The 72089-nt window shown below is 34.9% G+C and overlaps 1 protein-coding gene across 1 annotated transcript; it reads right to left on the reverse strand.

Moving 5' to 3' along the window:
- Nucleotides 1–28980: 28980 nt before the first annotated feature.
- Nucleotides 28981–43216, reverse strand: cenpw (centromere protein W). The gene is made up of 3 exons (XM_088625678.1): nt 43004–43216; nt 33070–33183; nt 28981–29426 (listed from the first exon to the last, which is right to left on the reverse strand). Exons 1-3 carry the CDS (start codon nt 43088–43090, stop codon nt 29400–29402), a joined length of 228 nt encoding a protein of 75 aa, XP_088481804.1. The 5' UTR covers nt 43091–43216; the 3' UTR covers nt 28981–29399.
- Between the last annotated feature and the right edge of the window lie 28873 nt (nt 43217–72089).

The raw sequence follows: 72089 nt of genomic DNA on the forward strand, positions 1-72089 counted from the left end.
CAAGTCCTAATCCTACTGGGAGAGGGAGGAGGGAACTCAGTTGAACTGGCATCTCAGTATGGGATCTCCTGTCACAGCCTGAGGAGCAGTGAACCTGTCTCCCAATAATGTTCCATATGTTTATATGTAAATATCTTATGATGTGTCTGCATTGTAAATGTCTGTAGATTGCTAGTTGTATTTGTTTTTCTTTGGCAACACTGATTTTACTCATTGGTCCTGCCAATAAAGCATCTTGAATTGAAATTGAATTGAAAAATTGACACAAGGAGACTACACCGTCTGCCATGAGAAACTGATTGTGCCCTTTTCACATCCCCAATTTTCTGTCCCTTAATTATTAAAACTTGAATACTATAACAAAATGCAGCAAAAAAGTTACAGGAGCTCAATACATGAAAGAAAAATAGAGTTGAGGTGATATTTAAAGTTTTAGATTACAGTGCACACTAGCCCAGTAATTGCATCATGACAATGCCCCACATGAATAACTCAAGAGAGGAAATCTTGGTGGTTTCCAAATGTTCACAACTAGAAGTCACAAGGGCTTCCAGAGTTCATGAATTACATTCATCACTTTTGAACTCCAACCGTGGTATCCACTTTTGAGAAATACGGTGTCTATTACTGACATCAGTCAAGTTTCTGATGAATCACAATACAGGGTCTCACAAGGCAATGTTAATGCAACATTAGATAATGTATATTAATACGTAGGTAATACATGTAAATTCTTTAAGTAATCTTGTGTTACATGATGGTAATGCCACCACACAGCATTTTGATGACCATAGTTCAACACACGTTCTGGCTGTTCTTATAGCGTATGTAACCTAATCTTTCAAGGTGACTGCATATCATTTTGCAAGGTATACTCCAGACTTTCATTGTCATTCTGTAACTTCATGCACTGGCCCTCTGGATCACTGGATCCAAACCCAATTAAGTATCTGTGATCAAGCCGGATAAACCTACTATATGTCAGCATCAATGCCCAATGGGGTCACAAATCTGGAAGCTGCTTTACAGACTGAATGGAAAAATATCCCTGTGGTCCACGTGTTTGAGTTTACGGAGAACAATCCAGATGTTGATCACTTGTGTAGGGGGATCTGACTTCAATGTGCTGTGTGACCTGTGCCACATGTGATTTTCAAACTTTCTTGTAAGGAACTTCTTTGCAAATGAGGAAATGTCACCTCAGACAAAGTTTCCAGAATAATTTAATCTCCTTTAGTGTTAATCTTAGTGAGTTTAGTGAGTTTGGTTTTAGAACATTGTTTAATGTATTTTGATTAAATCTAAACATTTTTTTTGTGCAAACGTAAAAATACACCTTATGAAATATACTGTATTTTATTATGTAGCAGCATGAGAAGCAAGTAGCTGTTGTACCCTGTGTTGATGCTTCTGCATTTTAGAGCACTTTTCCATTTTTTTGTTTGTACAGTAAATCACATGCTAATTGATTTAAATTCACAGGAAGATTTTTTTGGGGGGTCAAGTGTTATGGCTGTGGACCTAACCATGAGGATGTTTGCAAATATAAGAGAACGTGACTGTTTCTTTTGATTAATTTGATTCTAAGTATAAGCAGTATCCAAACTACAATTATGCAGTACATAAATGCATGACATTGAAAGAGTTCAATTAAAATGGTCATGGTAAATTTGATATATTACTATTATTATTTATTTTGTATTTCTAATGCATTTTAAAATTACAAGAGAGGTCTATGGAGTGTTACTGTCATACATATTTTCTTTTGCATGTATTCCTTCCAATTCTCATGATACTCAGTCCATCCATTCATTTTCGCGTCATCCAATTCAGGGTTGTGGAGGAGTCAGAGCCTATCTCAGCAAGAATGGGCGCAAGGCACTCCAATCCATCACAGGGAACACACAAACACCAGCGCCAATTTTTCCCAGAAGTCAATTAACCTACAATACAGTATGTCATTGGACTGTGGGAAGAAACCAGAGGAAAACCACACAGGGAGAACATACAAACTCCACACAGATAAAACCCAAAATCTGGAATTGTACTCAGGTCCCCAGCTCTGCAAAGCAGCAATGCTAACCACTACACCTCTATGCCGACTCTGATATACAATAATTCTATACAATTTCTGAATTCTGTTTATTAATGAGAATTCTGTCAGTCTTTGCTATTTATTCAACTAGACTACTAAACTGACTAGACATTAAATGCCTCCTTCTGTATTTTGCTTGCAGTGACAAAACAAATCAATTAACAGTAGAATTATGATGTACTGAATTCTTCAATTCTGAATGTAATGAAGGTGTCCTGCCTAACAGATTAAATATTCAAACAGAGAATTGCAGTGTAACACATGATTGCAATTTGTCTAACATCCTGATTGGTACACATTTTTAATTCATCCTTCTTTTCGTTTGTCATTTCGGCATTTTCGGCTATTCACTTTGTATAAACACTGCACAGTTTCGAAATAAAATGCATGTTTTAAATGAGCAGTAACTTCTCAAAGAAAATATTTGAAATCTATCAACATTAGACAGGTTGAGTGGAAAAACATAATATGTTTCAAATATGAAGCCCTAATTAAAATCAAAAGTAAACATACATAGTAACAAAGGAAAAGGGAAACTAAATGCAACACTTTCAGAAATGCTTTTATATAGGCACTGGTTTATAACACCAAGGTGCATAAATATTTTATTCTAATCATCTTTTAACACTTGCTAGCTATTGGGAGGAAGCAGTGCATTCAATGTTTATCACTTTTTGCCCCTTCTAAAAAAGCAAACATGGAAAAGATGTTGGCTGCAAACAAAGCCTCTCTTTCAAAAGCAAGCATGCAGCTTAAAACCACTTCATAGGGCTGATTAAACATTAATACAAACACTGGCTCACTGCAGCTGCCTTAGGGACTATATTCCATCCATATGGATTGCAGAAATCAGCAGGAGATGAAAGGGCCAGGTCCTTTTAATAAGCAGCAAGTTTGTCCAGTTTATTTGTGTATCTGCTACCGAGGTTTTTAGTGCAAAGTGATGGATTCATTCAGTTTCCTTGGCTCTTTCATGTACCATTTCTCCGCGAATGAGGAACAGGGCTGCACAGAGCTGCTGCTTTAATATACACAGCAACCAAGATACTCACACTACTTTTGAGCAACTTTAAATATTTTTTTAAAATAATTTTAATTTTTTTAAACAAAGGGAAAAGCAAGCAGACATGATCCTTTTAGTAGAGCTGGGTGCCTTTACGTTTGTCAGGAAACTGTGCAAAAGATGAGTTGCAATTCTAAAGGGGATTTTACATATCTGACACTTGCAGGTTAAGCAGATGGCAATTCTTTTCAAGCCCACAAATTCTATTATTCCAATAATAATAATTCCAAAAACAATAAAGAAACTGCAGACATAGAACAGTGTTTCAGATGAAGTAATTGAAAAATTACATGTTGCTGCAAAGGTTGTGAAATAAATGTTGATACTTTATTTCCACGTTGCAAACAAAATGCCATGTAGGAAAGAATGGTACTGGTTGGGAAATTATCAAATGGAGGTTACAAATTCTTCAAAATGCAGGAGAAGAAAACCAATTCTTTGCCTTCTTATGCCTATTTTGCAATATAGAGAACCTACTGCTTCATCATATCAACAGCTAATATTGTGAATACTAGAATGAACATTCTTATTGTTTCTTATCATTTTATCATAAACTTTCAGGAGGTGTTTTAAACCACAAACTAAATATAAATCAAAATCTTAATATTGATACTGTGTTTTCTTAAAGCTAGTTCTTTTTCTTGGAACTCAAACAAGACCATAACTTTAGAATCCCTCTGCATTATCTCATAATCTCCCATGAGACAGATGATACATGCTTTATTATCACTCCTTCGCTTGGAGTTTCAACAGCACTGTTCCTCTCTGGAATTTTCAAAAGCAGCAATACGAGCAATATCAGTTTTAGGAATTAAAGCTTATCGGTGATTTATAATCTTAATGAATTTTGAGGAAGAAGACTATCCCACACATTTTCCTTAAAACTATTTTTATACAACTATCATGTCTATGTAATGTTTAGAATAAATTAATAACCATTGTATAGTAACAATTACACACTGCATGGTGAGTGTATACTATCACATGTTTCTGTTTAGGTAAAAGCACTTACTGTAGCTGTACCTTGTGGTTCAAATTCTAGGCATAGTGTTAAATTCTGATTTTACACTACCTGAATATGGCTCTCATGTTACATGTTAACATGGCATGTATACAACTCATGATAGATTAATAATACAAAATATTTTTCATCCACAGAGAACATCTAACCTATTGAACTACACATATTGGCTGTTGAAAGGGGAATTTACAAATTATTGGTTTATTTTTAATAAGGTATGACCACCTCATAGCATTAATCATAAAATTAAGAAAACCACGATAAGTTTAAAAAAACATTTTCTAGGGAAATAATATAAATTTGTTTGTATTATGCAGTTAACATTTCTGGCCAACATTTAAAACCGAAAGAAACAGGGCTCCAGAACAGTTTTGAGAAACATCCATATTTTTATTTGTTTTCATAAGAGGTGAAGTGTGCTTTTCGTCAGGTACCTTATTCCAAAATATGGTGGTTTCAGAGCTACTGCAACTTGACCTCTTGAGATTATGAGCTTAACATGCTCTTTGTTGGGGAAAAAAGGGTTATAGAGGATATCTCTAAACGAGAGTAATAAATGTAGCATAAAGAGATTCAGAAGAAAGGAATTTCTGAAAGATTTGGCATTTCCTTTGCAAAAGCGCCATGAAGCATTAAACTCTTTACTATCCATGCAAGTCTCTGTTGACAAGGTAGTAGAGATGGCATATCCAGATAAAGGCAATTTATCATTAGGTTTGTTTTACTGGCCTCACTCACTGGGATGACAAAACTAGACTGACAAAGAATTAGTCATCCAGTGACCATGATGATAACCTTATCCCAGAATTGTCTATTGCCATTTTGTAACAGTAAAACTGCAAGCATGTAAAAATAAACCATGAAAACCATGATAGAGAAAGTGATCTCAATAAATAATGTCAAAATGACAGATAGGAAGAAAAAAGGAATAAAAACATACAGTCAATGACCAGTGATGATTTCTGTGTCACCAGGTGATGAAACACTTTCAAAGACCTACGGTAATCTAAACAATGTAATTTATTGCATAAGGAAAACTACATTTTGGTAATACCCTCTCAACAATTTTTCATGACACAATAAATAAACAGTCACTCTTGCTAAAATGAGAATATACCCATGCTCTTGTGCAGCAGTAGTACAACAATAGAACACAGGGAAATAGTATAGAACTTTTAATATGAAAACACTACAAATAACCTTTCTTTTTTCTTTATTGTAGACATACAGTATAGACAGAGATATCTAAGAGATAAATCCTTTTCTTCTTTTGGCAGTAATAAGTTTGTTAATCTGTCCTTTTGGTGATCCTCAGACCAACACTGAATACAGTTTTTAAAACATGTAAAACATGTCAAACATGCTGAAACGTTGTGTTGCCTTTCTGCTCTTTTCAGCATGGAATAAACCTTTACTTGTTCCTTTTAAAACATGTGCCTCATAGCCCATTAACAAATTCAACATAATTCTAAAGAGCACGGCAATACATGAAATTCTTTGAAAACTGGTCAGGCATTTGTTATCAAGACACCAAATGGAGCTGGTATATAAAATGTAAGGGACCTGCTGTTGCATCAAATAGATTGCTCCAGTAAACCACCCTGCTTTATAAATGAGTTCGCTCCAGGTAGTCATTATAAATGACAACATATTCAAATATTGAATTTAAAAAACAATCATATCTCCAGCATCTCTAGTATTTGAAAGTGGTAGCTTTTTGTCAACATCACAATCCACCACCACTGTCAATCATGAGTACTCTACGCGCACTTCAGTTAGAGGACATTGATAGCTATCAATTCTAACTTTGCAATTTCTTCTCTTTGGTTTGAAAATTCTCTAGAGCTACATCCTTCCATCCTAGAAACCATCAGTAACCTCCAAAACAAAAAACAAAAAGCCCAGTCTTATCCAGATGATACTGCATAAATCAACAGAGAAACAGTTTAATTTTTTAAATAGACTATATAAAATCTGAGATTATCAATGAGAAGTTCAATGGAGAGTGATTTTAACATTTTACCAAAGTCATAGACAATAAGTTCAGTGGACCATTTTTGTTTAGCAAATTGAACATGTTACTCTATATCAGATAAATTGTGCCCACAAAACTAGAGCCAAAACCAATAGCTCAAAATATATGAAATAACTATTTGTGGCCTACCAGGTCAAAACTTTTTTTTTCTTTTTCCAATGAAATTAGAACAACTCAAAGCCTCTGGGCAGCTAATAGACCCGGAATTAAAAACATATTGTCAAAAAAGATCTTTTGAGTACACAATATGTTTGATTTAGGTGCATAATAAGGTCCATGACAGTTCTCAGATGCTTGGCCAATGTCTTAGACAGTATTTTGTAAGCCAAACAAAGGAAACGTAAAGAATGTGAGATCTTCAGGTTGCATAAATCTGCTTTTTTTGGCTACATATTCAGTTCTACATTTTAACAGCTCAGAGTCAGTTCCTGTTCTAGTAGTTTGTCCTTGAAGACTTCAAACAGGTTTTTGTCCACCTGTGACCAGAGCACCTTACATTAGACGTCTGGAATTCTGGAGCAAGTAGGACCTTTCTGGAGTGAGACTGGAAAGGCCTAAGGACATTTATTTTTCTGGTGGTATCTGTTGTATGCCCGCAGCAGGTCTGTGGACAATGCTGTACCTCTCCGTGCATGTGATGTTTGCATGATCAGTGTGTGCTGGCTTCTTGATAGGTGAACTGGTTTGGCGGGAAGTCCCAAGATGCTGTGAGTGGTTTGGCACTTGTGGAGAATTCCCAGCCAGATGGAGTTGAGAATTGGATTAAAGGGCTGGTGGGCTGGGGTTTCGGGACATGCTGTTGGAGACACTGACCAAAGGCTGTCTTCTAAAGCTTTCTTGACAGAATAAACTCCCTTTTTATGTCTTGTGTGTTATATTGTATCAAGCTGTATTTCTTGTTCTGGTTCTGATTTTTTAATCCGATTTGCTGTGAAAATGTATGCTGCAAGTCCCAAGACCACATTAGTATCATATGTACAGCCTTCTCCCACAGTTGTTGTTTAAGGCATAAAACAGCCACAAAAATCACAGGGAATATGCTTTAAAAATATGAGATATGAGAAAAATATAACATTGCATTAATAAATACATTTTATTTTGGAATAATGTGTGATTTTTAAGAAATGTTACCAAATACTAAAAGAGTTTAATAAGTATTTGGTTATTAATACTTTACATATGGTATATATATATAAACTGTATGTTTGTTTTTGGACACAGACATATAAAACAACATATAACATATAAAACATATATGTCAATAACAATATACAGTACAATGCTATGACAATGACCTCCTCTTCTGACCTGGTGACACAGCCACGGTGTTATAACAATACATTTATTTCATGTCAAATAGTCAGAAGGTTTATGAATAAATAAAACATATTTTATGTCAGTCATATACAGTCATTTCCTGGTGTTACTGTCTGAGGAGGGATCTCTACATTTTCTATTTAATTACATTTTTGGACATTACAAGTCGCACATACAGCACGAAGCTAGACACGAAAAGACTAGAAGAGATTTTATTTGCAAAACAGTCTTCTAATTATCTATTCTTGCTTGTTTTTCTGATCTGATGAATAGTTCCAAAGTATCTTCAGACTCTTCTGACTGTACAACTTTTGAGACCCCAAACAGAAATGAGGTGCTACAACTTAGAATGCTGGAGGCTCTTTGGTCTAGAAGGAAAGTGTTTTCTCAAAGATTAATTAAAATGGTAATGTGAAATATATAAATCATCAAAAGGGACAGAGGGAAGGAGGCGTGGGTAGATGACTACAATGTTTTCAGTAATTGATCAATTATTGTTCCTGAAAGAATTAAATATCAATGACTATTTTGTACCTTTAGTTTAATTTACTAGTTAGCCCAAAAACTAATCAAAAGGAAGCACAAAAATATTTAAATGTTATTTTCATTCAGGGTAATCCGATATTTTTGTGAGGTTTTAGTGTTTGACAGAATAGCACAAAGCTTGTATTACAACAGTCTTAACTCTTGACAATGTAGTGGTAGAAAGAAAGGCAAGATCAACAGGACAAAGACAGACCAAAACCCTACTGTATATCTACAATAGAACAGGAAAACTTACCATTCCACATATACCAAAACATTATTGGCCAAAAGTGTGTCTTTGTAGATTCTGAATTCAGCTGCATATGCTTTGCGGAACACTTCAATAATTATTCTAACCTCTGTGCATATCAAATATTTCTGAACTTGAGTGCCTTGGCAAGTTCAGTTATTTTCCAGATGCTACAATTGAGGATTCTTTCTGGCAAATGTGTGTTGTATGTGTGGTACTTTTTTCCACATGTGCATAAGGGTTCACATTTGTAAAAATGCCCTGAATTGTTAGCATAAATCATTGTTAGACTTATTAAATATTAAGTGTGGATCAAATTATTCTAAATTCCACAACTAATAATAATGGGTATTGTATTCTAAGGTTTTTAAAAGACATTTGTATACTTGTTAGAACACTGATGGATATCTTTTGCTTTTGCACATTGTTCTAATTATTTTTATTATAAGTAAATAATTTGCAATAATCCTCTGAGAATCTCTCATTTTATTCATTATTTCCTTTTTTACCTAACCAACATATGTATTAAGGACATTCTGAATACAAACTTGTATGGGATTCTGTTTGATTTCTTTTAAATATTTAATTTGGGCCAAATATGCTCTAATAGAATTAGTTTCATTTTAAAGGAAACATATTCTGTAAATATTGCACTTGGTTTGACAGAATTAAGTTTATCATGATAAAGGTTCCCAGTTTTTCTTATTTTAAAAATAATTGGGGCTATTTATGTCTGAATTCACACCTAACATTCCACCTTTTCAAACTAGTTTAACAAGTCTACTTTATCTATGATGGGTGACTGGATTTCAGCAAACCTTTGAATCAGCTCTGTCCAACATTGAAATAATATCGGTTTAACACCACCTCAAATATTTTGAAATAAAGTTGTCTGATATATTAGTCATAGACAGTTTGTCTTAAATGTTTTATATTTGTGGCTAACTGGACATATTATACTATGATGTTATTTTCTTTTAACTTAATTTTGGAGCAAACTGGATCTGTCCCTGTTTCACTAGGTACATTTGCATCCAACAAGGAAAACCTCAAATTGCTCCTGGTCACTGTCTGCTTTTTTAACAGGGAGAAGGATACTTTCAGTAATATTGACTTTTAAGAGGATGCTACTAAGACCTCTTAGACCACTGCAGATAATCTTAAAAGCTGACACAAACAGGATAATAGCATACTGTATGTTGCAAACAACGCTTTTGTCAATTTCAGCAAGCACAAGTCAGTTTTCAGACACCTGACATCCATGAATTGATCAAGTCTTGCATAAAATGAAGACAAATTTTGTCAAATCGCAATATTGATCACAACCTTTGTCACCAACCTGCTCAAATCATTTTTTGTGTAATATTTCAGAAGAATATTATATATATATATTATTATTTCATTTGGATGCTATATCCTGCCAAACTCATCAGAGACCCCTCTTTTGGGACACCTTTTTCCTCAAATACATGGAACAACTGTATTATAAGAATTGTTCTCTGAAATGGATTGATTAAATGTCCTTTAATTACTTTAATTCTCTCTTTGTGCTTCCATTTGGCTTCAGATTTTTTACAGCAATTTTCACATTAAGTATGCTGTAACGGAATCGTTCTTTCAGGACCCTATGCAGACAACACGATCCGGGAAAGAGTGAGGAAAGCACGGGGAAAAAGCATGCGGGAGTCGGGAATGAAAACACGGGGCGTGTCCATGGTGTGCTGGTATTCGGGCCAAGGCAAACAATCCAGAAATATGTCCAAGGGGGTATCCGAGAGAAGGCGAAAATCCAAAACCGGGAGGTCCATCCAAGACAAACAAAATAAAAACTGGAACCGGGTCGGAACCGGCAGGAACAGGAACTAAAAAGCTTGACTGGACCAGGTGCTTCCAGGTACGGAAACCAATGCAGAGCCCGGAACAAAGTAGGCGTCTGGCTTTTAAGGGGAACTGAAAAGGGGGCTGGAATAGGGAGCAGGTGCAGGAGATGAGTAAAGAACAAGGAAGGGCTGGAGAGTCCTTAAGAGGAGGGGTTTACGAAAGTGACATATGCATTATGGTAAGTCATTTCACAGCAAACTACTGAGTAAGATATGCCCCTGGATACCTATGCATTGACTGCAGTGCACACATCCTGCAAGATATTGACACTATCTTGGATTTAACAGTGTTTTTCCATTCCAACAAACTAATCCACAATTGCCATGAAGACCATGAAAACCCACACAGTACTAGGATTACAATCACAGGAACGAAATTACTGAGGTATTTCCATCATTATTTTTTCCCTTTAAATTAGTTCAGTAAAACATCTTTGTGAAAATTAAATTAGCAGGGGAGACTGTGATCAACTAAACTCACTGCAGCTGCCAAGACGAATAGTAGAACATCACACAGCAGCCTATGCAAAGGATGATCATGTCCATGAGTCAGCACTGCTAGTATGGTGTTAAATATCCTGGTAATTACCAGGATGAACTTCGTAATACTTTCATTTTTCATTTCCACACAATTATTCAGAATGAAAACTCAGAATTATTTAAGCTGTATTTTTGTTCACATGTTCCCTGATTTTGCTTGATATCTGTGTTTCAAAAACATAATTAAATCCATTAGACCTGAGTGTTGTTTGTCTTTGAATAGTTCTACAGGGAAGCTAGAAGATTGAGTGATTTTAGATAAAGATATTTGGGGTTAAGATAATTGTTTATGCCATTCTGTATTCAAAAGCAGTTGTAGTCAGTGATTTAACATTTTTTCAAAGGCCATTAAACTAATCTTTCACTTACTTACATTTAAGGAACATATATAGGTTATTTCTGCATAGAAAGAAGAATCACAGCATTTGCCAGAGGCCACAGGACATCCCTGCCATGTAGTCAGCTGGAGGGCTTTGGACAGCTATGGCAACAGATATTTAATTTTCTTTACATGGATTGGGAATACCATCTGAGAGGTCAGCAGTAGAAACTGGAATGGTACTGTAGATGTGGCTGATGATTCGCTTACTTGGTCAGAACACTTACTATAGGGAATTCCTGTACTGATCTATTTATTTCAAGATACCAAGACAGAGTAAAGGAAAGCAGAGATGAGAGAACCATTAAGGAATTTTAATTGTAATATGTTATGCCTTAAAGTGCATTTCCAAACTATACTGTATATGTGGAGTCCATATCAAACATTCACAATTTTACCAAAGGAGATTAAGAAATAAGGAAGAGGCAGAATCTAATTTCAAATTAAAATTTTAGAAGACAGAAAGAAATTCACAATATTTTGGCTGTGTAGCTTTTGAGTAATCTTTCTTATTTCTAATAGTTGTTTAAAATACTGGTATACTCTGTGCTTGCCAGGATAGGCTCTGGCTCCCCTGCGCCCCTGAATTGGAAGAAGTTAGAAAATGGATGGATGGTGAAGTTAGTATACTAAGCAGGTTTGCAGATGATAGCAAAATACTGGAGGAGTATATCAAAACTTAGAAACTGCAAAACAAATTCAGTGAATCTGACTAAATTCAAGAATGGATAAACACCCAGTAGATGACATTTACAGTAATGTAGACAAGTTCAAAGATTTGTATACAGATAGTTAAAACATAAACTAGATCTATATAATGGGAAATATCAACTTATAGGAAGGTACGTATAAAAGAATTGTTTTTCATTTTGAGATTTGCTTTCAACTTCTGGATGATGTCTTGAAGCAGCAATAAAATATGTAATATAATAACACTATAAAGAGTTAAAAGCGTAGAATTTAAATAAAGGGACATTGTGTTAAAATTGTACAATGCTCTACTAAGACATCATTTAAAATATTGTGTACGATTGTGGTACACCATTTTAGAAAAATTATATTGTTAATCTGGAATCTGTCCAGAGAAAAGCCACCAGATACAGCACATTCCCATGCTGAAAGGAATGTCCTATATTGACAGACTAAAATTAAATCTTTTTAGAACAGATTTTAAAGGGACCAGATTCAAACATTCAAAATCCTAAAAGGCATTGAGAAAGTCAATACTATGGACTTCTTCAGAATGAACAATAAAAAGCATGAACCGATTAAAGGTTAGAGGAAACTTCAGTAAAGTGCAATTAAAACTGAGAACAAAAGGAATTTTTTTATACAAAGTGTCGTGGAAGTCAGGAAAATGAAGCCCTGTTACAAAAGCATATACGTACCAAAGCCTGTTGCAAAAATCCATGACATTCTGGATGATATTCTCAAATGACCAAAAACCAAAAACACTATCAGGACAAAGGCCTCCACTCATCTTTATACTTGATTTTATATTCTTTCATGCATTATCATACAAGAAACATTTACTTCAAATTCTGCTATCAAATAAAACATGATGTTAAATGTTTGCAGCTGGGTGGCAAGGCTGCCTTACAGTGTTGGGACCCTGGGTTCATTTCCTGGGGTGCTATCTGTGTGGAATTTGTACATTCTTTCTAAGTTTGCATGGGTTTCCTCTGCGTGCACTTATTTCTTTCCACAGTAAAAAGACATACTGGTACGTTAATTGGCTTGTAGAAATAAATTGGCCCTGGTGTGAGTGTGTGTGTTTGTCTCTGTGTGTACCCTGCGACGCGCTGGTATCCCATTTATAGATGTACATAACCTATGATATATGGTGCCCCATGTATAGAATCATAGAATTCTTTATGACATTTTAATTGCAGCATAAAATTAGAAGAAATATTTTTGTCTATGCTGTACTGTATTCCAAATATAAACTGCTTTTATATTTTAAATACATTAAGAAAAACAGGGAGCACACGTTTTTCCTATTCTTAAGTAATTAAACAACTCTTTATTCAAAGACAGTAAATCAATCTAAGTGCAGTACAATATAATCTGGGCTAGAATAGCTGTAATCTATTTTGCTACCATTGGAGATTAACATTCTAAATCAACCCAGTCTTCTGTGTAAGGAACATAATTGTTAGAAATAGGGTCATTGGAAAAATGAAATGCCCAGTTTGATGTAGTGTTGGTGAAGTTCGTTTGATCTGATTTATGTGATATTTTTAAGGGACTAAATGTGGACAATATCTTCAAATTATTTTACCATGTGGAGCCTTATTTTGATTCATCTCTCGTGCAAATACACTACCAATGGTAATTATTACTGAATACTCAGTTGCTGAAGAAAAGTATGCTGATGAAATAGTAGGTATCACTTTTTTTTTTCTTGACCAGTGAGTTCATGATTTTCATAGAAAGCACTGGGCTTGTTGATAAAATGCAATTGGTGATGTGATGTCATTTTGCATCTTTATTAAAAACTGGGTAGCTGCAACCTTATTGTCAAAGCCAAATCCACTCCAGGTTATTTAAAGCAGGCCAGTCTAAATACCACCTAGATTAACTGTTCTCATTTCCTTTCTGTTGCACTCTCTGACTGTTCCCATTGTCTGGCTCTTTCCACCCCATTTCCGTCTTTAGTACTTAATCAATGAGGCCCTTGGGATGTTTAAACTGCAAGCATGTTCGTTTATAAAACACCTTGAAATCTTTTTCAAGAGAACAGCAAATTCCCAGTGTGGTACTCACTAGGTTATTAAGAGAAAAGTTTATACATTAACATTATTCATTATTTATCATATAAATACATCCAAGGTGACTTACATAAGATAAGCACATTTTATATACTGGATTAAAGTGATAATAATATCAATAATAATAGTAGTAATAAAAATATAACAAGGTACTGTATAAAGATTTCAGAGTACCTTCACGTTATACAGTAGAAGCGAGAAATCTAGAACTGATACTCCGACATAATCAACAAAGAAAGATGGTACAATACACTATACAGAATAAGTAATACACAATTCATACATAATTGTAAAAATCTGATTTCAGAGACAAGTGAGCACAGATGAGTCTGCACTATGTGATGGTAAGTTGGGGTATAGTAATAAAGAGAGGTAAGAACTCCTCTTGATTTGGATGTCTACAGGGAGAAGTAGCCACAATCAAAATATGTAGCAGCTACCAGGCTGTACTGTATTAACTAGTGGTGCAGTATTGTCATACTATATCTCAAATTTGTCCTTCTTGTTTCTTTGTCCTTTTGAATTGACAGTTAAAGTTATTGCTAAGGACAAAGACATCCTAAAGACTAAAGAATGCATTAAACAAGAACATATGGAGGGTTGTGTCCCATTTCAGCTACAGGGTACAGCCTTTAATACTCCTAGGTATCAAAATTGATCAGCTATGAGCTAAATAAACAAATAATTGGAACCTGTCTATTACCTGCAGAGAAACATTTACATAAAGTGCAAGCACGTTTGAAAGAATTCAAATTTATGGGTTTGCTGGTTGCCGTAACATCCCAGATGTATTCCTAACATTTTAATTGGATTGGACTCAAGTGAATCCATGACCTGTCCAGCAGCTCTATTATTTTCCTTTTTAGAAATTCTGTTGCAGTATAGCATGGATCATCCTTTCAAAACGTAAAGATGTCAGACAAGCCCATTCCTACTAAGCTTAATTTAGTCTAATATACCTTGATACACGTGGTTTATTTCAGCTTGCTAAAACCACACAGAAATTTATACCTATGAAAAGGTACGTTGCCATAGCTGATATTTACAGTATGTGATCTGCTGTAAAAATGTGAAAATTATTTAGTTGTTTTCATTTCCTACCTTTACTGATAATTAATCATGATAATTTTATTAATTAATCATGGATATTGGATATTTCTTGTGTTCTTTTATTTCGTTTTCAGTCAAAGCATGGAGAGTGCACATCATGTATAGTTCCAAAATGTTTCTCTCACCTGATCAAGTGCAAACAGTTTTATTTTATTATAATATACCAGTTCGTCATAAGTCACACACGAGCAAAATTATAGAGGTTAAAAAATACACAAATGCTTTTTCATGTGCAGTCCCTCTGTGGCATTTACTACGATAACATTAACCACTTCAAAAATAATTAGTGTTTGATAAACTTGAATGTGCTGGAAGGAACAGCCCCATCAGCCTCAGAAATTGAATCCAGCTGCAAGACATTTCAGGTCAGTGGAGTCTGTAAACGACTCCTTTTTTTCCGTGCATTACAACAATCTACTGCAGATCATAAGGACCATGCCAAATGCCATATGTTTGGCATCATAGTGAAAGCATCTGGTATTTTTTAAGATACAACTAAAAACTTTGAAAACACAATAAAACAACTGTCATTCACATATTGCCTACACCCGAGATTTAGGCAAAGGACGGGTTCATGACAAATAAACAGTTGTGTGAAGTCTGGGCCCATTCCCTCATTTTCTTTATTTTTTTCTTTTATTTTAGCTTCTCTGTGAGAATTGTGCTTTTTGCGTACTGCATAACTGCTTTGCTACTGTGCGTGACTTTTAGTGGATTTGCTGCTTGAAATTTTAAAGGAACACTTGCCTGAAGACTAGTGTCTCCAAGCCGTTGAAATGCATTTGTCATCAGTTTTCCTCTCTTCATTTGGCTTCATTGCCCTCAGAATATGGCCTCCTCTAGATTTTTTTTACTTAGTAACATAATTCATTTCTGATGCTTAAAAGATTTCCACAAATGTTTAAGTAGTCCTCCCCAGATATTAATATATTTCAAATCTGTGAGTGGGAAGTTCCAATTTCCCAGTTTATATCCTAATGGTGTTTTTAGCTCTCCGTTTTGACAAAGGAGAATGCAACATTTGATAAGGGAAATATGCAACGCATACATTTACTTTTGGCACCATCTTTGTTTTAATATCTTTAAAAACTAATGAATAGTCAAAAGATACAATTTTAAAAGATACTTTTAACAAAAAAGCACTAAGTTGTGAAGTGTAAATTCAGCAATGTGACCTTGTAGTCAGGATGATTATTTCAGTATTTGGGCTTTTGCTCTTAGCAACAAAAAATAGTAAAATGTCTGGCAGACTGTCTCATTATGGTCACAAATATGTTGACAATGGCACACAAGTGGAAATTCGGTATTGTAAATTAATTGTGAATTCCTGGACTGTCCAGTTAGCAATCCCCCACAAGTATCTTTTTTTAAGATAAGATTTAAGATCACTTTATTGGCCATATACAATTTCTTGTATTAAGAATTTGTCTTTTCACATACCCCAACATGCTCTCCATGAGACACACAGACAGGGAAGAAACTTGGGGTCAGAGCACAGGGTCAGCCTTTTTTATACAGCACCCCTGGAGCAGTTGGGGTTAAGAGTCTTGCTCAGGGGCCCAACAGAGTAGGATTCCTCTGCCGGCCACGGGATACAAACCGGCAACTTTCCAGCCCCACACCACCCCCTCTTCTACATTGCATTTCTCATTATGATGATGATGATGATGTTATCCGGTCAGTCGGATCCGCCTCTCGGCGATTCTATAGGCCATCTCTCGCCACACTTTCTGGTCTTGGACTTTCTCTTTCAGCTGTTCTTTGCTTAAGCCAGTGTCCATTTTGATGGCATCGAGCCACCGCGTTCTTTGGAGGCCTCGTCTTCTTGTTCCACTGACCATTCCAAGCATCATTGGTTTCTCCAATGAATCTGATCGCATCACGTGACCAAAATAAGTGAGACGGAGTCTGGTGATCTTTCCCTCAAGCGAAATTTCTGGCTTGATGTGCTCCAGAACCTCTTTATTGGTGACCCTTGGTGTCCATGGTATCCGTAACAGTCTTCTCCAGCACCTTAGCTCGAAAGCATCCAACCTCTTTCGGTCAGCTTTTTTCAGGGTCCAGCTTTCACACCCATACATTGATATGGGGAACACAATATCATGGACCATGGACCGATTTTGCATTTGGTTTTGAGGCTAATGTCTTTGCTCTTCCAGATTTGGTGTATGCTCAGCATCGCACTACGGCCTAACACAATTTGTCGCCTGATTTTAGGGCCGCAGTCTCCAGTTCGGTCGATCATGGATCCCAGGAAGCAGAAAACCTTGACGCATTCGATCTCTTCACTATTGATGGTTATTTTGACTGCTCCATTTCCAGCTGTTGTCAAGATCTTCATCTTTTTGATGTTGAGGTGGAGACTCATCTTTTCACTTTCCTTTTTGATTCTTAATATGAGGTCTTTCAGGCCATCTTCTGTTTCCACCAGTAATGTTGTATCATCAGCATAGCGAATATTATTAATATTTCTGCCTCCAATCTTCACACCAATTTCCGATTCTTTTGCAAGTTTCTCATTTCTCATAAAACCCCTCTAATTAATTGAATTTATTCAAATTATTTGTGATAAAGACTTTATTGCGTTACTTTATGTAGAAAGGAATATGATCAGCACTGGAAATGGGAAGAAGTCTGACACACTGTCTCATTATGGTCATATATATATTTATATTATAGAAAAAAGAATCACCATTTCTTTGAGCATGGTGATGTTGAAGAAGTAGAAGGTGTCTCATACTACCCAGAGCATGCTTAAATTAGTTTGTTCCTCCAAACTGAGCAGTCGGGCAAGGAACTAACTGGCTAAGGTAAGGATGCCACCGTTAGGCCTATGTAATTTAGAAAAAGCTTTAGGCTGAGACACGGTACAATGTCAACATATTTCGTCACTCCAAAAAAATGTCAAGTGTAGCAGTGCCAAGAAGGAAGCTGTTACTGAGAAAATTGGATCTTTTTGGTCTAAATGCAAAACTTTACATCTGTAAATCCAACACAGCATATAACCAAGTCAGCACCATCCCTTCAGTCAAGCACAACAGTAGCAGCATTATGCTATGGTGCTGCAGGAACTGAGATGTTTGTCAAGTTTGAGGGAGAATGGATTAAGCAAAGTGTAGGCAAATATTAGGTAAAAACCTGCTTCAGTATGTTAAAGACCAAAAATGTTAATCTTTAGCAAAGATTCAACAATCTGGAAGGGAGGGAATACATTTTCAAGGCAGTGAATATCATAATGGATGAATTAATTCTGTGCTTCTTTATAAACCAAGTACCATTCTCATTCTATTTAATATTTAGTTCTTTGTTATCAAATTATCCTTTTACAATTCATAATTTAGGACTTTATGGGTCAGGCAATCTATCAGTCTCTCTGGTGGTTTAAATGCATATCTTAAAGTAAAACAAAACACCCTACTAATTTTCATTCTAAGAATTCCACTCACCTTATCTACTCCATGGCCAAATATAATATGCAAATTAACTGTTTCAGACTATCAGATTTACCATCAAGCCACATACTTTAGGTTTAAGTCCCTTTATCATTTAATTGACAAATTTATATCAGGCCATACAGGTAGGTTCATTTTATATAATTATGTATAATATTAGTGTAACCTTATACAAAATAAAAAAAATATTCAAATTATTTAAGAACATAAGAGGTAAATAATGTAATTCAGGGACAAACTGAGATTTTAATTATAAATACATTTTCTGCTATTTGTCAGACTCTCTTAATCTTGCATATCCCATCCATAGGAGTATGTGCAAATAGGTTTCTTACATTTGAAGTGAAGAGAGCTTAAATTGATATTGTAAATGTAGCAAGCTCCTACAGAATTTACAAAAAATGTACCAAGCCTAACAACTTTCCTTGATTGATTTTATCACACTACACTTGCCTTGCATTCTACTGCCAACGCTGAAGCCATGTTCATGGGGCTCATGTCTCCATGAGTGCAGTTTACTGGGAAGTTGCTCATGAGTACTTTTTATGTTGACAAATCAGTACAAGAAAAACTGGTAACTAGAGAATATACTGTAACAGCCCATGACAATTCAAAGAGGGATCTGTTTCTGTATAGCAGGCTCATGCCTGATTCAGCCTCCTGTTGACCAACACCGGGCAGCACAATTGTGTGTACAGAGACATCTCAAAACATGATAATACTGTATCTATCTACTCTGCTCTCCTCCCCACTGATAGCTGATGTGTGGTGAGTGTTCTGGCGCACTATGGCTGCCGTCGCATCATCCAGGTGGGGAGCAGTACATTGGTGGTGGTGGAGGAGAGTCCCCATTAGCTGTAAAGCGCTTTGAGTGGAGTGTCCAGAAAAGCACATTATAAGTGTAAGTTATTATTATTATTATTATTATTATTATTATTATTATTATTATCATCATCATCTTGTATAAATCTTCACATTGTTGCTTGACTTCTAAAGTTACTGTTCACTTTGTGCCTTCCAGGAAAACTTCCACTTTGTGACATAAATGCATCATGATCCTTATGGTCCTAGGATGGTGTATTTAAAAGAAATAGTTGTACTTGACTAGAAGTTTGGGAAAATTGGGAAACTTTCCATAGAACCATTCACAGTGATGTTTCAAAATCCTTTCTAAAACATCTTTTCTAATAAGGAATCCAGATCCATTTTTTAAACAATGATTGTGCTTTTGTATTTCCCTACACATTTACCTGGTACCAATTAATGCTTTCATGGAAATGTTTCATTGAAGTGCACATGGTTCTTCTAATATTTTCCATGGATTACTTTGTGCACCAGACTGGTACACTTTACTGAGATAATTTAATAAAACATAATCAGTTTCTTGTCCAACCCCCAAGCAAACTAATACATATTTACAGATATAAAGTATGAACTTCATAGCTCCAAACACACACTAGGTTCACACAAAGAAACCCACCTTAGCCTATGAAATAATAAAACATAATGACATGAAACATTAACTAATGTCATTAAAATACAAAACTATAAAACCCCAATCCCTCTGATACTTCCAACAAAATACAGATTTCATTTACCTTATAGCTTATATGACAGGTCACTTATTTTGAATTTTGGAAAACAACATACTGAGCAAAGTGACTTGATAAGGAACATGTAATAGGTTTATTCCATGCTGAAATTCCAGCATGGAATAAACCTACAGTATTACTTGTTCCTTTGCAGCCTACGCATGCTGACGCAGCTACCCACCTGAACTAAAGTGACTTGATGCCAATTAATAATAGATTCTATGATTCCAAAAAAGTCCATGATGAATATCAAGGCACAGTATAATAATAATAATTGCTGACACGTATATAGCGCTTTTCTGGACACTCCACTCAAAGCACTTTACAGGTAATGCAGCCCCACCTGGATGATGCGACGGCAGCCATAGTGCACTAGAATGTTCACCACACATCAGCTATCAATGGGGAGGAGAGCAGAGTTATGAAGCCAATTCATAATTCCAATAGGAGGCCATGATTGGTAAGGGCAATGGGAAATTTGGCCAGGACGCTGCGGTTACACCCCTACTCTTTTCGAGAGACGCCCTGGGATTTTTAATGACCACAGAGAGTCAGGAACTCGGTTTTACGTCTCATCCAAAGGACAGCGCCCATTTACAGTATAGTGTCCCCATCACTATACTGGGGCATTAAGACCCAAATGGACCACAGGGTGAGCGCCCCCTGTTGGCCCCACTAACACCTCTTCCAGCAGCAACTTTAGTTTTTTCCCAGGAGGTCTCCCATCCAGGTACTGACCAGGCTCACACCTGCTCAGCTTCAGTGGGTTGCCAGTTGTGAGTTGCAGAGTGATATGGCTGAAAGCGTTGACAGCAATATGCATCAAAGGTGACTATGAGGAGATGAGTCCCAACCGGAGTCAGACATTGTCACTCATAATATGACGCTACCAGGATAAACTCTGGTAAGAGAAGTATGTTAACATTAATGATACATGGTCATACACAACACCATGTCTGCTTATCTCATATCATCATTCACACCCTGTGAGGAAGGAATATGCTGTCAAAGGTTATATAGACTGTTAAAAGCAGTTAATGAAAAAAGTATACCTGAATTTATTAAGCCGTTCTGTTTTCACATTGGCAAGAAGTCAGGATGGATATGACATGTCTGAGAGGGATGTAATGACTGGAAAACACATTTAAATACAGTATTTTCTAGTTTTAAAAGATCTGCTCATTTTTATCTAAAACAGTAAACATAGAGTGGAGTATCTTATTTATTGATTGAGATGAGACAAAATAAATATTCAATATTTATGATTAACTTATTAAATCATTTTTTTACAGCTGCATCAGTAATTCATTTCACATGAATGCGCTTATATTTATGAGTTTTTATATGCACATAATGTGCTTTGAGGCCTTTTACCACCATAAATTTAATTTAATGTGGTGTGTGGGTCTTACTGTTCTTTTGTAAAAATCTTATTCTAGATTATTTTTTAACAGAATACAAATAAACTCTCTTATGCTTTTAAATCATTTTTAAAGGAAACTAGCCAAAAGTCCTCCTTTAAAGCTTGGATAACGTGTGTATTGATATCTCTTAGATTTATCACCAAGAACTGCTATCAATTACAATTTATGCTTAAAAGCAATAATCATTTGTTAATATAAACATTGTTAAACTTTAACAATGAAGATTGGTATGATAGGCTCTTAAGCATTAATACATTTAATTAAGAAATTAACTAATGAAAGTGTCATTAAAAAACTGGTCACCTATGAGTAACAGTTTTACATGTTCATAACCTGCACTTGATAATGCAAGTGGGTTGCGCACAGTATACAATGTGACCAGAAATAGTTTACAGAGCTCACAAATATCATATCTGAAATATATTACAGTTGGTATCTGGTAACTCTGTTTCTGTTTATGAAAAAGAGAAGACTCTTACGATGTTTACAAAAATGTGGACATTGATGGCCAAAAAAGGAAAGCATAAACCCATGACTTGTCTAAAAACTAAGGAAAAAATATATATGCAGAGTCTGAGCTCACCCACAAATTAAATTGTGTCAGTGGTCTGATGAGCCCACTTGCAATTGGACAGCATACAAAAGAACAGGGATCCAATGTACTAAACAGAATTAAATGTTAGAATGTAATACTGAGTTTTAGATCTGATATAAGATCTGATATTGGCTAAGAGATCATTCCACAGCCTTGAAGTGACAGAAAAAGCATCCATGGTCTCCCCGTGTTTGGAGCCTGATATGTAGGTGTATTGGGAGTTAACAGTTGCCTGATGTACTATAGTCATGAGCCAAACAATTCAAGTCCTTTAAGGTTTGCACAGGGAGCTAGTGCAAGGAAGTTAAAATGCTGTAGTTGATATCGTTCTATTCATTTTAGTTTCAGTTTTGAGCAGCTGAGTTATGAGCATGTTGCAATTTTTTGTTTGGATATACCAATGTCTAAAAACTTCTATTATGTATACAATAATATTGGCAGTTTCTTGCAAAAGTCAACATTGACAGAGATATGAAGAGATATGAGCAGTCTTATACCAATATCATTGGTGATGTGAAGATTCTTAGCATTCATATTGTACAGTATAATATAATTCTGTTATATTCATATTTATATCCCACTGGATCTCAAAGTGCTTCACATATACAGTAGAAAGAGACCACTATACTCTCCACTGACGTGCAAAACCTATCTGGGTAATGCATGACAGCCATTATGTGGCTCTACACAACAATTCAGGTGGCCAAATGAATATTTGCTTTACAAACAGAACTAAAGGAAATCGAAAGGATCTATATATTTATATATCACAATACTGACTATGTCTGGCCTTACTTAGCTTTCAAGATCTTAGACGTTCAGTCTACAATACTGTTAACACTATTGTAAGGTTCACATGCACGACAAGGATTGAAAAAGACACAAAGAATCTAGGGCCATCAACAGTCAAAGTAAGGTTAACACTTTTGTGGAATTGATAAGAATAGCCAGTCTGCATTAAATTGGTATTATCAGATTCTATCCATTCATCCTGGTGATGTTCGCGGTTGCAGCAAGGCGAGTAGATCAGCCCAGACTTTCCTGTCCACAGCAACAGATTCCAGCTCCCCCTGGGGGATCCCCAGGCGCTCCCAAGCCAGCCGAGAGATTTAATCCCTCCAGCATGTCCTGGGTCTGCCACTGGGTCTCCGCCCAGTGGGATGTAGCCGGAACAGCTCCAGCGGACGCCGACCGGGGGGCATCTTAATGAGATGCCCAAACCACCTCAACTGGAGAGAGCAATCCACTCTTTTCCAGGAGAGAACCATGACCTCAGTCTTCTCATCCCAGCTGCTTCACAATCGGCAGCAAATTGCTCAAGTGCACACCGAAGGTCACAGTCAGATGATGCCAAAAGGACTTCATCTGCAAATAGCAGAGATGCTACCCTTAGTCCCCCCCCCCCCCCAACCGGACACCCACACATCACAAAAGGGCAATGTGGGTCCGTCTTGTGGGCTCACCACCTGCAAAACGAAGGGTGAAGGTTGGGTGCAATAGTGGGAAGTCCAGCCTAGTGGAAAGTGGTTATCAGATTCCATATATTAAATATTGTGTTGCATCCAATTTTAACATTACCTAAGTAGTGTAAAAAGACAGACAATCCCTGATTAACATGAGGTTTCTTGCAAACATAAAGATGGATTTCAACAAAGTAGAAATGATAACAGAAGTCAAACCTATGAAGAATCAGGTATAAATGGTAAAATAGAGATACTGTACCAAAAATGGGACCAAAAAATCCTGTTCTGTGGGACACTTGGTGTGATCACCTTTTAAGTGGAGGAACAATACCCAATTAGAGTAAATTGTATTCTACTAATAGGATCAAATTTAAACCACAACAAAGATATTCCAGTCATACCAGTAACTCAATCTATTCTTTAAGTTGGTAGATCAACCAGTCTGTCTGCTGTTGGACAGGAATCAGAGAACACATAAACTAGTGCCTGCCTGCAGTGCAGGATATGAACTTGAACCTGGAGTAAGCCTTTTCTCTTGCTACCTGGATACCATTTTCCTGTGGTTGTTCATGAAGTCTGGACAGGATGTCATTTCTGCAACGGAGCCTTTCTCACTGTTCTCTCCCTTCAAGAATATAACGATCATGACTAGCACTGGTGCCAGCTCCCCATGTACCCTGAAATAATGCTATGCATAACTCAAAGACTATAATGTCAACAACAACAGTAAAATAATAAATGTTATATAGCACTTTCATTATATATTATCTGGTGATGATGACGGTCATGAGAATGCAGACACTTCTGTACTCTGTACACACAATCAACCCACTAAATGACTTATCCTGAGAGCCACATCCATCTCTAAAATTAATGAGATTAGCACAGTTGTATTTTTCTATTTAGGTGTAAACTCCCTGTTGGTTTATTGTCTATAAATAACATCATTTTTAAACTGATCTCTTCTTTTCTGAGACCACCCAGACTACTACAGTCTTCTACAATTCCTTCTTCTTGCTCAATGGAAAATATTTATGCTTGTGTTAATTCCATACCTGAGAATATCTAAAAATTGAAACTGTCCATTATTGCTTTTACGGTATTATTGCGGTCACGTTATGTATTTAGCAGAAGCTAAGCAAGGTTAGCACTAAAATTGGAGACCATAAGGAAAAACAGGTTGCTGTTTTTATTCAGCGGTGTTGCTGGCTCTGTAACTGGCACACTCTCTGGACCAAAATCTTATCCAGCCAATTTCTATCTGCTTCATCCAACTCACAGTTATGAGGGAGCCAGAGCGTAAATCAACAAGAAACATGCACAACACGAGATACAATCTGGACTGGTGACCAGTCCATCACAGGGCACACACTCACTCCAGGGCAAAATCTTCCAGAAGACAATTAACCTACCAGTATGTCCTTAGACTGTGGAAGGAAACCCACATGAACATAGGGAGAACATACAAATTCTACGCAAGATAATGCCCCAGATGAATCCAATTGGACCCAGGGCTGTGAAGCAGCAATGCTAACCAATGCACCACCAATACAGCCCAATACCTAGACCTATATATCCAGGCTGTGTGCTACACTTAAGTGGCGGATGAAGTGTTCCCTTATATGTAAAGCACTTTGGGATGAAAATCACTATATATATACACAGAGCATCAAAGAAAATGTATCATATTGTACCAATGTACCAAATGTACCAAAGTGCTTTATGATACTCCACCTTCATCCAGGTGGATGCTGCACATTGGTGGTGGTGGAGGGGAGTCCCCATTACCTGTAAAGCGCTTTGAGTGGAGTGTCCAGAAAAGCGCTATATAAGTGTAAGCAATTATTATTATTATTATTATATTAATTCATGTTTTTTTTAGATAAAGTATACAGATTTTGAAAATTATGTTTTTGGTGTCGCTTTTTACACGAGTAACTGTTGCATAAGCACTAAATCTCCTCATTAGTGAGTTTATTAGGCTGCTGTATACTAAGAGTAGGAAATTCAATAAGAAACAAGAAAATGCACCTTTTTAATCCAACATTTAATGTTGGATCATTTTGATCAATAAATGAATGAAAAAGTATATCCTTTTGTGTTTTATTTGTTTTATTGGATTCTCTTTATCTATTTTTATGACTTAGATGAAGATGTTATCACATTTTAGGTCACATTTCTGCAGAAAGTCAGAAAATTATAAAGGGTTCACAAACTTTCTAGCACCACTGTACCTGCAAATGACAAATATTAATCCGTTAACGACCACAGAACTAGCACCTCAGTTTCACATCTCATCCGAAGGATGGCGGCTTTTTGACAGGATAGTGTCCCCATCACTATACTAGGACATTAGGATCCACACAGACTGCAGGGAGAGTGCTCCACGCTGGTCCTACTAACACCTCTTCCAGCAACACCCTTAGCTTTCCTAGGAGGTCTCTCATCCAGGTACAAACCAGGCTCACACCTGCTTAGCTTCAGGGGGTTGCCAGTTATGAGTTGCAGGGTGAAATAGCTGCTGGTAAATGCTTTACGTTAATGTATTTTAATGTTTATTATACAGGACATGCAATTAAATATTAGTTTTCACTAAACCTCAATGTTATCTCACTTAATACACTCTCACTTATCTTTCATTTGACAAAAAAAAAAACAGCACTCATTTTCAGCAGGTAAAAAAAAGCTATTTGAAGATAAAATGTCTAGGGTGAAGGAGATACAACAAATTAATATATCACAGAAATGCTTAAAAATCCTTAAGTAATAAAACTAAAATTAACCTTCAGAAAACTTTACAATGTTGACCTTTTTTAGATTGGATACTATATTTTAGTCAGTCAGCTTCTACACTATCTCCACCTGCTGGTTTAAAGTTGAGATAAATAGATATGACTGTATTAAGCCTCAGAATCTTACAAACTAACACCTAGAATTTGCTCAGAAAGTTACATTTCCAAAGCAAAAAAAGAGCACATGACAACATAAATCCAAACACTTTGCTGGAACCTTACATATCAATTTACAAGGAAAACATACCCTTTTGCCTTTTTAAAGTATATAAACCCTCTAGAGGCTCCCTAATGAAAGAAACATTTTAATTCTACAGAAACAATTCCACCAACACAATTGATGGGGACAGGTGTCATTAATTTGCCATCAGATAATTTGAATTTCTTAGATCAAGATAAACTTGATAGAAGAAAACGGACCAATGAAAATACTGTAACAATTTAACACTGATGTAGTTACTTAAATGCAATCTCTTTTGAATGCAAATGAACATTACAATTAATTGAATGACACAAGGATAGTTTTTAAATGGCTGACATATAACTTACTTTACCATTATTTTCCTATGGATAGTTCTACAAAGTTTCTTAGATTAATGTGGCTAACTGAAAGCCTACAGCAGAAAGTACAGCTTTGTAAAACATTATAAAATGCCATTCCTTAAAGTTCAAAACCCTTGTATAAGCAAACCAGTAAAGCTACCAGAAATAAAATGCTGCAAGCCCAATTAGTTTTGACAGCAGGATTACACCAGATAACTCAATGCGATATAATCAGAGCAAAAGAGGAAAGTTATGTAAACAGGGCCTCATTAGTTTTTTGGGGGGAATACATTACAAAATAAGGCCTAAGACAACGAAGAAAGGAAATAAAACAGATGCAAGGTACTATATGGAGCAGGTTAATATAAAAACTTTACCTTTGTATGTCAGGGTTCAGGTCTGGTTTAGACCAACTCTGCACTATTAATCTGCACTAAGAAAACAGTCCAAGGCAGTTTTTGGCAACTGCGTCACCCTATCATCTACAGTAAAGCTAGGAAAAGATAGTCAGCTGTGGAATGCAGGGTTCTAATTCCAATTTAGGCCCATTCCACCAAAAGTGGTCCCGACACTGAGAAAATTAAAAATACCATAAAGGACAAGGATTTGGCATTATATAATGGTTAAGTTTTATCAAACAAAAACATTTTTTATTTGGGTTCTATACATATATAAGCTGTATGGAATCTTTTCTCCTGACTTTTCAATACTAGATACTCGAACACATCCTAACAATCCAGGTCACTGTGATTTAATACAAGCTATTTTTAATTTATCTAGGTAGCATTCTAAAAGTTAAAAACTCTAAAAGTTAGTTTAATAATAATAATAATTATAATAATAATTGCTTACATTTATATAGCGCTTTTCTGGACACTCCACTCAAAGCGCTTTACAGGTAATGGGGACTCCCCTCCACCACCACCAATGTGCAGCATCCACCTGGATGATGCGACGGCAGCCATAGTGCGCCAGAACGCTCACCACACACCACACAGTTTAATGTAGCAGACATGATCTATGCTTCTGAATTCTTATAGAGAACGTTTACAAATGTCCCATGATAAATCTTACCTTTAGACCATACCCCAGCCCCATGGTGACGGTACTACTACTATTCTACTGCCAGCTTCTTGGACCAAAACTATTTTTACTGGACAAATAAATGTATTATATTGCTTTAGATTGGCAAGGGGGGGGACAGAGCTTGTCAGTGAGGTTAGCAACATTAGTTACATTCTCATTATTTACCTTAATCAGTAGGTTTGAGACAGTGGATATTGTTTTGTTGCATTTACTGTACACAGCTGCCTTTGCTAAAGATACAGATTTTCAAAGGAGAGTTCCTAATAATTAACTTCGCTTAATTAACTTCACTGTTAAATTACCAAGACAGCAATATTAAAAAATAAAAGTAATTTAACAGTGACTGGGCTGTTCCAAGTGAGGACATAAAACCATCCTCCATAGGAATGGATCAAAGTATAAAACAGACAGAGACAGGAGAAGCAAGAACAAAAAGAAACAAAGGCATCATCATCAGACATTTGTGTTGTGAGAGCATACTTCTTTTCAATCAGATTTCAAAACAGATTTTTTTCCTCCTATTCTCAGGGATGCTTTGTATAGAATAGGGAAACTGGTCCCCATTCATTTGTGAGCATGTTTAAAGTTCAAGTTTTAAATCAATTCTACAGTACTTGTTGAATTTAAGCAACAGCACAACCCACTTGTGTCAATTGGTCAAGGCCAACAGCGCGAAGTTGCATGCCGCCCCATCTCCATGTCACTAATTAATATTTGTATCTGTTACATTATAAATGGTTTAGAAAAATGCATTAAATTAAGATATAAGCATATGTTTATTTTTGGTAATGGTGCCGTTTGCTAAACAAGGTTGTCTGCAGACCAACACAGGACACTTTTCCCCCCCAGCTACCCTAATTTTTTTCTTTAAATAATTCTGACCATAACTTTAACCCTTAACTAAATTTTAATTCTAACCTTTCCCCAATCTTAGCCATAGCATTAATACTAATCCTACCCAAACCTTAATGGGGAAGATATAAAATTGAGGATTCCAAAATGTATATATGCATCTTTAGCTTTATGTAAAAGATATTTACAAAAATGTTGCAAACCTTATTTCACTTTTATTTCAACAGAAAATAAAACCAAAACATTATCACAACATTTTAGGACAATATATGATGTTTTCAAGCAACTGTGAAAATGAGTTCAAATGAACTGTTCTTCAAAGGAGCATCCACACATTATAAAAACTTTTTAAATATTAGTAAAGGAAATAAACTGTAGTTGACAAACAGAAATACAAAATAACACCTTATCAGTGTTAAATGTTAACACTGCAATTTATACGCTCAAAACATAAAACATAGGACAGACTGTGTATTTTCTCTCGTATTTCTCTATCATTACTGAAGGTTGAGATAATGAGGCCTCTTTAAAAATAAAAACAAATGCATTATCAGTCAGAAGATGACAGCAGAAATCATTTCCGAAAGCCTTTGAAGTGTTGCCCATTTTAGTCTTCAACCTCGGGCCTTTTTAAGAAGATTCTGAAAACAGAGAAAAAAAGTCAACTTTATTAATATATCTATTTTCCACTACTACAGGTCCCTTCCTTCTTGCCTGCCACTCTTTCTGTATCTGTCACTCTCCTTCAAAATTGTGCAGTTTAAGGACAGTTCTAAAAGCCTATTGTACAGTTAAATTACTTGTGTAATATTTAACATCTGTTCTATCAGTCATGTATACCTACAAAGCATTTCCATCATAACTCAAAAGTGATGTGAATGATTGCATATCTAATAACAATAACTAATAACCAACTCAATGTGAAGCCTAATTAACTATTTAGTGTTAATTTCAGCAATTAAACCAGTGGACCAATGCAAGCAAGAAACTGGTAAAATCGTTGTAAAAGGATGAAGAAATACACCAACAGAATAAACTGAAAGGCAGAATACAATATTTTTCCCCAGAGTAAATTACATGACATATATTGTCATAAAACAAGCACTCCAAAATATCCAATATAAAAAACAAACAGAACTTTATTACCCCTTTTTACTTTCAAGATGAAAATCACCATGTCTTGTAAACTGAAAATCACATAAAAATATCTTTCACATAGCTGTACATGGTCACGAAACTGCAAGTAGGTATATGTCTGTTTTGAATTAACTTTTAATCAAATAAACTTGTTTTATTATTAAATAAACATTGTGTACAGATTTTAGCTGACCGGATCTCTGCCTACTTTTATTCTAACTTGTTTACACTTTGAGCATCATGCCCTTTAGTCTTTGCTTCCTAGCCAAAGAAACCAGCTTCAACTCAATAGTTCCTGTTATTCAGCAGTTACCAGTTCAACTACGTGCTCTAGGAAGACCAAAGTCATTAAGAACTGTTACAGTGTGTTTTAAATATTTGGGTCACAGATTGACTATATTTCAATAGCACTGAAAAAAAATTACATAAATCTGGACAAGATTAAATTTTGTTAACAGCTTGGACCACCTCCCAGATTAATAGCAACTAGTGGCAAAGTTGTGAAACACATTCCCTTGTATTGTTTGTTTACACACAAGCTTTTAAACCTTATAAAAACACAGCATGTAGTTAAAGACTGGGTTAAATTTTCAACCCATTAACTTCACTCTTCTGGACTCTACACACCAATTCCATGCCCACAAAACCCATTTCACAATACAAAATTCCCAAAACACATGTGGTGTAAAGAGATAAGAGACTAAGATACTAAACATGTTTTCAAAGTAATAAAACAGTTGAACTGTAATGTTATAGGTCTTAAAGCTACCAAGGGTCATTCTATGGTAACTGAAATATAAAAGTGAAAATCAAACTTGAGAACAAGTGAAAAAAATGAGGCAAAGAAAGCATTATTCAACACATATTTGCACACAATGGGTTTATGGAAGCAAAATGAAACAGCAGCCATTATCCATGTCAAACCTTATTGCTCCATACTTTGTCACATTAACTTATCCCTTGCATTCTTGAGAACTGCGTTTTTAGCAGTCTGTCTCAGGTTATTTTCCACTCTGTGCCAAAGTATGGAAAAATGTTTTCGAATATCCTTACTACTTTTACAACAATCTGTATTTTTAATTTTAACTTTGTAAATCTACACCCTCAGAAAGACCATAAATATACCAGTATTGCTGGACTTCAAACTGTATATAGAAAACTGTGGGCTGTTCCATTTTATGATTTCCTTGTTTAATACACAAAACCTTCAAGATGTTTCTTTAGTAACATGTATCAAAGATCAGAGCATTCCTGTTGTCCAGAATAATTTCGCCAACGTGTCAACCTTTAAGTCCATGCCATAACTAACAGGCTCAAAACTAATAAAATACCAATAACAACATTAAATCATTCTTTCCTGTGTGACCTACAAAAAATAGTGGAATGGCCCACTAAGTATTGTATTTATGTGGTGGACTTGCATTTCTGGAAATTCTGTTATTGTATGACCACTGAAAATCATTGCACCGACCACAGCAAGATTATTTTATTTCATTAAAGCACATAGTATATAATTAACAGTACTAAACTTAATTCCAGAGCACCTGGTGTGAATGATGAAACAGTAGCCAAGTGGTATAATAATGGGAAGCAGACACACATTGGTGGGCTCCAGCTATCAAATGAGTGTTTCTTTACAACTGGTCCAAAAGTTCAAGCATTCCGTCTTGAGAAAAAAAATCCAGATTTGCATTATATTTGAACAATGGAGTAATCTCTGTCCAACAGAGGTTTCAGATAAGACCCCCCCACAAAAGCCATGTACATTAATTTAAATAAATACATAATGGCTCATGGACAATTTGAGAGTTGCTTTGATGCAAGTTATATGGCATGCAAAAACCCCTTTGAGGTGGGCAGCAGTATGAATGGCAGCTCTGTTTAACAAGCAAGTCCACACTGCATCTTATCTTTAAGCACAGAAGACATTGCTTGGTAAAAACAGCAGTATCACAAAGAGTGAAGCACACTGCCTAAAGGTTCCTATCTAACATTACAACTTGTCCTTATTTTCAGAGTTGCTTAGACAGTTTCAAATATATGAAATGGAAAACACAAGCTGCATTATGCAGACGTCCCTCTCCTGGAACCCACTCCTTACTCAATTTACTTTATTGGTAAAGCATCCACTACTTCACCGCACCACGTCACACAAGTTCAAAACTATTTTTACATTTACTCCAGTTGGGCACTACTTCAGTTCTGCATGATTAAAATTAATTGAATACAATGTTTCAATACAACTCTCTATTAAACACCTTAGCAAGTGCCAATGCCTGACTCTAAAGGCAAAGTTATCTATATAATGCCTATACAAAAGCTTTAAAATAGAGAAGATGTCTATATAGTCATTTAACAGTTCTAATATAATCAGTCAACATCTGAATATCTGATCACTAACTAATTTTGACAAGAAGATTAGTCACTGTGCAACACTTGGCTGCGGAACGGTGGCACCGTAGCTAAGGATCTGCAACTGTGGCTGGAAGGTTGCCGGTTCAAATCCCACGGCCGGCAGAGGAATCCTACTCCGTTTGGCCCCTGAGCAAGGCCCTTAACCCCAGCTGCTCTAGGGGCGCCGTATAAATGGCCGACCCTGCACTCTGACCCCAAAATTCTCTCTCCCCGTTTGTGTGCCTGTGCATCTCATGGAGAGCAAGCTGGAGTATGCAAAAAATAAATTCCTAATACAAGAAATTGTATATGGCTAATTAAGATCTTATCTTATGCTTAGCAAAATCAAGGTGTTTTTCAAAACAGAAAGGGTTTGGCATCCATGTGATGTAAAAGCAATTTAAAACGCATCCGGGTCAACAAATAATTAAAATTCGATTATAATTTCAGCCTGTAATAATATTGGGCTTTTACAGAAACAGTCCAAAAGCATTTTGTTATAGGCAGGACATTCTCTGCTGATAAAGTTTGTTTCAAATTGTCTAAAATGGTAATGAAATGCAGTGCGTTAGAGCAAGGAACAATTTAGTTAACTAAATCAATCGAGAACTGACTTATACCATTTGCACTGATGTGCTAGCCTGCAGAAATAATACGCAATGTGAAATGAAAATCTATCAACATTTAGTAAAAAAAAAGTCTCTACTGTCTAAAAAGTCTTGCTTTGCAAAGGAAACGCAAGTAAATAATTACCTTTGATACTGCCTTTACATGCAGAGGCTTAATTGTTGCAGTTTTGTCTTCAAAAGCTTTGGCTCTGGATTCCTCAGCCAGACGATGAAGAAACAACAGGAGGTTTAAGTGCACCTTATAATAGGAAAAAAAAAAAATTAAAATAAATCATACAGGATCTTTCTTAAAACAGTTGGTTGAGTGGAAACTAATAAGCATCCCAATTCAGATTTTAGACTGGTTTAGTGGCCCCCCATGGAGAGATAATCCAAACTATATAGACACTGGAGTCAAAGATGAAGCAATAAAATTATTTTACTGAATAAAATCTGTGTTTCAAAAGAAATCTAGAGGTACGTCATTAAGTTGAACTAAGGTTGTTCGCTGTGGGACAATAATAAAAAAAAACCTGTGATTGCATTACCCTCCTAAGTGTCTCTACTCTGCAGTAAACTCTAAATAGGAAATTGCCTTATTTCAAGAAAGACAAAAATATTGAATAACTTAAAGAAACTATTTCAATCAATGTTTGGTAATATCTTATTATATAGCTCCATGAATTATTATTCAGGATTAGAAACAAACCTAGCCAAAAGTTCCACATAATAATGGAGCTAATAATAATTCATAATAATGAAGCTGGAACCTATCCCAGCAAGCATCAAGCACTAGGCAGGATACACCCTGGATCGGATGCCAGTCAATCGCAGGGCATACAAAGACACACCAGTGACAAAATGTAAAATGCCATGTTTTATAAGACAAAGTTTGACACCCCTGACATCAATAAACATCTTGAATGTACATGTATTAATAGACTACATTTGTAAGTCTTAATAACTAATTACACAACCTCCAGGTAATCTTTTAGTCCACAAAATATGTATTTTGTGCACCAAATCTAGTTTAGGGGATTTGATCATAGGACCTAAAGTTTAAACACATCCCCACTTATTATATTATTAGTTAATAATTAACTATCCTTTTAAATGTTTAAGAAGTATTTATTGATGCAGTATGACTCAAGTCCTTTTATATATAAGCTTACATGGCAAACAGTAGGATACAATCTGTATTCAAAGTGAAGAATGTAAGGCATTTTAAAGATAGCAATGTAGAAAAGTACATTGTGTAAATATGTGCACCAAACAAACAAGAATTCTAAGAATTATTTTGGAATCCATCTTTTCACAAAATAGCTTAGAAACTTCTAAACTCTTACATCTAAAGTACTCAGAACATGTCAAATGTGATTCTATATTAATTCTCCATAATCTGTCTAATCTAACCTGTAACAGGAGGAGAGTGTCCTCTTGGAAGGATCAGCAACAAATGAGACAATTTATTCCAAATATTCGAATGTAAAAAATGGAACTGGCATAAATGATCAGGCATCAGGTTAAACCAAAAAAAACTTTTGTACCATATAAAGTTCTCTTGCAATAGGATAATGTTACAACTCTTTAAAAATCAGTGTTAAAGCTAAATGGAGAACTTTAATAAAGTAAGACACTATGAGATTTTAAGGTAGTTTAGTAACTTTAAATTACATCCATACATCCTATGCCCAAACCATCAGTGTTAGAAATACAGAACACAGATCCATCTTTCCTTTAATAGTACTGCTTCTGCAAGTGGCTTTAAAACATTGAAAAGTGCAATAAAATGGAACCTTCAACTGGCCGTTTTCAGATTAATCAAATGCCACTCTTTGATCTGTTTCCAAATCCAAAATAGAAGTCCAGTACACCCCAAGGCAATCAATTACTTCTGTAAAAGGCTGATTTATAAACAATGACCCATCAACAACAGGAACACAGTTGCATTTGTTTCCAAATTTGCCATTCTTACTGTATTGCTGCAGTATGCCACTATAGCTAATCCTGTATATTTTTCTTAACATTTAAAAATTATCTTCCAGTCTAAATATATGAAGCAAACTCAGCCCAATTATTGTCTGCAAGCAATTATATAATTAAGAATGGTAAACAACTTGAAACTGAATAAACCCCCATTAATCTGGCTGAAGCAATGATGAATTATTCAAGCACAAATAATCTCTACTTGAAAACTGAATGAAAGATAACAAGGCAAATTATATTTCTTGTACAAATTGAAAGTGCATACACAGAGATTTAGCTTTGTATCTGCCCAAGATTGGGAGGCACATTTCAGCGTAAGAAAACAGACATTATTGGGCTTCCTAAAAGGATATAACAGATTATTTTTGTATTCAATCAACCATCAAATGTTGATTGAATGCAGGCAAGTTCAATTAAATGAACGAACAAAGCAACCTCTTAAGCATTTTTAGCAGTAAACATAGAGCTGTAATACCTCAGCCATGTGCCAGAAGGATCCCCGAGTGATACAATACCATGGAAGGGTTCCACAACACTGTTTTGACCTCAAACATTTATAGCATGGACAACTTAAATCTCACGACCTTGAGACAACATAAAGAGTTCACTTCCTTAAGTACATGGTCTCTTGTTAGTAGGGGCACAATAGCTGTGTCAGCATGCATAGGCCGCAAAGGAACAAGTAAAGGTTTATTCCATGCTGAAAAGAGAATAAAAGAATCAATGTTTTGGCTCTGTCACACCCAAAGAAGGCTCCACAGCTGAAACGTCGTTTCTTTTATTCTCATTTCAGCATGGAATGAACCATTACTTGTCCCTTTGCAGAATCTACAATGACAGTTTGGCTATAATGTGGTGACATGTTACAAGCTATTCTAAACAGCAATGCAACTCAAAGCTGAATAACATATACATAGAGTTATCAAAATATATTGTGAGCAAGCACTACAGTGACTTTCAGAAACATTTGAGTCGGCCACCAGAAAGCATGAAGTTCTGTGTGCTCTGTAGGAATTCAAGAAGTAAAATGTGAAACAAAGGAATCATTACCCAAGTTTAGTATCACCAAGGAGTTACCAAATTGCCCTTTTTTTTTTGCTTATGAAGAACAAGATAAATATAATCCTTTGCTACCATTTCAAATAAGTTTTTTTTAAGGTTGTTTTTTAAAACTAATTTATTCCCCTATTCTCAACATAATGCAACTGTTTGTGAAAGTAGCATTAAGGTTTGTAAAGTGAAAACCTGCAATAATATCAATAGTAACAGTTAAAGAATGAATAAAAGTTTTTTTTTAAAGTAATAAGCAAACTAATGCTTTATAGATCAAAACCCAGAGACATTTAAAGGCACTATGTTCAACGAAAACAACTGAAAGGTTGTTTTTTTGCAACAAAAAACGATTTCACATAATGACTGAACAAACGTTCAATAAACGTTTGAAGAACTGATGTTCTGTTTTGTTTTTCCTCCAAGGAACACTTTATATATGACTTTATATTTTTTGTTGCAGAGAACTTATCCAATAACATTTTTAAATTATAATTTAAAGCAAGTTGAAATGCCAGCATATTTCAACAGAACTAACTGAGCACTTTATTTTAACATAAGTACAAACGTAAAGTCTCAAACCTCACACAACCTATTTCCTGTTATTAAGCGATTTGCTAGTTGATTTCCTTGTCGCCCAGTTTTTGCCCCATGTTTAGGAAACTAAAAGTTCTCTTATGTAACACGCCTCAATTTTAATTCTGTAAAGATCTCTGGCCTACTTGAGATTAAATTGTCTTATATAAACAAATACTTTTGTATTGTAATAGTTAAAATGGAGAACTTTTTTTAAAGTCAAGATATAGAATAACATTATAATTATGTTCCTTCAAAAAAATGTTTAGTATCACTGGAGAGTTTCCATACTCCCCCTTTTCCTCATGGGAACCTTTTGCTTTCATTCAAAAAGGACAAGTGCTGTGGTATATTTTCAAAAATATTGTTTTCCTTGCAGAAGGTTTGAAGCATACAGATTTATTTTAAAATACTTGATTTTTTAGAGTACCGATGCAATGCAATTGATTTTCAAAGAATGTTAGCTCCTTCTGTTTGAGGTAACAATAAATGAGGATTACATTTCAAAAAGTCTCTGATGTGGTCACTTCCAGGCTGGAGTCTTTGAGAAGTCACTATTAACAATACATCAAGTTAACCATACTCCTTATGACGTTTTCTGTGACCACTACAAACAAACAAATCCAATTGGCACATTATTTTCATCATTGTTTTTGGTGTAGTTCAAAAAATTTTAAACAGCCACTTTGCAACTAATAAATTGTAAACTGACCCACATCCTGCTACATTAACAGCAGTGAGACTATTCAGACAGTTCTTTCCTTTGATGGTCTTGGTGGTACTTGGTCAATGTGCTCACCAATTTTTCCAGATCCACAAGAGAAAAACTATGATGTGGCTGACTAACTTGAAGAGGATCATTAAACCATAAAGAAATCCAACATACACGTGTACTTATTAAAAAGAGTTTAAATGATTTTGATAAAAAAACAGAACAAATAACAAATAATACCAACTGGCAACGGTGCAATGTTTTGGAATTATTATATAGGAATTAGTATAAACTAATACATTTATATTCTTTATTATATTTTAACCATCTTCAAAAACTGAATGAAAGTACATACCACTCAAGTTTAACATTTGGACACCAGGTTATGAAAAGAAATGGAAAAAATATTTCAAAATCCCATAAAAAGTAATGACATGAAAACGTGGGTGTACCTGACCTTTTACGAATCTGTAGAATCTGTAGAATCCGCTTTGTTGGTTTGTGTTTGTCTCCTTGTACTTTCATTTGTTTGCGTTTATTTTTTTCCCCCGCCATTACCTTGCCTTACGAGTTATATCAACCTCTGTCTTCTCTCGTACCCGATTATTCTATATTGTCGATGATAAAAATTTGTCTACAAATATTTCCATTGTTGATTTCTCATTTACATTTTCAAACTGGCCTCCAACCTCCAGCGAGATAATGACTTAACCTGAAGAGGGCAGCAATGCTGCTATAGCGTCGTAACTATAGAACAGGTTGAAGAAAAAAAACAACAATAATGGCCTAAAGTTAAAAAACAAGCAAAGTGTGGGAACAGTTTCTTAAAACAAAAGATAAAACCGTAAAATGCAGAATATGCAAGGTTGATTTAGGATTCTTCAATGGCAGTACAACGGTAAGGAGAACTAGCCTCCCCATCCCCATCCCGTGCTTAGGCACAGTACTGGGGTAACTGCAGAATAGAAAACCGATAGCCTGGTCAGCAATTAACATTTGTGCAAAAAGGTTACTATTAGGCAAATTCAAATCACAAACTTTTCCTTACTAAGCAACTAGGTGTGGAGTTGTATTGAATTTTTAATTAACAAATTAATGGCGTTCGGTGGCGTGTGCGGTGTTCTGATAAACTGAGCTACCCCTAGTTCAAACGGTCAGAGTAGTTTGTCAGAATGAGCTACCCTTACCAAAATCACTAAAGCTTTCCATATCCTATCAAATTATACAAGTCATTAGAATAGGTTTCTGAATAATTAGAAGTATTTAGCAATGGCAAAATACAACAAGTTCCCACACATTTGTCTATTAGCCTAAAATGAGCAGAGTGGCAGTTCAACTAAACATGCTATTGCAGCTTATTTTTGGTTTGCTTAACTCTCACCATATGGAAAGTAGTCTTTTCAAAGAACTGTACAAGAAAAGAGATAATGCTTAACATCCTATCAGAAATAAATACGGGCTACTTTGAAAAATTGTTTATCAGCAGCTCACCCTGTTATAGTGCTACATCGATTGGGTTACTTAAAATTATTTAGCCTAAAAACAAATAGCTCGTCCTGTAAACCTATTCATACATACCTCATCTTGTGAACTACCGTCATATAAAGCTCATCTCGCGAAATCAAAATAAGATCAGAATAGACTAGTGTTAATCCGCTTAAATGATACTGCAGCCGAGAGAGATATAATCTACATGGTTATTATTTATCAATGTTTATCAGCTCATATTAGCAAATCCTAAAGTCAATCGAAACATTTACTTGCTGCTGTTCTGAGTTCACAGTTGGATTTCAAGTGACTTATTTGAAGTTTATTTTGAACTTTGAGCTTATTTGAATCCTTATTTGAATTTATATTTAACTCTGAACATTCTGAATTTTATTTTTGTACAAAAAGAATAAGTTTTTTTCTGAAATTTAAGAATGAAAAACAATGCAGTAAGAAGTAAGACATAAGACGTTAATGAAGTTAAGTTAAAAATTTTGAAAAGTTTTGTTTCTAATTATTTTATTGAATAAAGGTAGGTGGCTACTGAACAATGCCAAACATTATTTGTCAAAGCCTCTCATTTACAAGTCATAATTTTTTGCTAAGCCGATTAATCGTTGTAATATTCGCCTGAATAATCCATTATCAAAATATTCGTTTGTTGCAGTCCTAATCTCACCTAAAAGAAATTTGAGCAGGACTTTTTCGGAGGACTTGCTGATTTGAATGAGTATGTTGAAGTTAATTCAATTGTATCAACTTCAAAAGGGTTTAGCTGACAAATACTACTTGTTAACTCATTATATAGATCAGGCACAAATATTTCCGGAGCAAAATGTCTGCTACACAACCCATACTTATACATCATACATCACACTGAATCTCGTAGGGAAAATTGTTGATGGGACCAACATCAGTGCCCATGCTTATTACCCATCTCCTGACTAGTTGAATATTTCTTGGAAAAGGAAACTGACTTTTCATCTGATCTAATCCTCTGTTTTGTATGTGACCATTGTGTTCTGAACAACCTAATGTTCAACAGTGATGCATTGTTTAAAATAAACACATGTTCAAAAAGACAAAAAACATTAATGTTGTTAGGCAATGTTTCTCATTTGCTTACAGCGACTGGTGAGCAGAAAGGGTCTTTCATGTCTCAATTCACCCAAACAGCCAGCAGCTATATCAGCCTGCAACGCACAACTGACAACCCACTGAAGCTAAGCAGGTGTGAGCCTGGTCAGTACCTGTATGGGAGACCTACTGGAAAAAAAACAAGGTTGCTGATGGAAGTGGCATTAGTGGGAACACTAGGGGTGTTATCCCAGCGTCCTGGCCAAATTTCCCATTGGCCTTTACCAATCATAGCCTCCTAATAATCCCAGAAGAGATCTATATAAATGTAAGGAAATTATTATTTAACTCTCAATCTCAGTCGTGGCAAGACCAGCAGTTTCACATCTGGCAGCAACAACAACATGGCAACCTTACAGTACTTTCACAAAGTTCATGCTCTTGCACTTAATTCAAAATTAGTCAAATGCTGTGATACCGTCAATTAATTTGTTACTGACATTTAATAGCCGGTGTGAGAAATGGAAACTGCAGTTCCCCTTTAATCCTCAAATTACTGGCAGAACGCCTTTGAGGAACTATCCAATTTGAATGAGAACACGTAAACAAAAAGAAAAAGCTTAACTAGTTTTCCTGTAGACAGGCAAATGTTGAAATAGTAGAGAACCACAGAAATCTATATCAGGACCAGTTATCCTAATTTAAATAATTCAGATTCTAGCAATGTTAAACTACACAGGTTTGCAGACTAAACCCAAATAAAGAGGATTATCTAACACTGCAGATGTAGCAAAAGGAATTCAAAAAGGTTTAGATAACATTCAGAAACGGACAGACACCTTGTAGATGGCATCGCAGAGCAGGGATGTGCAAGTAGGCATTAAAAACAAATTTCCTGGGAAACACTGAGCTAGAAGAGACCACTTAAGATGTTTATGCTGAAATATTACTTACATCTACCAGACAATGGTATTTTTAAATAACATTTATAAATACATGTTTTATTGGGGAAGCACTAAAAAGGCAAACAAAATGTGAGACTACAGATTTAAAATGGAATACAAATCAAGGGATATCATGTAAAATTCTATAACATATTAGACAGGTATCTTCATGTACAATTTTGGTCACCATGCTCTTTTGGAGTTAAACCAGAGAAAAGCAACCAGATGCATTCGGGGACTTTAAGGAATGTCCTACATTGACAGGATGAAATGAACTGAACCTCTTAAGTCTAGAACAGAGAAGACTATACGGGGAGCTGATGCAAGTATCCAAAATTCTCACAGACACTGACAAAATCAAAGACAGCAGACATCTTCAGAATAAACAGTGAAACACAAACTAGAGGGCAGAAGTTGAAACTATGTGGAAGTGCATTTAAAAACATGAACAGGAGGTGCTTTATCCACAAAAGGGATTGGGTAGCTTGTTCCATACTCCCACGTCGTGTGATTGAAGCCAATACTTCCAATTGAGTTAGATGAGCCATAAGGCCTCCTCTCAGTTGTAAACTCTCCTGTTAGCATTACCCAATTTCTATGGGTTTACCCATATAAATTGTCCCAAAACTATATGATAATTGAAAGTATATTCATAGCATGATCAAATTATGTTTTCATTTAGCTCAAATTTAAGAACCTGAGTGGAAATTAATTTTAAAAATATAAATGTTTATAGCACAACATCAATCAGATCTATTGCAAATCAGGTATGAGATCATATAAATATTGACATACATAATATTACTACCAAAACATGTCAAATTTGCTTAAAAGATTCATAACTAAAGAATTGACGTAGAAGATTGTTAACAAGGTTTCCCTCTTTCCAAGCCCAAGCTTTCCAATCTCTATACTAGCTACCATTTCTCATTCTACCTCCTATCTCCATTCTGCAACAAGCGCCTAGCAACTTAAAGGGGTTTGTGTAAGGACTCTAACAAACAAAATAAACTATCTTGAAGAATCTATTAACAGGTTTAGTAAAAGTAATAGGCCACTGCCGAAACATTGCGTTTTCTTTCTTCTCTTTTCAGCATGGAATAAACCTATTTTACTTGTTCCTTTGCAGCCTAAGCATGCTGACGCAGCTGCCCACCTGAACTATCTTGAAGGATCTGCTGAATTTGTTTGCTATTCTAAAAAAACATTTTTACCCTTTCCTAACACATGATAAATAACTCAACTTAACTTGACTTATACCATTTATTTTGCGATTTCTACTGTTCAAATCCATGTTGCAACAACAATCAAGCGCTTATTGCACAGTGTTTCTATTGTTGGGTGTGTGTCTAATTCTGGCTTAGGGATTCCTTTAGTTGGAAATTAATACTGTAATAGCCCATCACAGGGCATAAACACACACATACTCACATCAGGGCCAGTTTTTCCCAAAAGCAAAATAACCTACTAGTATGAATTTGGACTGTGGGAGGGAAGAAATCCATACAAACACGGAGAGAACGTACAAACTCTGTGCTGATACTGTAGCACCACAGATCCGTTGAACCTAGGACCACTTATTTAATTAAATTTACTTAGTTCTTGAAGATGTTTTTCCCTAAAATGGCAAGGTTCTACTGTTTCAGAAGTAAACCAAATTAAATAAATCTATATAAAAACTGCGTTTGGTTGTTTTATTGGGAAAACAGTTTATTGTTTATTAAATGTTAATACGACAATAGAGGAATCATTTTCTAGAGAAAAGTATAATTTCCCTTTTGCTCTTCCCTATATGCAGGACATAAAATAGGGGTAATTACAAACGGGCAAGAGCAGGGATAGAAGTTTACTTTGTTGTATCAAGATTGCTTCGAAAAACGTGTGAACAAGCTCTGTCGCCATTGTCACAAGTAAATGTACCGTTTCTTAATAACTACTACACGGTCAGCCATTTTCAAGAAAAGCTAAAGCCACACGAAATAAAACTCATGTGAATAACGATATTAGGCCGCATGTATACATATTTCTGGTGCATGCAATAACCAGGTTTTACAGCTTATCGTTCTAATCGTGTTCGATATAAGTTTATATATCTATAATGACATTGCTCGTGTAATCAAATCAAAAGAAAACTAAAGACTAATCTTATTTATCTCAATTTTTTCCAACTTAACACGAATTATATTTGAAATGGGGCATAGTCCCTGTAAACATTTTTAAAGCTGCAGAAATAAAAATAAATTTACCATTAAATCTGCGTTCGCACCGAATCGAACATTTGGTTTCTTCTTCAAAATCGATTTTAAGTTGTTCCTTGATATTTTCTTCAACATCTTTAACTCCCGTCCTTATTACGCAGGGTAGAAAAAAAACTTTTTTTTCAACTGCTGTTTTTGTACAGTGAGATTTGCCGCTACAAACAATTCAAACTCGCTCCTTACTACCGGCGCACTATATGACGTCACGCCAGGGGAGGGCGTCTCAATGGTGTGAATTTTTTATAAAGACTAGTGTTGCTTAGGATATTTCAGTTGGTATATACTGTAGCATTGAAATGTACCGAATAAAAATGTATTCCTTATATACATCTTTTTTTGGCATTAAGTTTACTGTAAAGTGTTTTAAAGACTGTATTTTAAAATGGGGTATAAGATACCCCCAAATAATTATTTTTCTCTTTTAAATTATTGTGTATGTTTGTGGAGGTGGGGAGATTAATTAAAATGACTTTGATTTCTTTACATGCATGTTAACATTATAGTCAGGACGATCATTTGATAAGGACTAGAAAACCAGTCCTGAAGACACACAGCTGCGTTGTTGACTAATTAAAAAAATATATGTAATACAATATGTAATATGTAATAATCTCCTGTACGACTGATTGGGGTAAATTTATGAGAACATAAAAATGTTGTACAAGTACTTTGAAGGTCAATATACAGGAGGCTGCTGAAAGTTCTAAGATTTTCTCTTGGTTACTGGTCTTACTTATTTTTGCAATTTTATTATTCTCATTGTTCTACATCTTATGTTTGCACTATATACTGATCTTGTTGTTAATTTTTAATAATGAAAACAGCTCTTACAAATTTGCAGTTGTAACTGCTGAATGGATTCTTAATCCCTATAAAGATGTTATTTTAGTTTTCAAAATATTTCTAGTTTTCATAATTCATGTTTGCCTTGTGAATGACTTTGTTTACTTTTTTATTCATGTTATGCTACAAGCAGCATACCTGTTAATTATTTCAACTGATATTAGGCTTACAATAAATATAAATGTTATTAAATAATAAGGTTTAAAAAAATTAATTCAGTGAAATAGAAAAACAATCACCTTCCAGGTCTAGGCAAACAACTGGTAAATTAACAAGTAATAGGTTTATTCCATGCTGAAAAGAGGCTTCTATTTTCAGTGTGGAATAAACCTATTACTTGATACTTGATGCTGTGTGGGAACATATTTCAAGTGTTCAAAATCCTGAAAGGCAATGGTCTTCAAGAGCAGCACTGAAATACGCAACGACAGTTACAAACGAGAGGAGGCCATTTGGCAAATCCAGGCCGTTTGGTGGTTAGTAGCTAATTGATCCAAGAGTCATTTCTTGAAAGAAACAAGGGTATCGGCCATTCCCAGAATGTTTCTAGTTGCTCTTATCTGGATGGATTCCAGAGCAGAACTATCTGTTTTATACTGTGGTAACCACAATTATAGCAGCAATATTCTAATTGTGGCCTTATACTGTATATGCATTACACAATTTCAACATACCTAGTTTACATCATTAATATAAATTAAGAAGAGCAATGGTCACAGTACTCATCCTTGCAGTACTCCTCTAATTACATCATTCCATTTTGAGTAATACCTCTTATCTATAGGCTCTGTTTTGTGAGTTTAGGAGATACTTCTTTACACAGATAGGTTTGAGAGTCTATAACAAGCATCTCAGCCAAATTGTTGAAGTTGCTGGTTTCTTTAAAGAAGTAATCAAACAGGTATACTCTACTAACAATCAAAAAAGGTAGATTGGCTAAATGCTCTCCAATTTATTGTTTATAACTTTTACTATGTTTTAATTTAGGAATTTTATGATTCTGCAACCATGATTCCTAAGACTGAACACTGCAAAAGCATTTTAAATGCATTTAAATTGAAGGTCCTTTATAGAATATTGATTTCAAAGGCCATGTAAATTAGGTGAGCACTAAACATACCGTCTACAAATTGAAATACACTGAAGCCACAGGTTACATTTGCAGAGGTTTTTAGCATATTTCTTAGACATTTTGCACCTGAAAGTAAACTAAACCAGCCTTTCTTTGAAAGTCTATCATGCCTTTCAGAAAACTTCAAATTATTGTATAGACAATATTGGTTCATAGGTTTCCAAATATGAACTATGCTTTACATCTGTAAAACATTTACAGCATTAAAAAGAAATTAATAAATAATATAGACCTAAGACTGAGCCAAAAATTGCAGCCAGTTTTAATAGCATATGTTTCATGTTTCCTATTAATTTTTCTAGACTATCGCATTTGGCAAGATTTTAACTGAAAAAGAGCAGCCTTAGGGACATATATCATGTCAACTTATAAAAGTATCAATTCAGCATTTTTATCACAGTTCAGTACAGCCTGAAGTGTAAATGTATCCATGTAGTATAAAAATGCTATGTAATGTATAAATATAGAAAATAGCTGCACTTTGCATTAGACATGTCATTAACCTTGAACTTACATGTTACTAGAGTGTACAGTTCTCATGGAGACATCATGGTGAGTGTCATTATAATGTACATCAACATCACATCAACTTCAAAGCAAAACGTAAAATGCCAGTTCAGATAATTGTGGTTATGCCTTTAAAAACAAAACAAATTCATACCCTCTTTGTATAAACAGAAAATAAATAATGCCAAACAGCATTCATAGGGTGGTGACTTCAAATAAGGGTACAATTTGTTGTAATAAATTTGGATATTTATAAATAAGGAAAATCATTCTAATGCAATTTTATATCATACTACATTATTCCAAATACATACATAACGTATCAATTCATAATTATTAATGATGGGGTAATTACATCCTCTACTTTTAACCTGTATGTAAACTTTTAACAAAAATAAAAATAATGCAAACTATTGAAAGTTTCATACTTGTAATATCATATACATTATATCACTTGATCTGTATAAGCAAAAATACATGTATACTTTAATTAGCAAAATAAAAAGTGTATAAGTTTGTATTGTGTTTATAAAAAGAATTGATTTCACATCTGTAAATAATACTAATATGTATTTCTAAATATGAAAGTGTTCACAGAAATTAACATTCCAGCAATTTCTGGAACTTTTGATTCAAGGACTGAGGCCATCTTTTAGCCGTTTCCTAGTTTCAGGTTTCTGTTATTATTTAATCACAACTTCATCTAGAACCTTCCCAGTTCTACCAGGTTCTCAGTGCTAGAGAATTGATGTCATACAGTATAAAGAACATTAACATCATTGTCAATTAGTAATTTGATTGCAGACTGATACATGCTTCTGATTGTTATTTTTCTGAAAACCCAATTTTCTAGTTACTGATATACAGTATGATAGACACTAGTTTCATGAGGTTCATATGAATATGTTTCCCTTCTTCAATCAATCTTTAATTACACTTTATCAAAGGTAAATAAACTGTAGCTCTGGAGGAAAGTGGAGCAAATACTACAAAAAATTGCATTGCATTTTTCATAAATGTATGCTTTTATCGTTGATGATAAATTTGCTGGAATGCCTTTACTTCGAAGCAACAATTAAGATATTTTCTGTCGCTCTGCTTCTCATTTGTGTAGAGTTTTTATTGGCTAACAGAAAGGGAAACCTGCTCTTTAATGAAGGCAATTTGAGTGCTGCACATGGCATCACATATTTTAACTATAAGGTTATGTTTTTTTTAAATTAATAAAAGCTTAAATTTAGTTTAAAAGGAAACAGACTTGAACAGAATTGCTGTAGATTAGTAAATCAGTGAGCAATCAGCTATGCTAACTCAGCATTAGTATCAGTGTGAAAGGAGATATCTGGTGTTAAATGACAGGAACACTACTTTTTTGACTAGTAGCATTAACAGTATGTTGACACTGAGGCCTGGATTACAATCAAACCTTGGGTTAAAACTGATTGTGTGCTAGTCACAAAAATCAGATGTATTAAACAAAACCAAGAAACATCTGCCAGACAATAAGGAGTCATCAGATCACAAAGGTTATAATTACCATATGGGTTAAAATAGGTGATTAATCCTTGCCTGAATTAGATTTTCTATTTATACAGTATATCATTTTAGTGAAAAGGCCACTAATGCAAGGATTGCTGTAAAGTGGATCTTTATGAATTCTTAAACCAAGTCAAAGTTATAAATCATAAACTGAAACGTTTAACAAAATACTGTTATATTTCAAGCAACACAAACATGTAATGCCATGACTATTACATTTAATTTAAATTAGTTTAGTTTTATGATGTCTTTACATTTATTTCAAGGAAGTTTGCTGTTGTTGCATACTACTTTGCAGTATAGCACACTCATGAGCCCTGCACAATTACATTTTTCAGCCTCTACTTGTCGCATACAGGTGTAGAGAATTAAAAGCAGCTGATGCTAAATAAATATTATCTGGAATGGAAAACAAACCTTTAAGTGAAAACACAAAATCTTTCACAACACACACCTGCAAGTAGAAACAAAGAAAATCAAAAGATTAGAAAATATCAGATGATATTGACTAGACACCTCATCAACAAAGCTAATTTCTTTTTCAGAAGCTCAATCAGCTTCTTTTTTATTTTTTCCAATAACCTTCAGTCTTAGAGTGGGTTTATAAATTGCCATTATGCTAATTTTTCTCATTCATTTTTTATTGTTAGCAATATTTTTGCCATAATATGACAAGTGATAATTAAACATCTTTCACTTAATCGAGCTGAAAAACTGAAAATTGAAATTTACAGACTACGGTAAACGCTGCATCCTCCAGACTGATGCACTAGAGATGTGGGCAGTTTTAGCCCAGGAACAAGCACATTGTTTATCCCCAGTGGAGAAAAGATACCCTGCCCGCACAAGGTTTCAACGCCAGTAGTGCGGGACTCCACTGATCTCCATCCACACCAGCTGTCAATGGAGTGTGCCTTGACTTCCTGTCCCTGGGTTTGAGCGCATCGTAGTGATCAATGATCACTTCACCACATATGCCTTGGTCTATCACACAAAGGACCAGGTTGCCCCCCCCACATTAGCCTCTATCCTATGAAGTAGTTCAGGTGGGTAGCTGCGTCAGCATGAGTAGGCTGCAAAGGAACAAGTAATAGGTTTATTCCATGCTGAAAAAAGAAGAAAGAAAACACAACATTTCGACCGTGGAGCCTTCTTCAGGTGTGGCTTCTTCACTTGAAGAAGAACTACCCACCACTTGCAGGGAAACAGCGCAAAAGAGCAGTTCTTCCACACTTTAATGAACATGAGGCTGGACCAGAAGGCAGACAGGAAGAGCCATATAGAGACCTTGACCCATGCCTACAACTACACCAAACATGAGTCATCAGAGTACACTTTATATTTCTTCACATTTGGGAAGCATCCCAGGCTGCCAGTGGACCTTTTGCAGGGACATCCACTTATACAGGACTGTGTCACCAAGACACAGGATTCGCTGTGGGATGCATACCTCCATACAGTACATTTCAGGGAGGGTAAGACCCATCAAGAGAAGTACATTAAAAGGGTCCAGGAGTTCCAGTTACAACCTGACAGCTGGTTCATGATAGTAAGTAAGAATCAGCAAGACAAACAGAAGTTCCCTGACTGCTGGAAAAAGGAACCTTATAAGTTGGCCGAGCAACAAGAAGTCCTACCTGTGGATGTGGTGCATCTGAAAGAGGTGGAGAAGAATGTAATTTACACCTGAATCTCCTGAAGCCCTGCACCTTCATTCCAAAGGTCCTGGGAGAAGCCAGAAACCAATTGGCCTCTGATGACCATGCTGATGGAGGATAGGATAGTGGGGGATTGGATGGAAGACCCTGAATGAACAGGTGGCTGCAGATCTTAACCTGAATCAAACTGACAGTGATGCGGCTTACAGTCTCCAGGGGAAAGAACAACAAATTGAACAGGACTCTACTGATACGCTCAACCACACTGACAGGCCAAATAGCAGGGATGATAGAGCAGGTGAAATAACTGAGCACAGGGACTGGGGGTCCTCTTGAATTGAGGGGACTCTGAGGAAAGCTGTGTCAAACTTCAGCCCTTACGCCGAAACACTCAACGGAAGCATTGGGCTTCAAAAGTCTTACGAGTCCCATGCCACACTGCTATTTACATTAACTGATGAACAGGCTTGTGAAAAGAGGAGAGAAATCTTTTAACTGTATGAATGAAAGAAAAGTGGACAAAGGTAATATTTATTTCCAAACGTACTACTATGAAAAATCTGCTTTAATAAACTGGATAGTGAACATTAAAATAGATACTGTAACTGTGCTTGTTCAAAATCATCTTAGATTGCAGGTGTGTTATCTATAACTTCATGTTTAACGAAATTTTATTAATCCTGCCAACTGTTGAAGAAAACATAATTTGCAACTTTTTTTGTGTGACACTGAAATGCATAAATGATAACATCGTTATTTGTTTAACTGATTGTGTATGAGCTGCAAGAAACCGTTTTTTTGTTGCATAAATTACTTTACCTGATGCATTTATTTAACATATTGCACCCGTTAAGTATCATTAATAAAGAAAAAAACACTTTCAACCTACAATCTTCTTGCTTTCTTGCTTGTTATTTTTTTGCTACTCATTAAAAGTACATTGTAAAGATTCAGCAAAACCAAAAGAGACATGTGTAAGTTACTTTTGAATCACTTGCTTTACCTTTAACCATTTATTTAATTATACCTGCTAAGATGTATTAGCACATAAAATGCAGAAATAATCATTATCATTATCAATCTATGATATTCTTGATTATTATTTATAGATGTAGTAAAATGTGTTTTCAGGAACCCATCGAGAGCTTTTTTACTAGTCATCAAAATACACTATAAAGCTTCAGTCAAAGCCAAGAGAGATGTGTAATTTATAACATTTAATGTAAAACATTCCAAGATTTAAAAAAGCCTTTGATTTTATTTTAAAGAGGGTTCTGTCATATGCAGTATTTGCCACTGGCATCTGGGTCTAAGTACAGATGGAGCACTTGAAAAATTCAGAATTTTTCAGAAGGTATTTTTACATTTAGTGGCAACACATTTTAAGATGATTATAAAATCTCCAGTTTTCATGTTTAATGATCACAGATTGAACATTGCAACTCTTTAACATTCTTGAAATGGCACAAAGAAATAACTGAATAAAGACCCAGTTCAATGACCTTGATGATAAGTATGTTTTTTATAACCATCCCACAAAGGATAAAGAGGATATAAAAAAGAGGATGTTTGACAGTTCTGTCTTGTTTTGTTGCTTGTAGTTAATTGATCCAAGGATTTCAACAAGAGCATTTGAGAAATCGCAGCGTTTTCTGCTCTTGTGGCAGACTTCCAAGAACATCCTGTTTTCAGTCTCACTCTAATATGCTCCTCTACCAATATCTACAAATATTTGGTCTTCAATGGTTTTCAGTAATAATGATCAGAAATACAGTTGTCCCTCCTCATAGCTCTTATTTTATAACTCCACCTGTTTCAACATGTATCTAAGATTTCATTATACTTAGATATATACTTAGAGTGAGGATTGTACCACAAGCAGACAATATACTGTAGTTACATCTGTGTTGTTTTTAGTGAAATAAACTGAACATTATCCAAAGGAAATTGAAAGCTTAATAGCAACTATAGTACCTACCAACAAAGAGTGAGGTTAACAGTGTTTGGAAAACAACAACCACAACAACAATAAGGACCTCATTTTAACATCTTTTAGGAAGAACAGCACCTCTTACAAAATTGTTACTATATTAAAGCATTGGTTTGGAACTCCACACGGAAAACTGTCACCTGCTGGTTCACTAACATCTTGTTTACCCAACTAGAGTTTTTTTTTTTCCAACCCAGTACTGACCAGACTCAGACTTGCTTTACTTTTGTGATCCGATAAGATCAGGCTTACAGTTGGTAATGCTGTTGCTTGGTAATAACTGTAGTTTAAGTAGAAGTAATATTAATATTATATTGGCAAAACTTACTCCTTTCATTTGTAACCTTTCTTATACCCTCATGTTCTTTTGTTTGGTACAGGACTGGTTTGTGGAACAGGATGAGCATCTGCAAAAGAAAAAAAAAGTGGTCAGCTGTCCATACAAGTTTAAGCAGGAATGCTACTTCACTGTACTGTAATTGCATTGTCACTAGAATTATACCTTTGGAGTTAATTGGTCAAACAGTTTTTTAAACGAGAACAGACTTCAATTTGTAATTCCTTTTACCAATCAACTAACCTGTGCCACGTACTGTATATAAAGGATTGAAAAGAAAGTGCTGGAGGAAGGGTTCTGAAGGGGTATAATGAAACCTGCCGAGTTTCAAGATAGTGCAGAGTTTCTTGAACAAATGATATGATATCAGGTAGCTTACTGTTGCTTATGCAGAAACCCATTTACCATATGTTATCATTTACCATATTGTTGTTAGACTGATACCAGATTGGGAGTTAATCAGTCAAAAGTCCTTAAACAGGAATATATTGTGTTAGAACTCATCTTCAAAATTAACATAGCAACTTGTCAGATGGAAACTAAGCAACTTTTGTTGTTCATGATACCTGCCAAATTTCAATTTAGTTGGCGTATCAGTAACCAAGACAGATGCATCTTGAGGTTACTGAAGAAAACCTGGCAATTGCTGCTTAGTCATGTTGATTTAGGAGCAGCAGCATATCAAATGTTAATATGCTAATGCATAAATTAGTGCAATGGACTGCATATCAAAATTAATAAAAAGAAATGTCAGTAAGACAATCATTTTGAATTATACAGGTAGCCTATTTTCATCCTTGTTATTACTATTACCTGTATATTGTACCTACAAGGTTTACAGTAGGTGTAAAAACTGATACAAATTTTAAAAAACCTTGGCTGATAATGAAGTCAGTCAAGTTTCCATTCAATCAGTGCAGAAATTTACAAGAAGATTTTGAAAAGGTTTTCAAATACACAGGTCACAATACCATCTTGGTTGTTCCAGGAAACATTTTTTGTCACAGATACTGTATAATGGATTTTCTGTCCTGGTGTACCTGTTTGATATGAGATTCACTACCTGAAATCCTAAATATAAAAATCCTTATTGCTTTATGCTTCTGCCATTTAGAAGCCTAATAAAGACATGTTGTACCACCAATAACATTTAAAAAACAATCATGAACCAAAACATGAAACTGTCACAAACAAAATATGAAGCAACGGTGTCTGAGAGACTTACAAATTACATTTTATTTGTAACATACTCTACAAATAAAATAAGAAGAGATTTGCTCTTATGTGTATATAAATTAAATATTGATTCCACGTTTATACACCTTGAGAAAAATGGTGCATGCAACATAACAGGATGCCAAGTGAGTTTTTAGGTTCCCCAACCTGAATGTGAAAATAAAACCTTGCTCATGCCATTTGGATAAATAAATTATCAGTTGCTCTTTCGAAACAGGAGTTAACTACTTTTGGAGTATGGGTTATCTATAATGTCACTCAGTGGTTATAAAGTTCCCCAGTGAAAAATTTACACAATTTACACAGGAGGGCATGTGTTGGCAGAACAGGAGGCTGATAGTTAAAATTCCACGAAGGGCAGAATAAACCATCAGACCCTCACACTTTCCATTTCTGTTAAATAGGTTAGTGGGATTAAAAAAAGTACTCCACTACAAAGAACAAATTATGTTAATGTTGTGTTAGTTTAATCTGTGATGGATTTAAGCAATCGTAAAAGCATCTCCTAAATCTTCCTAATCAAAAGTTTAAAAAGTTAACTTAAAAGGCAGTTTCCTACTTTGCACTATATATAGTATATATCAGTCAACACATTTACACATATTCTGTCAAGCTTTTTTGTATTGTTCACTCAGCATATGCAACATGGAAGCAATCTTCAGTTTGCCCCCAAAGCTCACAGATCTTACAAGTGGCAGCTTGGAAGGAAACTTGTATTGTATGCTGCCAAAAAGAAAATGCTCAGAGAACAAAGAAATATATCATGTACTGTGACAGTGACTTAACTTAAAGAAGGACCTGTATAAGAAAATATAGTTTTTGTTGAGGTGCAGATGCTAACATTTTCTGACATCCCAAATATTAAATCAGATTCATAACAGGAATTTAACAGTGGGAGGAAAATAGCCCAAGTCACCTATGTTTTTTGTATCTGTCGGATTAAACACATGATATACTGGTTAAAACTCACACATATGCTCATGTGAACAATACTTTTGAAGTGTTCATATAGAGTGAAGTATAACAACATAGTAAAGATACAGTATCTATACAATTATCCCTAAAATTATGACACAACATAAAATGTTTCACAAAACCATATGCAGACTTTCTCATACGTCCAGCAAAGAGTCTGAAGCTTAGCATGGTAGCAATATACAGTATACTCAGTGAGGTTAAAGTGGGGCATGCTTTAACTGAAAAAGAAAAATTATTCATACCAACCTTTCCTTTTCACAACATATATACTGTACATTAGACCCTGGACATAAACCGCTTTCTGAAGAACACCTCAGACTGTCAAAGAAACCAACAAAAGATCATCAAACCTAACAAGACTGGCAATTTCTTTGGCTTTTGGAATCATTTCAGTCTTGATCAAGAAGAAATAATGTATTTAGAAACTACTACGTGTATAATAGTTTAATAAAAACTGAGTACAATAGTTTGTCCAACTAGGTGTTCATAATCTATTAGTTTTCTTTCCTTACCATTATAAAAATAAACAACGTACTAGAGCATACTGCATACTGGAGATATGCACCTGCAACTTGAAAGAAAAGTCCTAAATTTAAGGTAATAAATAGTGAAGCATCCCGGAAAGGTAAAAAAAGCTATCAGACTAAGTTGAAAGTAAGTTGTAACTAAGTTACAAGGTATCTGTTTGGTCACTGATTTTTCAAAATTGGGTAGAGACTTGTAGTAAATTACAACTAAAAAATGACATGAAATAAAAAAGAATTCTGAATTCTGACCTTAATGCATGATCGACACAACTGTACAGTATGTCTACAAGTTTTGCCATTAATTGATCTGGAACATATGGAATTTGACAAGGTTATGTTTCAGTAATCTTAGCAGTTACTTTCTTCCAAAACAAATAAGCTCACAACCAATTAGATTTCTGATGCCAAGGTTCAAAACTAGCAGCCATTCTCAAAACCAAAATTACATACTAATGTAGAAACATACTGTACAAATACAACAAAAGTAGGAAGGAAAATCACCAACCAAAAGTGCTGATTAAAGCGTGCCTAGTACAGAAACCATACTTATCATCTATCTGAGTATTCATCATAAAGCACAAAGTCAAAACTGAGGTGTACACTGCAGTTGTATCTGCTCTGGCCCTACAAACCCAATTGTTTCATCAGAAAAAAAAGTGTCAAAAGCACCAACCAGGCTCTCATCTTATCTGTTATCTCCCTCTCAGACACTAAGTAATCACAAGTAAGTTCAATGAGCCAATAAAACATTACAGTTGAAGATAAAAGCATTATGTCAATTAAGAAAAGCAAAAGTATGATTTGCAATGCTGTTGAAACAGGTTTATGATAAATACAGTATTAAGAATCTTCTGAAAGTAGTGTTGAACAACACAATTAAACAGTTAAAAAAGCTCCCACCCAAATTTCATTTGTATATCTTGTTTACTTTGTTCTGAAAAACATCTGAACAGAAGAAAAAAATTAGCAATGGCTAGTATTTAGGGCATCAAAGGAAAAATGAGTTTGAAAAACTGTAAAATAAATAAATGTAAATAAAATACAGATTATTCAAATTAGGTTTTCAAAAGAGAAGAAAAAAAAGTTTTAACATTTGGGAGGAGAAACCCTGAAACATTGAAGATATTTGTTACTATATATCAAGCTTTTTCCACTATATTTCAGTAGTAATTTAGATCCGATTAAGCTTTTTTCAGAAGTGTTTTATATGTTTCTTCTTACCATTCTCTGGAAAACTCTCTAATAAATGTTGAATGACAACAGACAACTTTGTGTTTTTCTATTACATTATATCAAGGTAATATTCCCTAAGACATCCGGAGAACATTAGCTTGTCATCATATGATCTACAGCATACTGTATGTCATCTGCTCTATAGTCCTGAAACTGAGCCAGATGACAGGCAAGGAAGACAAGAGACTAAATGAACAACACTTTCCTTAATGTTCTGAAACAGCACATACAGTAGATCTCACCTAGTTTATATTGGTATGTATTGTCAGAAATTAACAGGCTGTTCACAATTAATTTAGACATGTTTAACTTTTTTTAAGTTGCGATATCTAAGTTAAGTTAATTGCATTTAACCAAAGGAATTTTGAATACATCAGTAATACAATTTTCCAGAACATTGGATCATTAACTGCATTTTTTTAGAAAACCATTATACAGTATATCCTCCTTTATTTAGTATTAGCATTAGAGAGGTGTTGTATGTGATGTAAATCCAAGTACTGGGGTTGCATAAGGAGACTTCTTAAAGGAGAGTTCTATTCTTTTCTCACTAAACATAGTTTCTTGTTCATATTAGTAGTGTTTGACTTGTTATGGAGTTTTGTAGCTGGATTGTGATTTAAATGTTTTCACAAAGGAAAAATTCTGTTAGGGGTGATAAGACTATTTCATTGAAAATACAGACAGTCTTCTACCCTACAGTTTTCTTTAAATCATTGCTGCTGCTCTGCTCACAGGCATTCAGACGTCTGAACTACACAGTTAGTTAGTTGGTCCCCATACAGCAGAACATTTTTCTGTGCCAAAAGACTGGGTCACCTGCCGCAGGAGAACAGGATGAAATGGGCCCTTGTTTGATATGCATAACTGAGCAACAAAGCCAATGAAAGGCCAAGCTGGATTAATGAGTCCAGATTGGCCAGGCAGTAGTAAAATTGTAGTTACTTCAGCAATTGTTCAGATAAGTCTACCAGGTAATATAAAAATTAATTCTGGTTTCACTCTCTGTTGTTGCTCTGAAAATGTGGAATTTTTTCCACTGGCGCTATGCCTCCTTTCTCCAGAAAAGCTCAGTAGGTTAAATTTTATCGTCTCTGATTTATGAACTAATGACATACACTGTGCACAGCTTTCATCTTAGAGAGATATTAAGCCTTAAACTTTTCCTCAATAAATAAAAAGAAAACAGTATTATTAATACCAGAAGAGAAAATATGTTTGCATGACATCTCCAAGATAAAATTAGTTCTTTTTTTTTTCTCTTTTCACTCATGTGAAAATGGTGTGTCTTGGTTTCTGCATGTAGTTTTCAGAAAAACAGATCATTATAGGGGGAATATCAAAGCTAAAAATATTAGTAGAAGAGACTAGGATAATATGTTGTAGCCTACATTAGAATAATTTTCTTTATCTTTAACGGTTAGACATAACTTAAATAACTGTATTTCTTAAACAGTAACCTATGAGAAGTTAATAAATGTAATTAAAAAACAGTACAATGAATTGCAAACAAAGCAGAAAAGAATATAAGCAAGGCTAAGAGAGAGATGTGGGCAGGGTTCTCTGCGTTTGTAAAGGAATTCAATTGTGGGAATCTAATTTGGCCCATCACCTTGGAGCAATTTGCCACAGGTAACCCTTCCCGTGATGAGATGAAAATTACAACAGAAAAATAATATTTAAGGATGAAGCAAAATATATCCGGGGCAATAATGGGGAAAGTATAGATCAGGGGTGGGCAACCTATGGCACACATGCCATTATTGGCACACAAAGAGATTTTTAACAGCATGTGTAATGAAAGTGACAGATGCAAGTCTAATAAGCCACAAAGAAAATAAGTTAAAAACTGCTTGACTGTTGTGTAATTCTCTACATTACCCAATGAAAAATTGTTTTATTCACTGCATTGTTTTTAGCAGGACTAGCCTATTGTTTTCACAGGAAAGCTGGCAATCTGTGCAAGTAATAACATTTTACACACTTAAATATAACCGCAAACATTTTGGACAAAATGGCTTTTGCTAAGAATAGTTTATTTTCACTCTTTTTAGTCTTTTTGGAGAGATGAATATGGATTTGTTCAAGTTGGTAGCTGCGTCAGCATGTATAGGCTGCAAAGGAACAAGTAAACGTTTATTCCATTCTGAAAAAGAAGAAAAGAAAACACAATGTTTTGGTTGTGGAGCCTTCTTCAGGTAACACCTGAAGAAGGCTGCACAGTTGAAACATGTTTCTTTTCTTCTTTTTTCAGCATGGAATAAACCTTTACGTGTTCCTGAATACATGATGTATTTGGTCAATACAAACTTAAACACCATGATGTTTGTGTTCTATGTTGTGAGATGTCACACATCAAGTATCCAATGATATGTTCAGACAAAACACAACAAACACTTCAAGAATGAGGTGGACAAGTTTAAGTCTATCAAATGGGCCATAGTGAGGTACAGAAAACAAAGCAGTATCTTCTGGGATATTCCTGAGGCTACTGAAAGTGATCATAGAGTCTATATCATGACCTGTTGGAAGTCCCTTCCAGTCAAATTTGATAGTTTGAAGAAAGTGGCATTTTCACTGTTCTCAGCATTTGGATCAACATATCTCGCTGACCAGGTATTTTCACATATGAAGTCTATTTCTTGTCCCTCCCATTGCCAGTTTACAACTGAACAATCAGAGGCTTGTGTGCTGCTCAACAAGGGAAAGAAAGGCCAAGGATCACACTAAATGGTAAGATGTGCATATTAATGTATTAAGTATAGATATTATATTGTAATATTACATTTTTAATTGCCAATGTAAGTAGGGCTATTATCAATATTAAAAAAGTATCAATGACATGTAAATCCACAAAAACAAGTACATGAGCCAACTCTTGGCATGCCTTTACTAAATGAATATTTCACCCATGAGAGGTCAGAAAAGACAACATGCCTCAGGCAGCACTGAAGGACAAAGTTCTTCAATCTGTTTTCTAAATAGCATAGGCATAAAAGAGTCAGATGCATTTCGAGTTGAAGAAGCACCCAAGATTAATAAATCCCCAGAATCATATATGTTACAAACTAAACTTAAGGAAACAAGATATGTTAGTCAGAAGCCATTGACTCAACTCTTCCAACAGTCACTCAAGATGGGTAGCACCCCTGGACTATAAAACTTTCAATATAGTCCCGTTCACAAGCATAATAAAACTGACCAAGTCATTATAGACCAACAGGTCCGACTGCTGTTACATGTAAGGTTATGAAAACAAGGGAATAGTAAAATGGATTTAGAAAAAGTAAGTATTGTCTGTCCAACTTGTTAAGAGGTCTTTGAACAAGGAACAATAGTAATGGATACATAGAGTATAATGTATTAAGATTTCCAGATTTTTGATTAAGTTCCTCAATTTTTTATAAACGTTTTTGATAGCTGGTCTGTCTGTAGACAAATAAGTGGCAAATGTTCAAATTGGGGTGATGTAATTAGTGGAGTGTCACAGGGATCTGTATTAGGACAACTGTTCTGCTATATTTATATCAAGAATCTAGATAATAAACTAGTTACATTTTCAGTTGCTTTATAGAAGGTTTACAATATTCAGTAGAAACAGCAAGTGAGATTTGCTGCCTATATTCAACTTATACACATCCTTTGATTTACAGATTTGGAACAAGTAATTTATTGTGCTAAAATTGTGTATAAAAGTAGTGTATAGTGTAGTAGTGAGTAAAATACTACTTTTATAAACAATTTTAGTACAATAACTTACTTGTTCTACTTACCAAGTCTTTAAATCAAAGGATGTACAGTATATAAGTATAGTAAGTAATGTACAAAACACTAACAACAGCATGATTTTCAGACTAGGGGAAAACTGTAGATGATTTTTAAACCATATTTGGGGCACTGAATATTTTACTTTCAAACTTACAAAGTTTATTAAAAATATGTAATGTACTGTATCCATTTGTCAGACCCTTTGAAAATTGAAAATAAAGGGATTTAATTGCAAAATTAGATTTTTGCAGGTGACAAATCATAAAATGTTTGTTAAAATAGATTAGGAAAGTAAAATGAAAATACAGAATTTCAGTTGTGCAACCTTCGTGAGCAACCATTCAACTGGGGAGGGTTTGATAGCCTATTTTTTATTTTTTATTTTAATTTTTCAGCATGGTATTAACCTACACTTTTTCCTTCACAGCTCACAGATTAATGCACCTACCTTCTGTTACCTCATGATATGATTCTTTTAAAAGGACCTTTTAAAGCATAATCAGTTTGATGGAATTATGCATCATTAAGCAGAGTGTGATTTTCACACAATGGTACACATTAAAAATTGAACTGATAAACATTAATTCATGTGATGTTTAAACCACTTTATATCCACTCCACACATACTAATAGGTGTGCCTTTGGAGGTTTTCTCCAAACATGGACTTGTCCCTGTAACACAAGTCTTCTTATAGTCTTATCTAAATAATTAAATATGAAGTCTACAATGCAAAATCTGAGAAACTTCCTTTCCTCAAATTTCTATGTTATTGATACCCAGTTTTTACTTACTCTTGGAATGCTGTCAGGAAAAATAAAATATAATTTACCTAAAGTTACAATATAACCTACTTGCATATACAGTATTAAATATCTGAGGAAAATAGGTAATTGTCTCTTAATTTGAAAAAGGCAATTCTGAGCTCCTTGAGCACATTTTGATTATCACTGGGAATACTCTTCAGATTGGGCAAGAATATTTATAGTCCAGAATGATCTGAATGTCCTAATTTGACAAAGTGCTAAATAATTTATCATTTGTACCCAATCCTTTAAAATTGAATTTTACTTTCTGTCTTGCAAAACTAACACTATCAGTCATATTTTATAGAACTTATTCTGGAGGGCAATTATCAATAACAATGGGGCCTTTATCAACCACTACCTGAAACTGAAGTGTGAGTATTCTTTCTTGGCACTGGTCCACAGTTACACATGTGCTATAAGTACTCCAAATGTCAAGCAGAATTACATTTCTACAATTTTGACAGTTGAGAAATGGATAAATACGATAGTCTCACATTTGGTGAAAATAAGCAAGATTTCTGTATGACCCTGTAGGTATGTAAGGCATACAGTCACTTATTATACCATTGCTGTTTATAGGGTTTTATATTAAAGTTTTGCACTTAAATACTGTTACACCACTTGTAATTACTGAGTTATTTATCATTAATCAGATTATTTGGTTATCTTAAAATGTGAAGGCTTTAAATAATCTTTGGTGAGTGGACTTTGAAAATGTACTGCGTTTTAAAGTTCTCAAAGATTATGTAACATCTACAGTATTAGGGCAATGTTAAACCGTAAACTATTAGGTAAGTGATGGAACATGCAATTTTACTTTCCATTCAACTGTATAAGCATCATTGTTCTAAAAATGTTGATGGCAGTATTGGACCATCATGTAAATACACTTTATAAAACTGTTAATGGGTTAAAAATAATTGTCAGGTAATTGTTAGCAGCATTAGCAGCAGGTAATTGTTAGCAGCACTGCTGACTGAAGTGCTTTGTATGGCTGTTACTATTTCACATGGTCAGTGTAATTAGACTGTTGTAGCCATCTTAAGAATTTTGTTTGAAGTTTTTTTGTGTTCTCCAGTCTGACAGATTGAACATGTTTGTTGTCCCAGCTACACTGAAATTTGTGAATTCAGCCTAACTTAAATGTAGATTTAGCAATATCATTGATCAAGAATGTCGATAATGTACTAATATGAAAGCTGTACACACAATGGCTCAAAGTGTGTAGTGGAAACATTAAGGGCAATAAGGGAAACACAAATTCCTTCAATATTCTAAAACTAGTATGGAACCCTTAAAAAAGTGAAAATTAAATACAAATGTTAGGAAAGGTTTGAAAATGAAAACTTACTTCTGCATGAAATAAATACTCTTATTTGTAACAATAGGTTTTTAATATAAACAGCTGTACAATTTAACTAAAGGGGACACTTGTGAGATGGATATTTTATTTTATTTTTGTAAAATAACAGTAACTGGAAAATTTAAAATTTAAGAAAAAAGACAATGTCACTTTTAAAAATAATTGCACACAGTTATATACATGGAAATTAGTTGTGATCATTTATAAGTGCTGCATTTTTACCAAAGCCAGTGTTTTAAATATATTTTGTAAAGCTAGCACTGCTGCACATACATTAGGGGTAGATTTTTAATCATCTGATAGTGTCACAACAATCCTTACAGCGCTTATGTCCTCCAATAAAGCACATTTGGCCCTAACTCTTGTTTGGCAGTTTTCCTTTGATTTAATATACCTGTCAGCTCTGAAAATATCACATTGTGACCTGTCTGTTCAAGTTATTTGTTCATCTGACATTCCCCCCTTTAAAATTCAAGATGATTTTTAATAGTTCTTTATCTTGGTGATAGAATTTACTGTATGTTATGAAGTTCTAAAGTGTCAGAAAGCAGGTCACAATTAATAATCTTTTAATTAAACCAGGCAGAGAGATGTACCTTATCAGTTCATCATGTGCACTATGACTGTAATAAAACCTGGAAGTAAGGAATTTTTCCTTGGATCTCTACCAATAGAGATCCAGAAATAGTCTGACTATAATTTGACTACTTTCTAGTACATGTGGAGGCCTATGAATTAACTTAAGAGGGTTCATATAATAATAAAACAAACAGTGCATATACAGTACCTTATACCCAAGTGTAGTAATACAGTACCTTTATTGTAACGAATGTGCAGTGCCTGCATATTTCAGTTGTTCTTTGAAAAGTGTAAATATTATAATAACCTAAAAACTAGCTTTAACCCATAACTAGATTTAACCTGAGACATGCCTCACAACTATTAACATATTGATTATCAAATTTATTTGTAATAAAATGTGAAATGTAGTGATCTAAATTAGAACTATAATTGTACACACTTGAATGTTTTAAAATGTTCCCTCTGCATTAGATGAAGGAACAGGTTTTCAGACATGTTTGCATAGTTTAACTTTTATACAAGGTGTCCATGAAGCCCTGTCATCCTCATTCTTAATCTGTGCAGGAAAACCTTACAACACAACTGTTGCAGGATCTAACATAAATTAACAGTAGCACTATGATAAGTTGGTTCATTCATGTAAAGAAAGGTGTTACATTATGATCACTCTCTGTCATGGAAATAAACATGTTCACATTGATTATCAAGATATATCCGGTTCTTACCTTTGTATGAAATTAACAGTTAATTGATTATGCATTATTTTTGGAGCCCTACATTTACATTCTTAATTCTTGCATTGCATTAATAGTTACAAACTATAGTTTTACTTCAATTATTTACAGCAGCTGCATGGAACTGTTGCACAAGACACTTTCAAAAAAATAAGTTTTTGTTATTTTAATAAGTAAGTGCGGGTGGAGTACTTTTAAGTTCTGCTTTATAGATTTTCATGACTAGCAGTCATGAAAACGCTTCACTATCAGTACTTTAATGTATAGATTTGATTTGGAATTTTTTTTTTCTAGAAAATAAAACTTTTTAGGAAAATATCTGATAACATTTGTGTTTTTACAAATATCCAAAAAAATAAATTTTCTTAAAATGTTTTAAATTAAAACAGTACATATCAATACGTATTAATAAAATCTACTAGTACAGTATTAAATCTGAAATGATCAATTAGCTGTCCCTTGATTTGGAATAATCGGTTGTTAGTGTTAGTTTTGGCAGTTGAGGACTCTGTATGGCTTCCTCCAAAATGCTTTTGGCTGGGACATCTGCCATTGTTCACTCTGTAAGGCCCACAGCTCAATTGGAGTATTCATATGGCTTTGCTCTCCTATAATATACGATTGCAAAGCACAGGATTTCTTTGTTGCATGGTAAGATGAGGATGGCATAGGAGTATTTATCTTAGTGACTCTGGACCAGTTTTTATGATTTGAATGTATGTCACCAATTAAGGAGGCAATATTTTATGTAGAATATTTAGATTTATGAAGCCCTAGCATTAACCTCACTTTCACTTTTTAAAATCAATAAAAAATAAAGGGAAAATACTATTAAGAGTTAATGTATTATTTTCCATAGTAACAACAGTATACAAAAACTACACAGATCACTGTATTGACTATAGAAATATAAAAGGTACAAATATTTACACCCACCTTTTTCAATAATTAAAGTAATCAGTTACTGGAATTGGTTGGTTTTTAATAGTAATTTTCCCCAACACCAATGAGTATGTTGGGTGAATGTGTGAATGTACAATATCTTTGGAAGTAGAACCTATCAATGAATAGCAACCAGAGAATATACTTTATGAGTCATTTGATCAAAGATACAAGAAGCAAATGAGACTGTCAGAAGCAATCTTGTTAAACATAATCACGACAAAAACTTCTGTCTCAGTACGTCTTGACTTCAGCAATAGTCTGATTCATTATTTTGATCATTATCAGGGATAAGTAGAGAACAGAGTGATTAGGAGGTCATGTAACCCTATGAAGACACTATGTAAACTGCAAGGCGCTTGGAAAGCATGATACAAAAGGGGAAAATGATTAACAATATCAACTTTAACTGTTAAATGTGAACAATTTCAAAACCACATTTGGGATTCTATTCCATGTTTTTCAAAACTATATTTTCTTTTAAGCCCAGCCCGGTTATTCGAGTTCTAGAACATTATGGTCTCATACTGTGTACATGAAGAATTGGCCTTATTTGTTAAGATTGTGATATTTGCAACATTTGCTTTCTCACCTCTTTACAATCTTCAAGATGTATGATTAAAATAAATTTTCATGCTAGTCACTGAATTAAAAGACACTTCACAAAGGCTTTTTGAATTTATTTTCTAGCTTCCAATATAATCACTGCCACTTAATTTTTAGGATTACTTAAAAGGCCTGCTTAGCACAAATTTGAAACCAAGCAATGTACTATAGTATATTGTTACTTGGATTCTAATGATAATAATAGCAGGGGCTATTTCCATGGTAAGGGAATGTGACATGCTTCAAGAAGGCCACTGTAAGGCTGGTCCTCAGCTCAGTTAGTCAAGAAATGGACCCTATGCAGGTTCCAAGATCACAAAAAATCCAAAAGAGAATAATTGAGGATAATCCAAAGCCAAAGTCTTGAGGTGAGCAAAAGTCCAGAACTAGGAAGATGAATCCAGAAAAAACAACCAAGAACACAATCCAAAACTCAAAAACGTGAAACAGGCGAAGTCCAAACCCAGGTAAGAAAACAAGAAAAAGGATAAACAGGGAAGTGATCAAGAGCAGGAGAGAAATGCAGTTATTAGCAAAAAAAAATCACAAAAGGCAAGATCTAGAGCTCAGAATAGTATAAACAATATTAAGAGTAGGGTTAAATAGACTTGAGGAGGGGAGGCGTGGTGAGCTAAGGACACTAGGCAAGCAGGGGTTGTCTGCAGACATCTACTTGGTCTGCACCTTTTCTGCGCAGTTGGAATAGGCACTAGAGGTTGGAGTGCCCTCCAGTGGCATGATGGTGGAACTGTAGCAGGTCACAGAAGATTGTGTTTTTGCTTTTTACTTTTCAGCATCGTCTGATAGTAACTGACATTGGACAAAATTTGGGGCATGGGTCTGCAGGTGTCGGGAGTTGACTGACAGTACATACTGACTGAACAATTGCACAGAATGGCCAGTGTCTCCCTAAGGGTTGATGCTTTTCTTTCATTGTTCTTGAACTTCACCTCATATCAAAGGTTTTTCTAGCACAGATGCCTGGTAATTACCACATAGTTCAGAGGAGAGATGTGGGGTTGCATGTTTAACAGTACCTGCGACTGGGAAGGGAGCTCCAGAACAGGGGAAAGAATAGATAATGCATTGTTACACCTGGCCATCTGCATTAACTCAGTTTGTTAATTGGCCCTGAGCCATTAGTTCAGCCTACACCATGGGCATCACAAGAATATTTTCACCACTCCTCATAATGAGGTCTAAGCTTTCATAAACCCCAGTCAGGCATTCACACAGGCCACTGTACCCAGGAAAGGACTTGGATGCAAGGGAGTCTACAGAGAGCACTAGAGGAAGGCCTTTACTCTTTGCCTTCCTGTCCCTCTCCAATACTAGACTCGTAATAAACAGAGTAACAGAGTAGAAGATGGAGCATTAGAGAGCACATTGTTTGGGAGGGTTGGAACTGAAGATGATGCCTAAGACCAGTAAAGGACTACACACGCAGGTGGCTGATGGAAGTGTTTCTTTGAAAATGCAGAGATGCTGGCCTGCTCCCTGTGGATACAAGGATACGGGTTCTGTATGATGAATAAATTGAAAAACTATCGTAAAAATGGCAATTGTATAGGACAACTGACTTGTCTGGTCTTTGGATGCACTGGTGGCTCTGGGAGTTATAAAAAACCTTTTTAAGGGGAAAAGGTGATTAGAACCCTTAAAATTGTTAGTTGCCATAGTCAGCTATAAAGTTTCAAATTTTAAAAGCAGTCTCTTCACTTAGGGGTCACCAACCGTGACATAACCCCTACTTTTTCCATTGTAGATCTCCACTTTAACTTCTCTGCAATATATACAGTAGGTAGCTGGAAGCTTTAGTGTTTTGTTCTTTATTATGTTCTAATACTACAGTATATACAGTACAATCCTCAATAAATATATTCAAGAGAATTATAGGAACTCAGTCCTTTCTCTAATATCTCTACATATCAGACACTGTGTTGTGGATACAATTTTCAAATAATTTCTATTCTGAAAATATTGCTTGTGACATAAGATCTAATTCGATAGCTTCTGTTATCTTGCAATTTTGTTTCTTCAAATTTTTTATTTGTAGTATTTGGGGGACTCCTCAACTCAGGGCTCCTTTACCCTCGTAACACCTACCAGCACCATTAAAAACACACACAGGAAAAGCTATGATTTTTAGAAATAAGCAGTACCAAGCACACCCAGGACTTTTGAAAGGATGAGACTTTACATTACAGGGTGAGATGAGGGAGGGAGAGGTCTTAGGTTATTTAAATCATTATATCCTTCCAGTAGGGCCAGATGATAATAATAAGGCCACACAATTCCCTTTTGTCAACAACTCGCTGGAGTTATTCATAGCTGACTCCAATTAACTGTTCAGTGTGGAGGAGAGATGTACAGATCTGACTTTATAACCTGTGAAGGAGTTTCTACATGGACAGGCGCTTTAGCAACACATTGCCATATAAACACAGGCTAATGTTTCCCACATGCACACCTGAGGAGTATCAGAACTGACAGCTGTTTAAATTTCCACAGGAATTAATGATGCTTTAAGAGGCAGGCTTATCTAGGTTTTGTTAGGCCTGAGATTTGTGAGAAATCACTGAGGGGGCAAACTGTTTATCATTCCTGTTAAGTGCCTCAGTGTATGTCTTCATCATGGATACTTTATTGGCACAGTATCTTTTATTAATGTTTATCTTGGCGTTGAGCTGCTCATCCCTAGCATGCCTACTGAACTTATTAAGCTAACTGGCCATGAAAGCTTTTACTTATCTCTAGGCCATGGTCAGTTTAAAAATGCTTACAGTTTGTGGTCTCAATGTAGTGTGTTCTGTAAAGGAAACGTATCTACTAGACAACATGAAATGTGCCTCTAGGACCTCCACTCCTCATTTCAAATTTCTTCGACTTAACTTGTCAAAGTGATAGAAGGCGCCATCCTTGCAGATACAGGAGATTATCAAATGACTGCCAAGTTATCTCACAAGTAGGCTATCTTTTTTAAACATAAAGTAAATAATGAATCCTGTTTTTAAATTATAGAATATTTTAACATTATGGAGCCATCACTTATAATATCATTAATAACAGCCAAAATTAAAGAAAGGTTCACAACAGGAAATCAACTATGATAAAAACAGTCTAAAACACATTAAATTACCTTCTACTTTACATTGTCATGTGGAAGACCTATCAATGTCTAATATTAAACAAACAGAAATTAAAATATACATTCATAAAACAATAGACAAATAAAACTATATTTTAACAAGAGTTTTTAAAATATTTTGACATTCATCATTACAATGTAATGATTTTAACTATAATTCTATTATTAACTAGGCAAAAGCAAATGTTTTTTTTCTTTTTTTTTACACCTTTTACCTTATTTTAATAATTAAAAAAACATAAAATATGTTTTTAATAATTTATAGTTTGTAGTATTTTATCCAAATAAGGTGAAAAATACTTGCAAAGGTTAAATCAGCTGATCATTGAAACAAGTTGAGAAATCAATACCTTGATGAAGGGCTCAATGGGCTCACCCATTTCAGACTCACCAGTCTGAATCAATCATTTCAGGCAGAAGAAAAGTCAACTGCTTTGTTTAGTAGACTTTGGAAATACTATATGTTCTCAACAGTTTAAAATAACTGTTACTAATGGGCTCTCAGATCCTGTTTAAAAGAAATTATGGTAATCTTTAGAAGTGACATCTTCCTTTGCCTAAAATCAGTCATCTTCAAGTTATGGTTCCATGGCATACAAAGCTAGACACATTGGATGGTTGTTGTAGTTGTACTGCTGATTGTACCAATAGTTGTCTTCCTCTAAAAGCCTAACATACCAATTCAGTTTGAACTTGCACATAGAATATACAATATCATACTGCCAGAACCAAGGCAATATTGACAATAAGAGTGTATCCAGTACATACTGTACCTGCACATGTTTCGTTAGGACCCTGTGATAAATAAATGTTTCAGTGCATGTAACTCATATGTTTATGGATGTTACTGCTGTGACTTTGTTGTTGAGCTCTAGCCTGCGCTGCTTATCAACAATGATTCACAAGTTACTATCACCTTGTTTATGGGTCTAACTACAGCCTACAACCTAACTCCAAAGAAAGTATGTATGACTAAAGTCAATTTTGCTTGTGTGAAAACCATGAAGCATGATCAGATGCGCTTTCTTGTCTTCAGAACTTTGATTAACCACTTTTGTTCCCTTTTTAGTGTGCACAAAAATGTTTTTAATTTTATGGTTTTCCTTTCAAAAGGTTTTTTATTCAAGTGTCATGAAATTCTTAACATCTTTGTTAAAATCAGATGGCTATTTGCTAAATCTTTGGCAATATTCCATTGAAACCATATTGCTTTCTGTTAATTTTTCACACATAAAGGTCACAATTCTGTTCCAAAGCATTTGTTTCCAATTATGGCTTGTATTAGCTATCACCCATGATAGTGATTGTTTGTACTGCAATTTATTTATTTAGTGTCAGTTCAGGTTTGTTGAACCTTTAATATCAGGAGGTAAGGCTTTTGGTACAAAAATTTACTTCCATTACTGTCAGGGTTCCTCAAAAATAATACTCTTAACCATATCCCCTGCTTTTGATTCAGGTTTTTTTTCCTCATATAAATTACCAAACAAAAATAATTTGACGGATTTATAAGCTGTGACCTAAAGAGATAAGTACAGTTTCTTGAAACATGATGCTTGGAAAATGTGAAGAAGAAAAGACAATGACGGCAGGGCTGGCTGTTCATCTACAGGATTATGAATAACGTTAACAACACCATAGCGATGTCCTTAACTCAATCATATCCTACTTATGTTCCAATTTTATTGAGATGGTTTTCAGTAATCCAAGTATTTTTTTCACTATCGCTAAAATGCTCATGTTAGTTCATTCTATATTCCAAGAACTGAACAGTGTAATGTAATCACATTTTTAAGTCAAATACATAATATTGATATCTACAGGTAGTGCTAACTTCACTTCCTGCATGTTACAGTATGTTCTTAATGCTCCAGAGTTTTCAGAATTTATTGTAACATGAGAATGTGTTCGATTTATGACATATGGTTGGTATGGTTCTGTAGTAATGGCATTTGCATTTTTTTAACAAGTTACTTTTTAGATTCCTCACGTCTTTTCCAATACTGCAGTCTTGACGACTAGGCCCAGTCTTCTTGGTCTTTGTTGGAGTTACTGTACTTATGTAACTGAGTTGGTAGCAAAAATGAGATCTATTAACTGGATTTTGTACCACATTTCTAAGACTCTACTCAAAGCCAACTCTGTGTTATAACAATAATTTTGTTATTGTTTCATTACGTGTTACTAAACCTTTCAGTGAGTCCCTGAAATCCGGTCTTGTGCCTGAAGGCTATCATTAAAATTACTGTCTTATTTACAATTTACCTTTTCTCCACAATTATAAATATATATTACATTAGCTCAATTGCAATTTCATCTTGCATATAATAAGCTTAGTGAACTTAAAATATTGATACATATTGATTTCTACTATAAGTAGTATAAGGACTTCAGTATGTCCATTATGTGATTTTAAGAGGTTATTGCATGAGAATAGTTAGTCCAACAGTTGATCTGAGATTTAATGAGTCAGGACTTCTTGAGAACCAGGCTCCACACAGCAATAAAGCAATAGAACCTCTTTGTGTATGGGATCACATCTGTGGTACTCTTTGCCCAAATCCATTCATGTGAGTAATTTAGTTTTTCTCATGGTTTTATTAGGTCACTATACTGTGTTGTTTTTTATCTTTCTTTATATGTTTTAAAAAATATAAATAAATAGTATTCTTATGTTGTTGTTGCTATTTCTGCTGTTTTTTGTTAGCTTTTGCTGTTTTCAACAAGGCTTTGTTTGCTTTGAACATGTGTTTTCCACTTACATACCAAAGAAAGTTACCCATAATTAATGAAATACACATGCAGGCAATCGGTAATTAGACAACAACAAAGCAGATAGATCATTAGGATAGAATACCTGATATTGTAATGATACATCTAAAATTACAGTCTATTAATGTTTTGCCAGTTGACTTAATACTAGGGTTGCACTTCTTAAGATATGACATATTAAAAAAAAGACCTATATATATCAATCATTTACATCCAGAAAGAAGGTTATAATTGACTATTAATTTAGTGAAAAATCATAAATCGTGCAAATGCAATTCTCATTAAATGTATAGACATGATACATCACATTGATGGGTTACATGTAAGCCAATAACCTGGTTTATTTAAATTGAGAAATATTATGTTTTTTTGTGAGAAAGTGATTATTGAACATTCGATGTTTAAATCCTAAATATCAATAAGATGTCTAGAAATTTGCTATATTTGTCTCACACTGTTTCTTTCTGGAAGGCTGTACATTTAGGGAATTGTACATTTCTGAAAAACATTCTGTACACAAAGCACATAAAAAACATAGGTGTAATGTGAGCCAACCAAGTGGGACTGCATCACAGATACTATCCATAATATAAAAAGTTCACATCTTGATAATTCATGATGTTTCCTTTTTGCTATTTCTGTTCAAATCAATATTTACAAATAAATATGGTCTTATTAAATTCTGCATTTGAAGAAGTACATCACATAGTTATTTAGACACATCAAATCACATGAATTAATGTTACAGTACCTTTAGTAACATGGCATTAGTTGTAATGGGTTACAATGCAACTAATATTTTTGACTTAATCTTAATATGAGTCAATATGGATTATTTTAGACAATTTTATGTTCCCTAAATAGTTTCCACATTATTTTCTTCCCACCAGCCATGTCTTTCAACATCCTTGAGCTTTTCTTCCAGAAGGATTCACTTGGTCATTTTTTATTCTTTGAATTGTCCTGCATCCTTCCATTCTTGCTTATTTCTGCTAAGGATCTCAGCAACCCAGAAGGGACAGGACAGGACAGCCATTTAAACATCATAACACATACTGCATTTAAATTACAATGGTATTTTTACAGTACAGTGTTCTCTTCGGCTATATACGTATATGCTTTCCAGTCACACATCCTTCAGAGTTCCTCTTAATTTGCTAAAACATCTTATTAAAGACAGCTGTTGGTAGAAGCTCTGTATTATGTGCTTATTTCTGCTACTTGCTCGTGAGTCTCCCCATTAAAGTGGTTTTCTTGTGTTGCTGCCTTTGAAGCTCACCTAGTTAAAATAGTAAAATTTCATGGTGCGTAGGGTGAGTCATGTGATCAAGAGGTCAATCATTCACGGCCTAACAATGTAGAATTTCAGACTGTGTCTGGACATTGTGGAATAGAAAAAAAATGGTCTGACACTGAATAATATTCTTTTACCACACTAACTGCAAATGAGGACAAACCTCTTATTGCGGATGGATAGAGGCACTGTTCAATCATTTTGTTGTTGAAGTTGTAAAAAATAATTTATTATTGTGCCTTGGTTTTTTGGTTAAAACAGCATTTTTCTTAAATTTTGAATAAGCAGTTACTGTATATTCAATGTTATTGTCACTTCATTTGGAATTACAGATTCTTTAAAAAACTCTGGCTGTTACTACAACTCTTGTAGTGCAACAGGAGAATGAGGTTTGATAATGCACTCCTTCCATGGCCATCCTTACATGGCAGTTACATGCTTCACCATGTTGTTTTTTTTACAGGAGAACTGCAGTGCATCTGTCTCTGACATTGCTGTAAATGAATAAGTGGGCAGAAGGTTACAGAAGTCATTTTGTATGGTGAAACCTCTGTCAGATTCATGCACACCCAAATCTAGCAGCATTCAGACAATTGTTTCAATATGACATCTTACAAAACTGAGTATACTCTAAAAAGAGAATCCTTGTCATATTTTTATACATCAGATTAATTCATTTTTATTATTTCTCCTATATTTCAGCAATCAATTGTCTCTAAATATGCAAGCTATATTACTTGCACTTTATGACATCTCTGACAATCACAGGAGAAAACCGTAAAGGAGTTTTCCCAGAACTAATACCAAAATTGCTGATAAGTGAAATCCCATGAAGCTACTGTCTGCTGCACTCACAGCAAGGACATCCGAGCTACACAATGCCATTGAGACTGTGTGAAAGAGCAGGACAGCATGGAAGAATCCAGGCATTGTGTCCCCAGGATTAGGATCAGGTGTATCTTTGGGAAACTCTGCAAGACTTATCTCTTCTTTGCTTTGAAATCCATAAGCAAAGGCTGGGGATTAAGTATTTTCTTCTTCATCTCAAAGAAGTGCAATAGGAAAGCAATGGAAAGCT

The sequence above is a fragment of the Lepisosteus platostomus genome, chromosome 3 (genome assembly GCF_059453375.1).
Source record: "Lepisosteus platostomus isolate fLepPlt1 chromosome 3, fLepPlt1.hap1, whole genome shotgun sequence".
Lineage (NCBI taxonomy): Eukaryota > Metazoa > Chordata > Actinopteri > Semionotiformes > Lepisosteidae > Lepisosteus > Lepisosteus platostomus.

Excerpts from the sequence above, each read along its gene's own strand:
- cenpw (XM_088625678.1), bottom strand. The coding sequence starts at position 43,090 with ATGTTGAAGAAAATATCAAGGAACAACTTAAAATCGATTTTGAAGAAG. Across the intron at positions 33,184-43,003 it reads GTGCGAACGCAGATTTAATG|GTGCACTTAAACCTCCTGTT; the intron begins GTAAATTTATTT and ends TCCTATTATAAG. Across the intron at positions 29,427-33,069 it reads ATGTAAAGGCAGTATCAAAG|AATCTTCTTAAAAAGGCCCG; the intron begins GTAATTATTTAC and ends CTCTGTTTTCAG.